Source organism: Micromys minutus (genome assembly GCF_963924665.1).
Source record: "Micromys minutus genome assembly, chromosome: 18".
NCBI lineage: Eukaryota > Metazoa > Chordata > Mammalia > Rodentia > Muridae > Micromys > Micromys minutus.
In genome coordinates, this window is record NC_137953.1 from 14886997 (window position 1) to 14959085 (window position 72089).

The window sequence follows — 72089 nt, forward strand, 5'->3', positions numbered from 1 at the left end:
ATCCAGACCTGCTCTGGATTTGTGACCTTGGGTAAGTCATGTGACTTTGCTGGTGGGAGTTTGGCCGTGAGTTGAATGGCGGTCACTATGCTTTTGATAGCTAGTTCCCAGCTGTTGTGAGGGTCAAGGTCATGAGTGGGGCAGACCGGGAAGAAACGAACCAGTTCCCTGACTGGCCTGAAAATGGAGTAGGAAGCAGCAGCTGGATCAAGCTGCCCATGAGGCAGGAAAACAGGGCTGGCTGGGAGCCAAGCAGAATTTTGAGCAGGGTCGCTATTAGGAGTGAGTCTAATACAATGGAGACACCTTGGAAGCATTTTCTCATATCACGAGCTGCTCCTGGCCGTGTGGAGATGGAACTATTGCTAAGATGGCAACCACGTTAGCCATCTCTCATTCTGACAAAGCACCCGAGAAATGGAAAAGGGACGAGATTTATTTTGCCTCATGATTTTGGGCCAGTCATGCAGCCCCATTGCTGTGGATAGAACACCATGGCAGTGTGTGGTCAAGCAGAATGTCTCACTTCATGGTAGGCAACTCTGGTCGGTGTAAAACAGAGCCGCAAGCTGGGCACTAGCACTCAGGCAAGTCCTCTCTGCTTCCTGACGTAGATGTGATCTGACCAGCTACCGCACGCACCTGATCGCTTGAGTTCCCCACTGTGGTTCCTTGGGACTGTGAGCCAGTTTCTCCTACCTCCTTGGAGTTGCTTTAGTCTTGAGTGTTTCATGAAGTATATCTCAGCGACAGGAAAAGAAAAAGACAGGCACAGTTGGGAATTAGGCCCATTAGGCCTTCACAGATGGACCTAATTAGCAATACCGTCTTCCTTTTGTTCTGTGAGCTTTGACTTTGGGGCTTGGTCCTCCGTATTCCCAGTCCTTGGCATGGGATGGAGCACAGGAGCTATCTTTGATTATGAGTCTTGTGGACTTGCCTTGGATAAGCTGAAGAATAACTTCATGGAGCTAGAGAGAGAGAGCTCTGCAGTGGCCTATGTTCTCTTGCTAATTGTGTTACCCAAAAAACCTGTTTACAGAGTCCCAAAAGTAGGCTAAAGAAGCCTGCCCCCAGCTGGCTCTGATTGGTAGTAAAGACTTTTGCCCTACAGCCAATGGCTGGTTGGAGGGAGATGGTGCGGGACCTTTAGATTTGTTTGGGCCGGGAACTGGAATAAAGAAGACAGAGAATCACTGTGATTTGGAGGGAGACGGATCGGATGTAGAGCTGCAGAAGAAAAATCATCCGAAATGTTGTTGAAAAGGAATGTAGCCCCCAGAAGGGCTGCCCAGAAGCATCTTGGGCAGTAAAGACTTGAAAGCTGTTCAGATACCAGGGCAACAAAGATAAAATATAGAATTAGAGGGCATCAAGCCAGAATTACAGGAGGGAAATATATGCAAGGTGCAGGGAGGATTAGAACTGCCCAACCTTTGAGCTAGCCAAGGCATTTTAAAATTAACTGGTGTGTGTGTACCTTCCATTCACAAATCCAGGTATCTCCTGGGTGGGTGTGCGACCTGCCAGGAGCCAAAGTTGTGTTGCCTTTTACTGCCACAGAGCTCAGCAGTTCAGAGCATTTGCTACTCTTTCAGAGGATCTGAGATTGGTTCCCAGCACCCACATCAGCTGTTTACAACCAAGGGACCTGATGTCCTCTCTTCTAGCCATTGCAGGCACATCGGGTAGATCACACACACATAAGTAAAAATAAAAAAGAAACCTCAAAAACCCCCAGCAATACTTTGACCTGAGAGTAAGGGGTATAACTTTTCAGAGTTCATTTTATAAGTTACAATATCATCATTTAAAAACTTTCTGAAACCAGGAATGTTGGTAACACCTTTAATTCCAGCACTAGGGAGACAAATGCAGGTAGATCTTGAGTCTGAGGCAGCCGGGTAAACAGAGTCCCAAGGCCAGCCAAGATTACACAGAGAAATCTTGTCTTGGGAAAAAAAAAATCAAAAAACAAAAGCAAACAAAACAAACAAGCCCCCCAAAGGAAACAAGTTTTTAAAATAAGAGTCAACTCTAAGTAATTTAAAAAAGTTTTATTAAATCATTTAGACTTGAAAGAAGTCATAATAGTTAACACACTTCTGTGCATTCTGTACAGCACCAACCCAAATGGATTGATTTCCGAATTTTTATAAATAAAAAATAAAGGTATTTACAGGGAAAGTGAAAACATGTTAGCAAGTTGAGATGATTAAACTTATCTATAATCAGTTTGGGGGATGTACCCACTTGTAGTATTACATGTAAGATAGGTCTCTAATAGGATAAAAATTCCATAATTGAAGAAGTTAGTAGTAATAGATGATCCATTTCTTACTACGCTTTTTTTTTTTTAATTTTTTTTTAACCCTCAAATCAGACCTTTTGGGCAACACCTAAAAAGCTTCATTTCCCATTCTTGGCGGTAAAAAGTACAAAAAAGCTCCCTAGACCTAAAGGATGCCGCTGTTCACTGCTGCAGACTGATACTACCAAAGACATAGCAACCAGCTTCTGCTATGTGCCTTCCAAAATGGCGCAGATGGGTTACGTGCTCTCCGGGGACAAACATGGAATCAGCATTGTAACAATCACTTCCGAAACCACCCTTGCATCTCTAGAAAGCATGTTTCTAGAACATGTAGTTCCCACGTGAGAGGGTCTTTTACATTTTTGTGCTTTAAAGACATTTCCAGTTCAGCTCATTTGAGGATCTCTTCTGCCTCCTGGTGAAAAGCTTGACCAGCTGGTTTTGAGACACCAACAAGAAACGAGCCCATGTGTCATTTACAAAGCCCTTGACATTCAGTTAAGATTAAACTGGGTTAGGCCCATAATCCAGTCTGACTTAGAAAAATTGGTCCCAGTCAAGTTGACCAAAGCATAAAATGTGAGTCAACCGCCATGGAGATCCATCCACATTCCTCAAGATGCTTGCCCTGTGCCACCTGAGAGGGTTGCTGGGACAGCCGAAGGCTAGTTGCCAGGCAGTGGGCTATAGGAGCAGCTGGGCTGTCTGCAATGTTTTGTTCCGGATGAGCTCAGGGAGCGGGACCGCTGTCTCAGAACCGTTTTCCCGGGAAACTCCAAGTTCTCAAATACAGCATTTTCAATGATGTCCGTGGCTTCAGGCCGCTCCGTGGGGGATGGGGAGAGCATGTCTTGAACCATCATATGCTGGAACATAAAAATGGTTTTGTGTTAAAAGCTCTAGATTTAGTTATTAAGCAGTCCTGTAAGTGATGGAAAATAAACACATAGATGTGTATGCATACACACGTGCACGCACTGGGTACACATGTCGCACATACCTAGATTCATATTCTGTCTGTCTGTCTGAATCTCCAGTACATAAGTGGGAACCCAGGGCTCTGCAAGTGGTAGGTACGAATGGTCTCTATTTTGTTACACCCTCAGCTCCAAGCAAACTTCTGTGTGTGTAGCGCATCTGAATAGACAGCTCTCACAGAAGCCCCACGGCAGCCATAGAGAATGGCAGGAAAGAGCACGGCTGAGTTCATTTTCCTGTGTGTGCGTGTACAGGTGGCACATGCCGTGTACCTGGGAGCAGAGACCAGGGAAGGAGCATCGTCCTGCTCGGTCTCACTGACTCTGGAACTAGGTGTGCAGCCAACAAGTCCCGGCGGTCCTCCTGTCTGCCTGCTACAGTGCTAGAGTTAAATAATACGTATGCAAGCTCGACCCACTTTGTGTGTGTGTGTGTGTGTGTGTGTGTGTGTGTGTGTGTGTCAGGGACTCAAACTTGGTTCCTCAATAAGCACGATGACCTGAGATGGCTTCTTAGGCCCCTTGTGGTAGAGCTAGACCCCTTATGCTGTCCATATATATATGCACATACATACTACGGTACACACACACATACACACTCGCACACAATAAATAAACGTATGACTAGGTGGCAGGCTGAATTTAGCCTGTTAGCTTTGCTGCAAATGTACAGAGGCTATCTGGGTATAAAAAGTGTTTTTATAATGAAACGAAAGGTTTTAGTATCACATCCTTATGGCACAGATGTCACCTGACTTTAATAATGGATTCATTTTACAAATACACATGAATCTACAAGAATCGAAGTAAAGCATTTTTAAAGCCAAGATTTATCGATGTGTGAACATAAAAGTGATACGATTGTGGGCCTCCACATACTATAGGAAGTAAGTTACAAAAAGAAGTGATGTTACAGTGTATTTTTAATCCCAGGAGCATCTTCATCTTCCACTAATAATCTAACCCTCTCCTGGAACGAGGAGCAACTGGAGCCCTCTGTTTAGCCATAAGCCATTTTTTGAGATCACTGACCAAGTTACCAACATAGAGTTAAGGTACCACAACTGCTCCTTTAAAGGTGCTTTATGACGTTAGCCTCAGGGAAGAGGGTAAGGCAGCCTGACCTCTGCAGGCCACTGGGCTCCTAGAGAAGTGCTCCCAACCTTCCTAGTGCTATGGTCCTTTAGTATACAGGTCCTCAGGCTGTCCTGCCGGAAAGCTATTTTGTTGTTACTTTATAACTTTAATTATGCTACAGTTATGAATCATGGAAACACCTGTGTTTTCTAATGATCTTAGTCAACCCCCCTGGAAACTGTTTAGGTCTAAAGGGGTCATGATGCCCAGGTTGATGAGGCGAAGCTGACCAGTTGACTGCTAAGAACCCTTTGTGTTTAAGAACAACGTAAACACTTAATACAGTGATTTTAGAGAAAAAGCTGAAAATGATCCATACCTCTTGAGGGTATTTCTGAGTGAACTGTGTCGGAAACTTGAGACTTCTTACATCAGTTAGAATCTAAAAAGAAAGAAAGTACTAGTTAATCTTTTAACTTTATTTTGTCGTATGTCCATTTCTCACATGTGCTAGACAAATACACTGACAACAGCCCAGCCTGTCTTTCCCCTTTCCTTCTCTTTTATTCATGTGCATATGCCTACTGTGTGCTCATGCCTATATGTGCATGTATGTGCATGCAAGTGCACCCGGGCAGCCCAGGTGTTAGCTCCCTGGAGTAACGGCAGCTGTGAACTGCCTGCCAGATGTGGGTGCTGGGGACTGAGCTCCTGTCCTCTTAAAGAGCAGCAAGGCCTTTCAACCTTTCACTGAGCCTTCTCTCCAGCCCCAAACCATCTACTTTCTTAACAGTGTCTTTGATGGACTGTTCAACTACACAAGTTTGATTCTTGATTCTTTCCTTGGAATGGATCTCTGCTTTTGTTTTGTTAGGACAGAGCCCACCAGGTAGTTGGTAGCCTTGACTGGCCCGGAGCTTACCATGAATACCAAGCCAGCCTCCAACACACAGAGATCTATCTGCCTTGTCTCTGCCTCCCAAGTACTGGGATGAAAGGTGTGCACCACCACGCCCAACTTGTACTGTCTGCCTGAAAAACCTATGGTCATGATTTGTTCTGAGAAGGAAAAACCTAGCCAGGTGTCATTTGCCAGCATTTAGTCTGTGAGTACATGGCCCCTTGTCCTGCGTTCCGGTTTCCTCCAGACAACTGTCACTATTTCCTTCTCCCACTCATGTTAGCCTCCCTCTGGCGTAAATACTGTTAAGATTAAGATGAATTGACACCAACAGAATATCTAGGAATAACCTAGTTGCTCACACGATCCCTTTGCTCCTAGTTTAACTGTCTAGTGGCATCAAGAATAAACTTAACAGCGCTGGAGAGTTCACCTGTGCAGCTTACAACTGCATGTAACTCCAGCTCCAGGATACCCACCCCTCCCCCCACACAAAGTTTAAAAAAGAATAAATATAACCATCCTTTAAAAACTCTTGTAAATTCTGAATGATTTTCTCCTTCCATTCTTCTGGGTGTGTGATGTACTTACCCTAACTCGCTCCATCTGAGTGCTGAATGGGTAAAGGAGTTCAAACAGAATCAAGCCTAAAGAGAAGATGTCCACTTTATGGGAGTAGTTGTTTCCATGAATCTGAAACAGCAGAAATATATGTTTAAAAAACCCAAATCGCCCCAGAGAGGGTCCAGCATTCCAGAATTCCCACAGAGGTGGCTCAGTTCCCACCGCCCACCCAACCTGAGCTGATTCAGTTACCTCTGGGTAGAAGTGTATGTGTAAAACTGTTAGCAAAGAGTTAATTTCCAAGTCCCTCTCCGGCCCTCTTTCACTATGGGCAGGTGTAATTACACCACTCAGCATCACAGAGGGAAGGCCCAGGTAAGGCTCCACAGAGATATGCATCAGCACAAACGGCAGAAACCTGGAGCCTGGTGCTCTGGAGTCGGTAAGGGCCGCTCAGCCCCCTGAGGTGAAGCTTTTCAAAGCTACACTATCTGAAGCCAATCTCATTTCTAATCACTGTGGTCCTGAAGTCGGTCATTACTGCAAGCCACTAATCAACCTGGGCGCCTTCATTACACACTTAATTGCAGACTGCTTTGCATGCATAGCTCTATTTTTCATGTGCATATTTCTTGTTCTTCCCGGGTCCTGGCAGGGAAGAGACCTGCTGCTTTTGTGTTCCTTTCCCATCATTCAGCACTGGGCTAAGTACAGAGCAGGCCCTCAATAAATACCTGATACCACCCGGGCAATGAATCACATCTGGTCTGCTCTATTAAGGAAAGCCCCATTCAAATGCAAAGCGAACGCCCGAAGCCTGCAGGGAGCCCTTTTATTTATGAACGTTTCCTTAGGCCACTTGACTACAGGTAAACAGCTTTGGAACAGCTATACTGCTGTAGGGGGAGGGAGAAGGTAAACAGGCTGGGTGGGAGAGCAGCTGCCAGGGTTGAGGCCATCACCCCCTCACCTCCACACCACCCTAGGTATGTATCTGCCTCTTTGGTTCCTTTTTCGAAGATGGTTCTGGCTTCTGCTCACAAAATACAGGTGCAAAGTTCCACTGACCTGTCTTTCTAAAGCGATCACAGCAACCTATCTGCACTAACCCTTGCCTGCCACCCTCCCCCACCTCTTGGGAAGGGTTAATAAAAAACAAAACAAAACAAAACAAAACAAAAAAAAAAAAAAAAAAAAAAAAAAAAACCAGGTCCAAGGACATTGCCAACAGGGTTCCAGGGGAAAAAGATACCCTCATACAATATATTGTGGCTCATTCAATGGAGGAAGCTGGACAGCTGATACTCAATCCCATCAATTTCTGTCCATGCAGAGTGGATGAAGATGAGACAGATGTTGGGCCAATTATCTAAGTGACCCACCAGCCTCACAGCAAAACTGACATTAACTTTAGTGTTCAAAACAAACGTTGAGCAGTCCGAACTGAGTGAACACAGCAAGAGCACTGTCTAAGGATGTCCAAGAATGCATGCATGGTCACATTTGAATACTGACCAAAAACTTTATGAAACCAAATTCCAATTTTGGTTTCCAACAAAACAATTTATATATATTTATATATAAGATATATGTGTGTGCATGCATGTATATACATGGAAATTTTATACCTATTTTTGGTAAATGCCCTTTCCTTATTATATATCCCTATATTTTCATTCCTTATAAAGAGGAAAGATTAATATATAGAGAGAAAGAAGGGGCTGGAGAGATGGCTCATCAGTTAAGCGCCCTGAGTGTTCTTCCAGAGATCCTGAGTTCAAGTCCCAGTAACCACATGGTGGCTCACAACCATCTGTAATGGAATCTGATGCCCTCTTCTGGCATGTCTGAAGACAGCTACAGTGCACTCACATACATTAAATAAATAAATCTTTAAAAAAATTAAACAGAATTATTTACGTTACTGAATTATATAATTTTTGAGACTTAAAAGTTTTTGTATTTTTATTTTATGTGCATTGGTGTTTTGCCTACATGTGTGTCTGTGTCAGATACCCTGGAACTGGAGTTACAGTTGTGGGCTGCTGCGTAGATGTTGGAAATTGAATCAGGGTCCTTTGGAAGAGCAGCCAGTGCTCTTAACTGCTAAACCATCTCTCCAGCCCCCACATATTTATTTTAATTGTATGAATTTATGGAGACTGAGCTCTTGTTTGAAAAGATCTTCTACTTAGGTTTTGAAGAACAGTTTGCTGAGTGTACCACAAGAGGGCGGCAGGGTTGGCAACAACTAGAGTATTGGCTGGCACAGTATTCGAAGGCCCGAAAAGGTTCATTTTTTTAAAAAAGTGAATGTAAATGCTAGCACATGCCTTTAATCCAAGCAAACAGGGGCAGCTGGATGTCTGTGAATTCAAGGTCAGCATGGTCTACAGAGTGAGTTTCAGGACAGCCAGGGTTACATGGAGTAACCCTGTCTCAAAAAATAAAACAAAATGGTGAGAATGCAGACCTGGTTTGAGACGGGACCAGGAAACTGGAAATCCTAGCTGTGTTTTAATCACCGTGCACTGTACTATGGAGTTACAAATAGTTTCAAGGAAAATAATAGTTTGAATTGTTTTTTTCCCGAGAAAGGGCTTCGGTGTGTAGATCTGGCTGTCCTGGAACTTGCCTTGGACCAGGGCTTGCCTCAAACTCAGAGATCCACCTGCCTCTGTCTCCCAAGTTCTGGGATTAAAGGCACACACCAACACCACCTGGATTGAAACTAACTTTTAGAATTTGTTTTATAAAATTATCCAAGTATTGTGTTTCACTTGTTGCCCGTTTCCCACAAACCCATCATTCCTGCTGTTCCTGTTCCCTCCTCCCAACAGTCCTACCATGTCTTCATGTAACGTGGCGACATACTAACCTTAACAGCCTGTGTTTTAGAGGGCCTTTCCCAGTGAGCCCTTCTCAGCAATTCCTACTTTGCTTCCACATTATTTAAAATGGAAACATTATTTTTGACCCTGTGTACAGAGGTTAGTTTTTATTTGTCAGCTCTTTGAAGTGTACTTATTTTTGTGTGTGCTTGTACACACTTGCCAGTGTCCCTTGTCAGGTGACAAGTACGAGTTGTTCCTTCAACCACGTGGGTCTTGAGGATAGAAACCAGGTTGGTGGCAAATGCCTTTACCCAAGTCAGTTCATGATTAACTTTTACAAATTTGATTAAAATTCTGTTTATCTCAATCCTGATAATACACTGAGGTATCAAAAGAAAATTCCAAAGGCAGTTCAGGGCTCCCCTGGTCTCTCCTCTAGGGACAAAGATATATACTTAGAACTTGATATTCTACCCTGTTTTTATTTTTCCTTCACTAAGTCTTAGCTACATCACTGATGAAGCCAATCTAACTACTTAGGCCAACTGATTTCTCTCTTTCTCTGTGACTCATAATATCTCTGCAGTACACTTTTTACTTTTTCTTCCTCTTAAGTAGATTTGCTTAGAGAAACTTACTGTTTTGATTTAAAACTATTAAAATCAACTCGGAGATGCTGTTCATTGTTGTGGGTTTGCTATTCTGTGGCTCCTCTCCTCTCTCTGAGCACAAACCATGACCATTCTTAAGCAAAGAAGGCTCACGTAGCCAAACAAATATATGAAGCAGAGGCAGAAGGCAGAAGGTCCAAGGGCTGAGCTATATGAGACCCTGGCTCATAATTGAAACAAATATAAACACATTTAAGTCCAAACAGAAATTTTAAAACTTTAAAAATTTCAGTATTTTTCATTCTTTTATTATTAACACATTGTTGATGTGTTGATGTGCTCTGTCTCCTTCCCAACACCCCATCTCTCTTTCTCTTTGGGTTCAGAGGTGACAGCATATTCCACAGTTGTTCTCACTCCAACCCCAGGGGCAGAACTGCTATGGTAATTTTTAGGAGTACTGTACCAGGAACATGGGAAAAGACTCATCAGGCACAGCCATCTCACTGCCTAGCTACCTACAAGTCTGAAAGACTCACCTGCTCTGGGCTCATGTATAGCTTGGTCCCTACTTGTCCCGTGTGTGTAGCATAGGCTGGCATTGGAGTCAGTACAGTCTGCTCTTCTTCGTCCTGATCCATGGCAGTCACTAGCCCAAAGTCCCCAACTTTGACCACATCATCCATTGTGAAGAATATGTTGGAAGGCTGGGAAAATAATAATAATAAAAAGAAAATCACAGTGATTGTAGACAGAGAAGGGAAACCCTTAAAGACAGTGTTTGCCTCGCTAGCATCTGTTTCTTGTGCTTCTTCTAGAAGTATCCTGACTTTGTGAATTCCCTTCTGCCTGGGTATAGAGCAACCGCACACTTGCCTGATCCCTTCCCTTCCAAGGAGTCCGGTGAAGGGATGGTCTTGGTTTACTGCAAACAAGCCTTAGGATTTCTGGCCACCTCAGGGGAGAGAAAAAGTTTTTCACTACCGCAAGCCTTCCAGAAAGCTTAAAAGACAAATATGTCTGGGAACCATTAGCTGTCACCTCGAGTCTGTGACAGTAGAACTTGATTGAACATGGAAAGAATAAACAGGAAGTAGAGAATGCATGTTCACCAAATTGTCTAGTTCTAGCTGACACTTTGCCTGAATCTGACAGTTTTGCTTGATAGAGCTCCTGTGGACTTTCTCAGCACTAATGCTTCTGGTTGCAAGCAAAAGAAAATCCTAACTAAAATGAACCAAGGGTCCAGAACATGCCCGGCATGGCTCTGAGTCTGGGATGAGGGAACAAGATGGGCGGACATGGTTTGGACCACCATGGAAACCAGAGGATAAATGACCTAGGTGTGATGAGAATCAGGCTCTCTGAGGAAACACCGAGAAAAGCCCAAAGGAAAACAGAATTTCTGGAGAGGCAGCATCAGATGTGTTGATGACAGACATGTGACCAAGCTTTATGAGAGGGAAAGCCGACAAGGTCTGACATGGAGACTTGTATCAGAACATGGCAAAATTTAGGCTTTTCAGCGAGGGGAGAGATTAGTGGTATTTTTGTTAGTATACTAAATATCTTTGAAATGACTGCCTTCTCAAAGGAATAATCCTTTATGTTTTTAGAAAAACTAAAGGGAAAATTAACTTTCTTCTGGGAATTTTTAGGGTGCACATCAAATAGAGAAAGTTCTTTACACAACGAGGTAGTATTGAGCAAACATTTCCCCAACAGCTTGCTCACATGGTAAACCAGCAGACTATGACTGTTAATGAGGCATGGGCCTTGGATTTCATTGTGCAGCTTCTGCATGACAGGGAGTAGGCCCATGGAGAGCTTGTCATGCATGAGGAAGATTGTCGTATTCACACCTCAACTGCTAGTGTCACCAAACTGAAGTTGGAGGTCTCTCTGTTGTAGGACATTTTCTCCACTCCAACTAAAGGAAACACCTCTCAAGTTTCACTGTGTGTGGATCAGTCCACAGCACCCAGCTTGAACCCATATCACACTTACCCAGCACAGTGACCACTTATAAAAAGTGGTGGATATGTAGGAGCCCTGGTCTCCTCCCCAATTCCTATTCCTATTTTCTCCCCAAACTCTTAAAACACATTCAAAACTTATGCTAGGCAAGCATTCTACCACTGGACATACACTCCCAGCCCCAGAAAACAACTATTATAGCTACTTTAGTATCTAAAGCAAAAAAATTTAAAATACTCAATACAAGGCCAAATATGCCAGGTGTTTAAGTTACTACCCTCAGGAAATATTTAGGGTTCCATACACACCTAATGAGGGCTACCAGGAGCATGTGGGTTATGACAAGAAACATTCAAATGAAAGTTTAATAGAACCAACAAACTAGCTACAGTTCTGCATATTTTAGAAATATAGACTATGGAAAAATTGTGTATGTATGTATTACTGGAACAGGGTGGCCTTGAACTCACAGCAATCCTCCTGTCTCAGCCTCTTAAGTGTTGTGATTACAGGAGTGCTGTAGCCTCTGAGTTAGGATTTTATGCAATTTAGCACAACTGTATTGTTGTAGTGTTTAGTATTGTATACTCTGAGAACAGGGTTTAAGTTTTGCACAGCTCTGGCCACTCAGTTAAGCACTTGCCACTTTTCTCTAGTCAGCTTCCCCCTCAGAGCCCACACAGTCAGCAATGGGGCAAAACCATGAGCATGTGCTCCAAATCTCAGTTGGCTAGTGAGGAGAATCATCTCCCTCCACTCAGGCCCCCTCACCATGTGATGCAGAGACCTGGGTGCTTGTGTCAAGGTTATTCAAAGTCATTAAGAAATGCGAGGCCACCAAGATGGCTTAGTGGATAAAGGTGCTTGCTGCCAAATCTAACAACCTGAGTTCAATTCCTGGTACCCACACGGTGAAAGAAGGGAAACGACTCTTAAAAGTTATCCTTTGACCTCCATATACACACTAAGCACACACACATATCCACACTGTAAATAACTCTAAATAAATAACTCTAATAAAACATAACTATACACACACAATTTTTGAGACAAGGTTTCTCTATGAAACTCCGGCTGGCCTCGAACTCAAGAGATCCATCTGCCCCTACCTCGATACAGACATGGGCCACCACTGCCTGGTGATGTAAATTTATTTATAAAGCATAGGAATTATGTGGTATACCTGCTCATGATGGACTTTAGATACGAGATCTTTTCCCCATCAGGACTACTGGAAATAGTTTTTACAGTAAAACAAAAATGAACAGGTTCTAAAGGAAGAAGCATTGTTCCCCTGGGTCTTTCAAATAGGAGACTTCCTGCTTCCTTCCCGGACCTCTGCTCTCTGATGCCTTTACATTACCCAGCTCTGCTTTAAACCCCATGTCACACCCAAACCATGACCATCACATACAGGTCTGTACCTTGAGGTCCCTGTGCATGAGTCCCTTGCTGTGCAGAAACTCCACTGCCTCTGCAATCTGCAGGAAGATGTGCAGGCACACGCTGTGCTCCCTCTCCTCCATGCTGCAGCGTCGGTTCATCCAGTCTTTAAGGTTCTCCTTCCTGCAGAGCTGCATCTGAATGTACAGATACACCTTGGGGGAGCTGGGCTGGAGCTGGTCCACAGTGTTCTTGGTGAAATCTAAACTCAGGGTGGTTGGCCTGGTAGGAGAGGTAGACAAGGTGGCTTCTGAAGAAGATCTGCTGCTGGAGTACTTGAAATCAGTTAGCTTATTAACATAATGGTCGCCACTGTGCAGCCGGTTCATTCTGGGGTCCTCCTTACTGGATGCATTATCACAGCCAGAGTCTTCAAACACTATGGAAGAGGAAGTTCCCTCCCTTGACCTGGTAGAGGGGGAAGCTTCAGAAGGACAAAGTTCAAAGGAGTGTCCCTCATCATTGCCATCTACTGTTCCATCTTCCACATCGCAGTCTGTCAGGCAACTGTCCTGGAGGTTGTGGGCTGCGTCCGCTGAGTCACTGTTGTCTCCACAGTCTGTCCCTGAGAACTCCAGGGGGGAGAACTGGCTCTCAGATGAGCTTGTCTGGCCACAGGAAATTCCCACTGAGAAAGACCGACTTCTTTCAGAAGGAGCTATGACTTCAATCTGTTCTTTTGTAGAGAAAGGATCCATCCTTCGGATCTTAACAGATGGGGCATCCATTGGGCTAGGGGAAGAGAGGGGCCAGTCTGTGCTAAAAGCGGGAGAAATACAAAGAACTGAGTGAATATGTGTCAGATGTGACTTGCACCATATTTTAAAATGTTTCAGTTATTACCAAAAACATGTAGTGGATATAAAACACGTCACGCGGGACAAAGAACATCTCATCCTATCTATTCCTTCTCCAGATTTTTATTTGAGAGCTTAATTTTGTTTGTTTCAAATTTGTGTATGTAAGTGCATGCCTTCTTGTCTGTGTGTGAACCTCATGTGTGTGGTGTCTGTAGAAGCTAGAAGAGCGCATGGGATCTCCTGGAACTGGAGTTATAAGCAGTGGTGAGCCTCCTGATGTGGGTGCTTGGAGATGAACCCAAGTCCTCTGCAAGAGCCCTGGGAACCTAATGATACTGAATATGGTCACAGTTATCTGTGTGTAGTCTTTTGTATAAAATGTAAAATAGGAAAACAATACCAATGACAGGGCTTCTTGACAGCCACAGTTCTGAAGCCCTGTGCAAATTAATGTAGCTCACAGGCCCTGAAGATAGAGGCCACTTCCCTTTGTCCTTGCTAATAGGTGCTACTTAGCAGATGCCTCCGGGATCTAGTGTTCTACAGGCATGCTGCTTCTCTATTCTTCACTATGGTTTTTTGAGGGGATTCCTTTCCACATCACATCCTGCACAGATAACACTGCAGGGGGGTGGGATGGAGGTATCCGCAGGCTACCTAAGTATATAAACTTTAAAAAGTGGAAATAGCCAGCCAGGCAGTGGTGGTGTACAGCTTTAATCCCACCAGAGGCAGAGGCAAGTGGTTCTCCAAGTTTGAGGTCAGCCTGGTCTATAGAATGAATTCTGGGGCAGCCCTGTCTCAAAAAAAAAAAAAACAAAACAAAACAAAACCAAAAAAAAAAAAAAAAAAAAAAAACCAAAAAAAACCAAACCCAAAAAACCAAAACCAAACAAATGAAATGTGCAATAGCCTATAGCCATTTAAAATGAAGTTATAAATTATTAACAGCCAAGAGAAAAAGCCCACAAAAGAGAAAAAAGAATGGAGGCACTATAACAGAAATGGGACACACTGAGAAAAGGCATCGTGGCTCCCTTGAGTACATTCACATTAAGATAGAGCATGCGGAGAAAGTCTCCACCAGATCTTGAGTACTTAACTAGTGCCCGGAGGGTACCGGGGTGATGTGGGCGGAACACTGCATTATCCTTTTCAGGCACCAGTATGGCACCACATGACAGCAAAGCACTAGCCTAGAAGTGTGTCGAACAAGTTACCTTTCGTCTTTCAGCCAGATTTCATCCATCGCTTCCTGCCACTTCTCTGGTGGCGTTTCTAGCCAGGCATTGAAATACCTCACAATGCCTGGGTGCTCCAGCTTAGCCAAGGCTTTAACTTCCCGCATTACCTTCTCCCGTGCTAATTCCCTGAAGTAGAGAAAACGAGATTAAGTATTTGGTGTCCAACAGTGAGAAAAAAAGTGCGTTAGAGGTCTCTTTGAAAATAAAATTAAGAACATATGAGTTAGCCTCAGTCATGGAGCAGTACTGAATTCCTTTAAAAAAGTGGTATGTTGGTTTTCCCCCAAATTCTTGGGGGGGGGGGATGTCTATTTTCTCATCTAAATAAAGTTTCTTAGCTGAAGGAAAATCACTATCGACTCTTACATGTCTGCTGGTCCATGTGAGGAAGACTCATCTAGGATATGAGCTTCTGGGGTATCTGTGAGAAATGGTCTATAAAGATTATGTTAAATGAGGTAGGAAGCCCCGTCACACAAAAGGAAGCAAAAGATAGAAACTGAGCCGCAGCATCCACCATCCTGTCCTCCCTGACTGCAGCATCCACCCCTTGCCCCCGGACTACAGCATCCACCATCCTGTCCTCCCTGACTGCAGCATCCACCCCTGTGCCCCCCCCCCCGACTACAGCATCCACCATCCTGTCCTCCCTGACTGCAGCATCCACCCCTTGCCCCCGGACTGCAGCATCCACCCCTGTGCCCCCTGACTGCAGCATCCACCCCTGTGCCCCCTGACTTCAGCATCCACCCCTGTGCCCCCCCGAATACAGCATCCACCCCTGTGCCCCCTGACTGCAGCATCCACCCCTGTGCCCCCCCGACTACAGCATCCACCCCTGTGCCCCCCCCGACTACAGCATCCACCCCTGTGCCCCCCCCGACTACAGCATCCACCCCTGTGCCCCCTGACTACAGCATCCACCCCTGTGCCCCCTGACTGCAGCATCCACCCCTGTCCTCCCTGACTGCAGCATCAACCCCTGTGCCCCCTGACTGCAGCATCCACCCCTGTGCCCCCCTGACTGCAGCATCCACCCCTGTGCCCCCCTGACTGCAGCATCCACCCCTGTGCCCCCCGACTACAGCATTCACCATCCTGTCCTCCCTGACTGCAGCATCCACCCCTGTGCCCCCCGACTGCAGCATCCACCCCTGTGCCCCCCGACTGCAGCATCCACCCCTGTGCCCCCTGACTGCAGCATCCACCCCTGTGCCCCCTGACTTCAGCATCCACCCCTGTGCCCCCTATTTACAGCAGACATAATGTGACCAGCTGCTGTCTCGTGCCCTGCCACCATGCCTCCCCTGGCACAATGGACTGTGTTTTCAAACTGAGCCATAACAAACCTGTAGATTTATTTTAAGGCGTTACATGAGAGGTAGGCGGAGAGAAGGGAGGAAATTGGAAGAGGAAGAGAAAGAAACAAATCAAGAAGCCAGCAAGCCTCAGCAACCCTCCTGCCTCCTTCCTACTTGACACTGGGGTTATTTACAGGTGTGTGCAGGATGCCCAGCCTTTTGTGTGGTGGGATCTGAACTCGTCTTCATGCTTGTGCAACAAAAGTGTATTTAACCTCCAAGCCAGTCTGAGAGAGCACACTGTAGAGCAGTCTACAGCAGAACTTGGAGACGACTTGTTACCTTGGCGCACTTGGAATCAAAGAGCTGGAGGTAGAGACTATGTGGTGACGACGGTGCACAAGCTGGACGCTGTGCGTAATGAGATCCAAGTTTAGTGACAGTGTCGCCCGTTACCTGTTTGGGAGACGGATCCTCTTGATAGCATAATTGCAGTCATCCACTTTGTTTTTAGCTTCGAAGACAACGCCAAAGCCGCCGCGACCCATGCACTGAATTGGCTCAAAATCTGTTAGATATCTTAAAAGATACATACAAAAATCTTAAAGTTTGAAATGTTACAACAACATCAAGACTGAACAAAACAATTACTACATCACCACACACAGATGCATACACTCCAAAACTGTCAGAACCTATTTCATAAAAGCACAGCGAGAACTTGACCAGCAGCAGTCTAAGTTCACCCGTGCTCATAAATAAGCAAATGCATACATTACAGAGTTCACGAAAAGATACGAACGGCTTTGTTTAGCTGGCACTCTCTCGTTCTTACAGAACCGTACCAATGATCTGTTCTACCCCAAACTCTGTCAGATACCAAAATACCATCTCCTTTCGCTAAGCTTCTGCTTTCTTCGGTACTTCAGACCCTGTTAAAAATGTTATCTGTATTTCCTTGCTTATAAACTTGCCCTAAACAAAGACAATCAGTCTTATTCTATTTACAGCTGGAGCTCTCAGTGGGAACCAGAGCCAGCACGGGTAGTGCTGTGAGTGTCAGTGCGCCCACCAGGGAAGGTGTTCAGCCAAGCTGAGTCCCCGACAGCCTGTCACCCTTTGGTGCTTTGAGGTAGTCCTGCTCTTGGCTCCCAAAAGCTTAGATTACCGCCATGAGACACCATGCTTGGTTGAGCGGGGATGCGTTCTCACTCCAGCCCACTTCAGGCTGCAGTTGCGTTTTCCACGGCAGAACAGATGTCCTAATTTTCTGACTAGGTATGTTGGGTACTGTAATGGGAACACGGCAGAAGACAGGGGTTTGGCCTGTCTCACACTCTCGGGTTCAGGGTTCTTGTTCCTGCCTGGCGCTCTCCTGGGACAGGCGCTTCTTTACTTTTAATGAAACCCCACCCTTTCTCCATGCTACTGTTCGTACACATCTTAATGTTCCCACGGCGCTGTCACGTGCCGGGTGGCATCTCCTTTCCACTCACAGAAGTCATGTGCAGCACCACTGCACCATGGGGACGTAATTGTGAGCAAAATATTTTGGTTTTTCTTCATGGTTCTAGAATTTGGACACTACTTGGCAAATCAAAGATCTAACAAATATCTGTTTGAGTAATTAACGTATGCGTGCTGGAGACTACTCCAGCCACTCGGAGTGGAGACTCAGCTATTCTACGGTGTCACTCTTATGGAGTGAGCTATGACTTGTACACTCACGTTAATTTAATAGTTGCTTCAGCTGGTCAGAGAACAGTTAAGGTGGAGACATAATTGATACCAACCCTCCCTGGGCCAATTACCTTCCCAGAGAAGGAAGAGCGTTTGCCCTAAAAACAGCTAGTCTCGGGCCTCAGAACAAATCCACCTCCCCAAATGCAAAAGCCCCCAACAGTTCCAGGGCCAACTGCACTCCTTCCCATCTCTAAAAGGAGCGACATTTTGCCGACTCCTCAGTTGGTGGAGGGTGAGGCGGGATGCGAGTCCCAGACTGAAGCTGTCTGTGTGCATCACTCGCCAGGGCTCTCACCGGGACACGTATCCTGAGTGTCTGCCGTCGCTCCAGCTGCTGTCGCCGGCATCGGCACTCACAGCGTCGTATTTGCTTTCCGTTTGGCACTGAGTTTCAGACTCCTTCCGCTGCTGAGAAGGCAGAAAGCAGTTCCCGTTAGAACAGAGTAGAACAGAAGTCGCTCCCCGCCTTCGCTTCTGAGACAAACGGCAGGGGCAGGAAAGCACAGGGGCGGGGGCAGCGGCTCCCTCCACGGGACTTCCGCAGCTTCACAGGCCCGGGGCCTTCCTTTGCTCAGCAAATGGGTTTTGCTTCCTTTCTCTTTTGTAAAAGATTCTAAAAAATGTTATGTGCATGCTTGCCTTCGAGTACATGTGTGCACCGTATGCATGTGTGTATGAAGGTGCCCACCTGGCCAGTTTCTTAGGAATACAATGACAGATGGTTGACAGATGCCCTGTGGGTACTGGGAACTGAACCTGGGCCTCCGGTAAGAGAAGTACTCGTAACCTCCAAGCCATCCCTCCAGCCCTTGCAGATACTTTCATAAATGTCCCGACAACGTAAAGTTAAACTTGGCAAAGGAGTTCTAGAGCAGATGTGGACTGCAACCCCTTTGGGGTCAAACTCGCCTTTCACAGGGGTCACATACCGGATGTCCTTCACATCAGATATTTACATCATGATTCATAACAGTAGTAAAACTACAGGTGTAAAGTAGCAATGGGAACGATTTTACGGCTGAGAGTCAATACACGAAGAACTGTATTGAAGGGTGAGAGCCACTGCTCTGGAGACTGAAGATTCCCATGGGAAAGGGCAGAGGTCATGGCTCGTCTACTCATTAGCTGGTTCTTGTCCTGCCGGGTTCTCTGTAAGGGACTAGAGACCTGGACAAGTAACTGGCTGCTTCCAGAATGTCATCTCGGGCAGAGAGAAATGAGGCCTTCCATATGAACTGCCTTAGCAAGCCAGGAGGCTGGTTTTTGGCAGAAGCAGAGGACCTAGTTCTGCAATCTAAGGATCCAGGCACGGAGAAAGATAAACAGAGCAGGCGGGGCAGGACTCACTTGGAACCCTTGCATGGCTGAAGAAAGCTGAGCTTTGCCCTAACGCGAACGTCACGTCAGTTATTAGGGTTTGCAGGTGGAGTGGGGACGGAGAACCTCCCCACCTGGCTGGCAGACAGGAGTGGACTAGAGGCTCGAGCCCAGTTACAGGATGTTCCACCAATCAGACAGGTGTATGTGCGAGGAAAATGGAGACAGACATGGGGAAATGGGAAGAATGCTGCAGGTACTTAGAAAGGAGCCCTTGGCAGGTGGTGGCCGGCGAGGGAGAGAATGGCTTTGGCTGTGGTAAGAGAGCAGGGTGCTGGAGTCTGAGACAGAAATACCTGTGAGACAGGCAGGGGCAGCAGGAAGATGCCCGTTCTGTTTAATAAAAGGCCATCTAAGCTCTTGTCAAGGTCAGTTTTGTGAGCAGTGGGCCGAGGCCTGCATGCAGACGAGAAAGTTAGAAGCGGCGTGCAGTCATACTCTGCATCATGGCCCGTCAGGTATCTACGGCACGCCCGCAACAGTGTGCTCGTAAACGTATTACTATTATGACTGGAAAAGATGTTTTATTTTTATTTATGTGTTTGAGCCTATGCCAGAAATATGTGGAGACCTATGGAGGCCAGCTTCACCTATGGAGGATGTCAGATCACCCTTAGCTGGAGTGAAAGGCAGTTAAGAGTTGTCTGAGGTGGGAGCTGCAAAAAGGGAACTCAGGCCCGCTAACCACTGAACTCACCAGCCCCCCACCTCCCATAACATTATAATACAGTTGAAAACAACTGTGGCTTTTTTTCCCCCCTCTCGATTGTGCCTTAGATATTTCAGATACACAGACACTAAATATTGTGTTGTTGTCACACACTGTATGAGACTGCAAGACTGGCAGGCTGTGTCATACTGGCTGTTTAGGTCTAGGACCTTTGCACGGTGACCAAACTGCCTAGCGAGAGCGTCCCAGACCGTACCTTTGTGGCTAACTGAGGGAGACAGTACAAGAATTGTATGGTGAGTCTGAGTACACTAGCTCCCCCACCCCATACGCTTTCTATACAGCAAACACTTAGAAGCACACTAGGCTGAAAGAGCAGCTTACCCTGTGGGGCTGAGGATGGAAAAGCCTGCGCACAATAAAGGTCGTGGCTACAATGCAGAGCAGGATCGTTCCAAATATTTCCTTCCACCAGTGCAGGAGGAGGATGGGGTCCTTCTTGCGGATGTTCTTGCTGAAGTGCGAGCTGTCCAGGAACCTGACTGTGATCTGCGTGCTCCGCCTGTTCCTCTCTCTCTTGTAATACGGCAGATAGTAACCGTTATCTGAGAGGACAAACGCCAAAGGGGGCTTCTGTTGAGACAAACTGTAACAGTTCTGTTTCCCGCCCTCCAAGACAGGGTTTCTCTGTGCAGCTTGGCTGTCCTAGAACTCACTCTGTAGACCACACTGGCCTTGAACTCTGCCATTCACCTGCCTCTGCCTCCTGAGCGCTGGGATTAAAGGTGTGCGCCGGCACCGTCCAGCCAAATTCATCTTAATTTATTAATTAACTTCAAATAACTGAGCAATGGCACTTACCATATGGATACTGCAGGATTGAAAGTGCACCGTTACTGTATTCTTCATGGGAGTATTTATCATTACTTAGACATTTGTCAAACTCATCAGACCCAACCAAGACAGGAGTCCTAGAAGGAGAATCTAAAGAGAGGATGTAAACTATTAACCGTGTGACTTCAATGAAAGGCATGGGCTCATTCATGTACTTAGCTCAAGAACACTGAGACACAGTCAGGCCCCACCCTAGGAAGATGATCTACACCTGTGACAAAGGACTTGGGCGCTGAACATGGGCAAAAAAGCCAGACTACATCTCAAAATGACAGATGCAGAAAGAGTCATTCAAAGAATCACTTAAGGGAGAGCAAGTCAGGTCACTGGGTAAAGGCATCTGCCATCAAAGCTTCAAACTTGAGTTTGATGGTTCTAACCCACATAATGAAATTAAACTAAATTTAAGTTCTTCAAGTATAACATTTACAATAAAATGTATGGAAAGACAATGAAAGGATTTGGCCCAGTATTTCAATTTATTTATTTGTCTCAAAAATATGATGTGATAACCAGGTAACTTTTTTACCTACATATTCTTCTTAGTTTTTTGGTTCTTTTGAGACAGGGTTTCTTTCTGTAGCCCTGGCTGTCCTGGAACATGCTCTTTGGACCAGGTTGGCCTCGAACTCAGAGATCTGCCTGCCTTTGCACCACCATGGCCTGGCATATTCCTTTTTAAATGCTATCTTTCATTCATTTATTTTTTTAAAGATTTATTATCATTATATTTATGAGTACACTGTAGCTGTCTTCAGACACACCAGAAGAGGGCATCAGATCCCATTACAGATGGTTGTGAACCACCATGTGATTGCTGGGAATTGAACTCAGGACCTTTGGAAGAGTAGTCAGTGCTCTTAACCACTGAGCGACTCTCCAGCCCTAAATGCTATGTTTGTTAGTTGGTTTTGGAGATGTGGTCTTACAGTGTAGCCCTGGTTGACTGGAACTCATTGTGAAGACCAGGCTGACCATGAACTAACAGAGATCTGTTTCTGCTTCCCAAGAGTTTGGAATAAAGGTGCTTGTTCTTTTTTTCTGAGGCAGGGTCTCCTGTAACCCAGACTGACCTTGAGCTCACTATGTGGCTGAACCTCCTGCCTCCACATTCCAAGTTGCAGGCCTGTGCTGCCAGCCCTGGCTTACCAGGTACCTGAGTAGTCTTTGTAAGGTCTCTAAGTGACTTACGGATTAACGGCTTCCATTTGATCGTCGGCAGAGGAATAATTGCATTTTCGCCATTTACAGATTCCAAGGCCTTCGGGCCTGTAGGGAACTTTTCTGAGACCCTGACGGATGACTGCAGGTACAGCTGGCCCCTGTACATCCCTGTCAACCACAAACACATCAGTCACATGACAGAGTTCTTAAACATTTGCTTTGATTTAATGCACTTAGATAAACCTTAATTCTTTACTACGTAGCTCTTTCTAGAGAAGATGCTTCAAGCATTTATTTACATTTGACTCAGCATTGAGGAGAACATACAAAGCCCTTACAATAATGTTCCTCTCGGATTAAATAGCACCTTTTCATTAATCAAACATTAAAAAAATAAGACTCAAAGAGTGCTTCAAAGAGCTGACATGAACAGCCTGTAAATGAAGTTTATCTAAACTACTCTAATTCCATGACTAACAGTTTGGCCAAATGCTACTGTAATGCATGTATGATGTTTTATTTTATAAAAACGGGGACGTTCTTCATTTCCATGAATAGACTAGCGATATATCTGACTTGTTTGTGTTGCCAAAGACATTTACTCCTTCAGATCACAGCTTTTCATGGACACCGAGTCGAAGTATGGGTGGCATATTGTTTATATAAGTTGGTGTTGATAATCCAAAGTAATCCAAACAGGTACAAACATTTCAACATGTATTTATGTGACATGCTCAGTAATCTAGAATCACAGGGGGAGTTTTGCTGTTGTTATTTCAGAAAAGCTATAAAGGTGCCATGAAGTAAACAAATGGTAGCTTGTAGGGGAGAGCAAACCAACACAGATGTGCTCAGAGGTTTTGTCTCTTCAGCAGTGGGTCTCAACCCTTTGGGGGTCAAACAATCCTTCCATGGGGGTCTCCCAAGACTATCAGAAAACACAGATGTTTACATTACTATTACTTTTTACATTATGATTTATAACAGTAGCAAAATTACCATTACGAAGTAGCAACAACAGAAACTGTTATAGTTAGGAACCAGCACACCTTGAGAGAAACAAAGGTCGCAGCATTAGGAAGGCTGAGAACCACCGCCCTGCACACGAGGGCATTTCTCAGCCTCTCTAACTTATGTCTCGGATGGAAACACACTACACTGCTTAGGCTGCAGAACTGGACAGGCGGAGAAACTGCAGGGATACAAACCAAGGCCCGGGTGAGAAGGGAAAGTAAGGCAAAGGATGTGCTGGGTAGTAAAGCAGGACGGGCCGTCGGCAAAGCACTCTGGGTCTCAGTGGACCTTCCCGAGCTGGATCTACCCACCTAAGTACACGCTGTTCTCCGTGGCTCCCCGAGCGGCCTCTACGATGTCCTCTTCATCTTCCAAAACTTCTTCATTGGCTGTGTAACTTGTATCATCAAATAGGCTGATAGGGATGACTTTGCCGTCCCTCACCAGCCAGGCAGACGCAATGGGAGTGCAAAACTAGACAAAGAAACACACAGCAACGTAAGCAGTATTTACCTGATTCTTGTAAATGCCTCATCTCTCTCTCTCTCTCTCCCCCTCTCTCTCTCTCTCTCTCTCTTTCCCCCCTTCCCTCCTTCCATGTGTGTGTGTGTGTGTGTGTGTGTGTGTCTGTCTGTCTGTCTGTGTGCTGTGAGTATGCAAACTTATGTAGAAGCTAGACGTTGATGATGGCTATCTTTTTTACTTGCTTTCCACTTTATTTATTTATTTAATTTACTTATTACATGTTTGGGTGTTTCACTTGCATGTGTGTTTGTGCACCACTGGCCTGCCTGTGAACAGCCGTGCGGGTGCTAGGAACACAAGCTGTGTTCTCCGCTGGAGCAGCGACTCCTCTGAACCACGGAGCCGGTTCTCTCTCCAGCTCCTTCAGCTTAGTTTTTGACTCAGGCATTCGCTGATTAGGCTAGGCCGACCAGCCAGTGAGCTCCGTGGAGCTGCCTTTCCCTGCCTTCCCAGAGCTGGAAACAGCTGGAATGCCAGGCTTGGCTTTTCATGTCGGATCTGAACTCGGGTCTCCAGTCTTACGTGACTGACTGAACCACCTTGCCAACTCCACAAAATGTCTCTTAAAGTCAGTTTTAAAGCAGAGCAAAATACTCGAGATTCCAAAATGGCATCACCTCCCTCTAGCAATGTGTATGGTCCAACAAAATCTGGGCACATAGCTACTGAGTCAGTGGTCTCGAATACCTGGTACTCCCATTCTAGGCGGCCTCCCTTCTTACTAAACGCCATGACCTTCCAATCAGCAACGGAAACTTTTATCACTGTGTCCAGCATGGTAGCTTCTTGTTCTTCCACATCTGAAATAATTTTAGAGTCTTCTTTGTTTCCACCCGGTTTAAAGGTGCTTTCAATGAATCCCGCTCTAGTTTCCATGTCTGGAATATACCGAAGTTCAAAGTGGCCAACACTGAAATTCCACCTTAAATTTATAGAGGTGTGTTTTAGAATCTTATCTTTAAATGAAGGGACCAAACAATACAGCACTGTTTTTAGACTGAAGAAGAAAATAGAACATTTCTGTGTTGAAAAGACATCACCCCGACTTTCTGGAATGGGACACAATGCTGATTCACACCACAAGAGGGCCTCAGAGAACCGTGGACGACCCTTTGTAAATAGCCACGCTGAGGTCGAAGACTGTAAACACTTAAGGCCAGATGTTCTCCCAAAGATTAACAGGTACTTCATAAAGTACAACAAAATCACATTAAAATGAGGCAACTTGTAGCACATGCCATTCAAGAGCAGTAAAATCCATCCCAATAAGCCAATGTAAAAGGCAAGGAGTATGCATCACTCTTAGATTCTAACTTTCAGTCACCTAAGCCCTACTGTCTGCCCTCTACTGACCAACATATGGAGGATGGTTCACTCTGTCCTGGATGTCTGTGTCTTATCCAGAATGCGGCAACGTTTCCTCTACAGTTAAGAAGCAGGAAAGGCACACAATTTACTATAATGGCACATCACTAAGATATAAAATGGTCTAGCTATGAATTTGGAAATGTAGTGATATATGTACTTATACATACACATATATGCATATATGTGTATGTGTGTGTGTATATATATATATGTGTGTGTGTGTGTGTGTGTGTGTTTAAGGAACATGGAAATTAGATCTCTCTCTCTCTCTCTCAACAGAATTTAGAATCCCACACTTGCTATGTGGGTTCCGGTAACTCACAAATCTCCTAAACTGCACTTCTGCTCCCACAGAGCTCTCAAACTTCACAAACTTCACAGGTTTGAAATCAAATTTCAGGAGAGAAGCCTCAACTCAACTGCATCAGAAGACAAAGTCTGTAAGTGTCACAAGATCAAGATGGGATCTAAGTGATCTTTACTTACACAGGTGACTCAGAGTTTAGTGGATCAGGCTGGACACGACAGAGGACCAGCAGATCTAAAAGCTGAATCATAGATCTAAGTGGTAAATTACATAAGGCGCTCATTATTTGGAAAAACAACCAAAAAAGTATTAGGTCAAATGAATTAGGTCCTTTTAAAGGGAACAGAGTGAGTACTGCCAGGAGCTGGGACTGCAGCTCAGTGACGGACACTGTCTAGCGTGTGTGAAGAGCTGGGTTCATCCTCAGCACTATAAAAATGAAAAGATACAGAAAACAGTGCTAATGAGACAAACTATGAAAGCATCCACTAGACACTCAAGGAACGCACCAACTTTGTCTTAAGAGCTTCCTGCCATTAAGTAGCTTCTATCAGTCATTACAATGCCAAGTGTCACTGACCAAGGACTGAGCTAAAAATACATTCACTCCACGGGACTCCTGGCCACCACACCTGGAAGCACAGATGTGACACTGTGTGGCTTGCCTCCGTCCTAGGCCTGAAAGCCACCTTACAGTAAAGACTAACTAGGTTCATTCCTACTTATGATTAAATATGTTTCTCAAGAATTGGGCTACACCCCACCTACAGCCTCAACTTCTAGTGGTTTTGTTCTCCTGTTCGCAATCATTATAACCACCTTGCAACCCTACCTTTGTTTGAAAAGGATTGTTTTAAAATGGCCACCTTGTGACTGTTAAGACCACCTTGCCATCCTGTCTAGGTCACTATGACTGACTTGTTATGCTTAACTCCTGTTCCTATAATCCTTTCTATTTTGCCTGCCAAATTCCCCTTTGGGCAACCCCCCCCCCCCCCAAGAGCTATAAAAACCTTGTCTCTCTCCCTCATGCCCAATGTTGATCTCTTGAACCCTGCCTTTAGGGGTACACAGCCTGTGTATATGAATAAAAAAGCTTGCTGCAACTAATTTGGCCATGACGGTTTGGGTCTGTGGTCTTTCTTCTCACATCTTTGGGATTGACATAGGCATTCAATTCTCTTAAAAGTACATTGTGCTTTTAGGTTAACAAATAAATCACAGAATCTCTACAAAGAAAAGCCTTCAAGAAATCTTGGGTTTAAAGGAGTCGCACCCCCTTTTTACCTGCCTACAGAGCTCAGAGGTCCACCTGCCTCTGCTGGGATTAAAAGTGTGCACCCCATGACACGCTTTTGGAACCTCTAAGTAATGCCACTACTCATGTTCTGATACGCACTTCTCGCTGCCGCTCCGAGGCCCCACAGCCCGCACGGTCTTCTGCGTGCGTTGTAGAAGCAAGATGCCCTCCTCTTCTTCCATTTCATCACCATCCCATCGGCGACATCCCAAGGCAGAACAGATATACCTCAGCTGAAAGGACAGACATAAAACAAGTCAAGGAAGCAAGACAGACGGACAGACAGACACACACAGTCTCTATGAAGCCCTGGCTGGCTTGGAACTTGCTCTTGTAGTTAAAGTTGGTCTTGAACTCACAAAGATCCACCTGCCTCTGCCTCCCAAGTGCTGGTATTAAAATGTGCACCAGTATATCCAGCACAAGAGTTCTAGAATTTTTTTTTCTTGAGACAGGGTTTCTCTGTGTAGCCCTGGCTGTCCTGAAACTCCCTTTATAGATCAGGCTGGCCTCAAACTCAGAGATCTGCCTGCCTCTGCTTCCCTAGTATTGGGATTAAAGGCATGCCTATGCCTGGCTTACAGTTTTTAAAAAGTAAAATAAAATTAAAGAAGTGCCTAAATTATGAGCATCATTAGATTACTAAGCTAGAAACTGAGTTATTTAGAACCATGAAAATTACAATAATATTTATTTCAGGGTATGAATGATTTTAAATACATTATAATTTGAGCCCTATTTTGGGGAATTCCAAACAAAAAATGATTAGCTAATGGTATCTTTGCAGAGGTGTCATTCCTAAAATCCCAGATAAGTTGAAAAGAATAACCAACCTTACAATTCCCACCTAGCATTATGTATACAGTTTCAAAAATTTGAACCCTAACATATTTTGACTTAACAAAAAAGGAGGTTCCTTAGTTAAATCTAATGTAAAATCCTCAGAAAAGGGAGAAGCATGTTGGGATGCCAGACTTTCTCGTGGCAGTACGTCCAGCCAGAGACCTGAGTGACTGGTCAGCCCTGTGTCTTACAGAGAGAAAGCTAACATAAAGGGAGAATGACAACTTGCTTTATTTAAGAAAAAAAAAAAATTAAAAAGCACCAATGGCCATCCTGGGTCTTGGAGAGCATGGAGTCCTCAGTCCCCAGGCTGCAGGAAAGGCCTGGCACCTGGGACAGGGACCACTGAACTGGGAACCTATGGGTTCGGAAGCCCTGCTTCCTCCCATCCTTCCTCACATAGTGTAAATCTATACAGAAACTGTCTTGCTGGGGAGAACCTAGGTTATCAATGGCTTTGCCATCAGCCTGATCTGAGGCAGATCGGACCTTGTATTCCTGAATCCATTAAGGTCTCCATTCCTTATCTGTTTAGTGGACAGCAGCTCTCTCCCTGGGTAATTGTATAACCAAACCAGATGAATAAGCATCAATTACTCCTATTATCGGGATTATTAATAATCTTTGAGGGGTTCTTTCCCGGTAAAAATGTGAATAAAATACATCATCCTTAGGAACATTATGAAGATTACAAAATAACACACTACAAAAGCACTTAGCACGGTAGATCATATTTATGAATTCCCTCTTCCTCCTGTCACCCTGACTGATGTTTACTGTATTTATGGTTGTGAGCCTTCGACAGCAGAGCCATCTCTCCAGTCCTCTGATGATTACTCTCACCTTAGCTAAACTTAGTTTCCCATGACTCCCTCACAATTGTCTTATTAAAACAAATTCTGGGGTTGGAGAGATGGCTCAGTGGTTAAAAGCACTGACTGCTCTTCCAGAGGTCCTGAGTTCAAGTCCTAGCAACCACATGTTGTCTCTTAACCATCTGTAATGGAATCTGATGCCCTCTTCCGGTGTGTCTGAAGACAGCTACAGTGTATTTATATATAGTAAATAAATCTTATTATTATTTTTTTTAAAGATTTATTTATTTATTTTATGTATATGAGTACACTGTAGCTGTCTTCAGACACACCAGCAGAGGGCATGGGATCCCATTACAGATGGTTGTGAGCCACCATGTGGTTGACTGGGAATAGAACTCGGGACCTCTGGAAGAGCAGTCAGTGCTCTTAACCACTGAGCCATCTCTCCAGCCCCCCCCCCCCTTAATTTATTTTTTTAAAGAATAAATCTTTAAACAAACAACAACAACAACAAAACCAAATTCTTTTCTCAGAGGGAAATTACAAAAAATCAACTTCCAACAGCATACAGGTATGTAGGTAGATCTCAGTGAGTTTGAGGCCAGCCTGGTCTACACATTCCAGGCTAGCCAGTTCACAGAGACCCTGACTAAAAATGCTGTTCCTTCTATCCTGCAGTTTCCCACACCCCCATTATCACTCACCTTGCCACTATATGCACTGAGTCCATATGTGGTCAGAGATTTTCCTCCGACCAGAACAACATCATCTCCAAACTTATATGAAGATTCAAGGAGGGACTCCACAGTGAAAGGGACGGCCTCCATGCTCTCTCGGTCTCGGTCCCACTGGAAGAGGTCTCCATCCAGAGAGGGAATGATCATCTTGTTCCCAAAGACCTAAAACAAAAGCCGATCTTTAAAAGCCTCATACCTGGAAGAGTGATAACTAAGATCTAGGGTTTTGGACATATAAATCAATACGGCTATCACCCAGAAGTAATTGAAGAGAGCCACCCACCCATCACCGTATGAGCCTACAGCCCCTGGTCTGGCACGGTAGTCTAGTACAGCTGTTCCCAAACGCTATAGGTCATGCATGTCTCATACTGATGAGTAGGTTGCCAAAAGAGAGCCTGGGAATCTGGTGAAGTAATAATAAATAAATAAAATAAAAATAAGCCACCGTAGCTTTTACAACGGTTAACAGGATTTCCTGGTGAATGGGTGAGAATTACTTCATAGTCCTCCGGCCAGTTACATCATAGACTCAGGATGACGGAGCTCAGGGTGAGGGGATGCGAATTCAACTGCTGCCCCTTTTCCTCATTCCCTTTCTCAAGTCTGTGAGTTAGACAGCTGACAACTAAGCCTCCCAAGTGTCTATGTGAGCAGTCATGCCTTCATTTTTTAAAATCCTTTATAAAAAAAGTTGTATTTATTTATTTAATGCATGTGAGTACACTGTCGCTGTCTTGAGACACGCCAGAAGAGGGCATCAGATTCCATTACATATGGTTGAGAGACACCATGTGGTTGCTGGGAACTGAACTCAGGCTCTTAACCACTGAGCCATCTCTCCAGCCTTTATCCTTTCTTTTTTTAAACAAAATCTTTTTTATTTGGCTTTTCAAGATGGCTTCTCCTTGCAGCCCTGGCTGTCTTGGAACTCTCTCTGTAGACCAGGCTGGCCTAGATCCACCTGTCTCTGCTTCCTGAGCCCTGGGAGTAAAGGCGTTCACCACTATGGCCATCTAAACAAAATCTTGACAGATGGCTCAAGAGAGGCAAGCAGACAAACAAACCAGCATCCTATGGAGCTTGGAACTCTGGAGGCTGGAGCCAAGCATCGTAAGTAAATGATACATTTTAGTGATAGAGATCATCATAAGGGGGAGGAAGAACTAAAGATGAAGGGGCAGAGGAGCATGTGGGTGGGTCCAGAGGGAACTGTAATGAAGGACTTGAGGCAGATACTGCTGAGGAAGTTAATAATGGCTGCACAAAACTCTCAACGTGAAACAATAGATCACGCTGACATTCAGGGAACAAGCTTGCAAAGGCCTCTGGGTAGAAATGACCTGGTCATAACGGAGGCCCCACAAAGAGAGTGAACTAAGGAGAGACAGTGGAGGCACAGGCAGCAAGCAGGAGACAAGGACGGGTTAACAGTCTGAAGGAAGTGAGAACGCGTCAGGGCTGTGTCATAGCAGGAAAGTTTCAGTGGTGGCCTCTCTGGGCAGCGTGGGCAAAAGACAGAAAACCAGGGCCCAACCCCAAGTCTCTGCCCAAGAATGTCTTAGAAATTTCAGTACAGATCTTCATGGCACTGGCCTTCTGCTGGAATTAATTAAAAATTAAATTTCAGTAACTCCAATTAACAACACAACTTCTGTCTTGATCCCATAAGGCTTAAAACTTCGGGAAGAGAGACCATGAGAGAGTTAAAGACAAAACAAACCTTTCGTGCAACACAAACTCTTGAAACAAACATCGGCCTTACTGTTTTGACACAGAACGCCGATGGATGCCTTGGGTCCCCGCAGCAGCAGGCTTCCTTTACGTAGCTCTAAGCTGGGATTCAACTCACGCTCTCTAGGCTTCCTGACCTCTGCCTTCACTCGTCCTGACTCCATTCCCAGTCTAGTTGAGATCCTTATTATGTCTGACCTGAGCTCCTACCATAACCTCTTCACAGAGCTCACCTGGAAGGACCCCACGTTAAGCTGATGTGTTTTAGATTAATCCTCTGGGCCAGTTAAGCTTGTTATGATAATATTAGAAAATCTTCAAGCTCTTTATTAGCTTCTTACCGAAGACCCCAAATCCTAAGGACCTGAAATCCTGTGGAGGACGTCCAGAGTCCTGCAAGTGTGACCTCCAACAACCTTGTGTCACGTGTCCTTCGCTTTTCCACGTGCGGGCTGCGGCCTAACATGGTTACGTGAGCACACCTGCCCTTCCCAGCACCACTCATTTCACGGGCAATGTGTGTCTTCTCCCTGGAGCACCTTCTTACACAACCACCCACCAAAACCCTACTGCCCTTCAACCTGCTATCACTTACCTGTTTCAGATCTAAGAAAACAATGCCAGGGCACAGTTGCTGTCAGAAAAGTTTCCACTCCGGGTAAAGGTTGATGCTCTACTCCTCAGCCTCTCTACTTTGTATCTCTATTAAGATGTATCCGTTTTTATGCATTTTGCCTGTCTTTGTCTATGTGTACTATGTATATGCAGTTCCCAGAGAGGCCAGAAGAGGGCGTTGGACCCCCTTGGAGCAGGTGTTACAGATGATTGTGAGTTGCTATGCAGTTGATGGGAGGAGAACCCAGGTCCTTTGGAAGAGTAGCCAGTGATCTTAAGGACTGAGCCATCTCAGCCCACTCTGTATCTAACTTTCCTGGGACAGGGATGGAACCTGGGGCCTCAGGGCCTGCTGAATGCATTAATACACTGACAGTAGAAAATGTGTTGAGTGTTCCACCACTGAACTACATCATTCTCAGCCCTCCACCTCTGCCTCACTTTCTGTGGCAACTAAAGCTGAGACTCTACAGTTTCCCCAAATTGTTAGGTTCTCAAAATTAAAGAAATATTTACCAGACACAGAGATGTCTTCAATTTGTTTATCCAGTGACTGTTAATGAACGCAACACTAAAAATCTAGATTTTAATTTTCTATCAAAAGGAAATGGTAGGTACAAGAAGAGCCATTACCATCTTATTATGACAAAAGACAAGCATGGAGGTATGGTGCTGAACAAAGGAAGCACTATTAATAAAAGAAGAGAGAAATTCCTAAGTTCAGGTTATTAAAAAACTAAAATAAGTAACAATAAGAAATTTTAAAAAGAGAAGCCTGGGATTAGGAAAAAAAAGTCATTTTGTAACCATAACAGTAAAATTTAGATCACACAAGAATTACTAATGTTAATTCTAGGCAGAAAATTTGATGATAAATAGGATATTTACATGGTCTTTCTGTTGTAGTTTTGAGACAGATTTCATATTGGAGCCCAGATTGCACTAGAATGTACTATGTAGCCCAGGCTAACCTCAAACTTAGAGCAACCCTTCTGCACATTTCCAAAGTGCTGTGGTCACCAGGAATGTGCTATCATGTCTGGCTAGTATCTGATTTTTCATAAGTTTTCCAATGACATTGAATGTATGCCACCTGATATTACTTAGTTTAAAATTCATATTTATTATTTGTTTCCTGGTATCTCAGTCTCTTTTAAACTTTATTTACTTTATGTGTATTAATGTATCTATGCATCACATGCATGAGTTACAGGGAGTTGTGAGCTGCTATGTGGGTGCTAGGAATTGAACCCAGGTCCTCTGGTAGAGCACTTAATGCTTTTATCTTCTGAGCCTTTTCTCTAGCCCCCCTTCCTTATATTTCTTGATAACAGCATATTATACTTAACACGATTAGCTCTGTATTTGTACAATACCTGACTTAAAGTTGCCACTAAAACAAATGAGTATTGTGATTCAGACACAATATGCAGATGATATGCCATTTCAAGATAAATGAAAAAAATCAAGTATTTACTACAGTCTGGTTTCCATTATCTGTTAGGAACTTGACACCACACAACAGAAGACAGATTCAAGTTACAGTGAATTCAAAGGGTGTGGGGAACACAGTCACCAAAACAAAGGGAGGACCGATGGGTCTGCCACAAACATCGAGCACTTCCTGTGACATGCATCCTCTTTTACTAGAAACTCCTTCCCCCTAGAAAACACAGGTCCTCACTGCAGAAAGCAGTTGTCAAACTCACAAGCACCGAAATTCAAGAATGACCTATGCACCTCCGAAGTAACACAAAATTTATATTTAATATAAATGTTTTAACAACCAAGAGGGTTTGTGAGGACTGGTCAACTGAAAATGGCTTCATATTTAGGAGTTAACCCTTCAATTGTGGTAACTTCAGTAAGCATAAAACACACTAAGAACTGGGATTCAGTATCGAAGCATCCTGTCATACGGATTTTAGAAGTTTACTTTTCACCAGCTGCTCTTTGCTGATTGGCTGCCTATGAGTCATACTCGAGGCTGCTGACCTTTGCACCAATCTCTGCAAAGCCTTTCAGGCTGCGGATATCAAAGCAGATGGTGCTTTTCCTGGAGAGCCTGAGCAGTGATCTATATGCATGCAGCTCAGGTAGAGATGACATCACCCCTCACAAAAGCATTACCTCATCCTCTAAGCAAAGGAATGAGTCACTCCGATAGTCAGCTTTGAATCTCTTGATAGAAAAAAAAAATGTAGGTGGCAGTGACGGGTAATGCGCAGCCATCTTCCACCCATCTGTCCCCGGGAGCAGCTACTTGTTCTGATCCGCTGCTCTGCGTTTCCAGCCAGTTATGGGACCTGCATTCCCTCTGGTCATTTAACGAAATATAAACTCTCACTATCTTGAATTTATTTCCTGTTTGTTTTCCCCTGTTCATAATTTTAGAACAAAGGCTGTCACATTGGCTAGCAAACTCAGTACAAAGATCTAGAGCCTTCCCCCCCACCCCCCGTGCAATTACAAAGAATTAACAGCCGAGTAAAGTAATTTGACTTCTGCTCCTGAATAAAAACCTAAGTGGCGCACGTGTACACGTGTGTCTGGAACTGTCTGAAAGACTGGAGGGGAAATAAAACTCTAATTTTCACGGGAAAGGGGACCCTCGACTGAAGAAAAAAAAAGAAACGTTAAATGAACAAACACTATCAGAGGAAAACAAATCCTCCAGCATGAAACTGTTTTCCACTTATCTTCCCTCCCTCCCTCCCTCCCTCCCTCCCCCCCTCCATCTCGCCCCCACCTCACCCATGCAGTCCTGGCTGTCTTCACTTTCTATGTGCCCACACACCCAACTGTGAAATATTTCGAACGTCTGAAATGGAGTGAGGCTGGTGTAGCAGCCTCCTGTACTGATTTCTGATAACTGCTGATACTGGGACAGATGCTTCATAAAACATAAGCATTCACATTTCTCAGACTGTCCCAGTGATTTGAGGGATTTCACATTCATACATTCTATCCGAGTCCTCATATCACAGTAGGGGCTTCCTTCAGACCCCTTTTCTTAAATAAAAAAAGTGTATATGTGTCATTTTACTTTGCACGTATGGGCACTTTACTTGAGCGTATGTCTGTGTACATGTATGCTTGGTAGTCACAGAGGCTAGAAGACGGGAGTGGAGGCCCTGGAGCTGGAGTTAATATATAGCTGTGAGCCACCACGAGAGTGCTGGGAAATGAACTCGGGTCCTCTGCAAGAGCAGCCACTGGGCATCTCTCTAGAAGAGTCACTCCCCTTTGGAGAAAGGGCTCAATGTGCTATAGAAGGCCCATAGCCAGGACTTCCCACACTCCTTAACTTCCGTTTGCCCATGCATGTCCTGGAGTGTGTGCCTCAGCACTGCTGCTATTTCCTATCGTGTCAGGAGTCTGTGAACGGCATAGGCGAAGTCTTACCCAGTAAGTTTCTTTAAGGAAAGTCTTATAATGTATTCACACCTTCTATCGTTTGCACATATCCATGAACACTTCCGAGTCACCATAATTACATGGTTACATTGTTATAATGGCAACAAGACCATGTGTCCCTCAATGCCTAAGGCATTTACCATCTGAACCTCTACACAAAAAGCTTGGTGAGTCTTGTGTGATGCCATATTTTACAGTGCACATTATTGGTCTGCCCCACTTTTAATAAGGTGGCTACCAAACAGTGAGTTCCAGGGAGTCGGCTCAATTTTCCCACTTAAAAGTTCCCCATCAATTTTTCATTGTAGTATTGGTTGATGGTCCTATTATTCACCTAAACAGAATAAAATAATGGTTTCTAATTTGTATTTGCTTCTTCTGTACTTACTAGATTATTTCTTCTAAAAAAAAAAAAAAAGTTCTCAATCTGCTTTGAAAGCCAGACGTGAATACCCAACTGTTTTATCAATAACCGACTCAGACACTAACTATCGTCAAATCCCCAAAGTCATATCCAGTAATAATCCATGCACAGTGCGACTTTACGTTGAAAATGGCTCCTGCGATCTAGTGATGCCAGTCTGCTCTGTAACCCAAGAGGTAATGCACCAACCGGAAGAGCTGGACACTTAAGTTCCACGTAGCATGGGTGAGAAAGAATGACATGAGAAGATGAAGAGACACTGGGGCAAGGATGAGCCATCACATCACGTGACAGAGAGAACAGTGAAAAGCCCCCCCTGGAGCACTTACTACAGGGGAACACTCCCCCCTGCCCTCCTTCATCATGGCAGGGGCATTTGTAGCACGGCACAGCAACAACAAAGATGCCAAGAACCAAGACTGAAACTCACTAATCCTAGGGAGGACACCCTGCCTGCCCACAACAGCTGCTTTACTAGCCACATCCCTTGCTAAATCTGAAGCCAAGACTCGTGACAGACTGCTCTGCCCCTCAGCTGGCCCCACTCCTTAGGTCTCTCACCAGTACATACTTGCAGGAGACTTGTCTTTCATACATTCCTTACACTGATGTATTCCTGCTGATTTTCATGATTACTTCAAAACCACCCACCCACCCATCCATCCATCCATCCATCCATCCATCCATCATGCATCCATCCACCCATCCATCCATCCATCATCCACCCATCAATCCATCCATCATCCATCCATCCATCTATCCACCCACCCATCCATCCATCCATCCATCTATCCACCCACCCATCCATCCACCCATCCATCATCCATCCATCCATCCATCCATCCATCCATCCATCCATCCATCCATCCATCCATCCATGTTTAGTGCAGTGAAGAGGCATACATAAATGAGGTTAGAAGACAACCTTCAGGAACCAGTTCTCTTTTCTACCCTCTGGGTTGCAGGAATTAAGCTCAGGTGCCAGTCTTGGTGGCAGGTTATCTTTACCACCTGAGCCATCCTGACAGCCCTTCCATAACTACTTGTAAAAGTACACCTCTTCTGGTCCCTAAACTCTTTTACTATTTAATAGACAGGCTTGCACATCTCTCCTCCACCTCCTCTTCAAGCTCCCCCAATCCCTCTATAAGCAAAATAAAAAGGATTTTGGCATTCTCTTGGCTGTAAGAATCCTAAAGAGACTGTAAAAAGTCAAGGGAGTTGTCTACAAGAGACACATTTGCCAAATATGCCAGGTATCTCTAATTGTGAAACAATTATATTTTAAAATATTGAAAGGAGGGGCTGTGGCTGTAATTTAGTCGGTTAGAACGCCTGCCTAGCATGGGTCCCATCCCTAGGACTGCAGAAACTGGTATGGTAGTGCATGCCTGTAATACCACAAGGGGCAGAGGCCAGAGGTCAAGTGTAAAGGTCATCCTCAACAGCACAGTGAGTTCAAGGATAGCCTGGGATACATGAGACCCTGTTTCAAAAAATAAATAAAAATAAAGTAAAAAAAAAAAAAAGTAGAATGCATTAACACCAATAGCAGTTAAAGGCACTGGAAGGGATGCAGAAAAATCTATAAAAAGCATAAAACCAGCTCATCTCTCAAACACTACTTGTTTTTTTTTTATTTTTTGGTTTTTGTTTTCTGTTTTTTTATTTTTGCCTATCCCCGTCTCAATGTTAAGAAATCGGATCTGAGAGTCTAGTCCTCCGCTGTCTTCTCGCTTTCCTCTCAAGGTGATCAAGCTCTTGGTTCCCGGGACACTAACACTGTTCTGTGTGCAGCTCAGGTCTCTCTGCAAATCCAAGGCCTGAAGAGTCAACTTAGCATCCTGTAAGGAGAGAGGGCTTAATGTCTTGGGACCACCTAGGTTGGAAATGTATAGAGTGTTATTAGAGGAGCCTGCTGAGACACACCTCTCTAGAACCAAAACGTTGTATTTTTAATATTTCGGCTTTTTAAGGATGATGTACTGTGTGTAGGACATAAAATGGCAACTTTTAAAAAATCTGAGAGTGTCTCATGAAGCCCAGGCTGGCCTTGAACTCTCTATGTGTACAAGATGACGCTAAACTTGGTGGAGTCTCCTGCCTCCTCCTTCACACTGCTGGGTTTACAGGCCTGCGCCACATCAGTTTTATGTGGAGGTGGTGACTGAACCCAGGAAATTGTGCACTCTACCAAATTAACTATATCCTCAGCCAGAAATGGCAATTCTTAACCAAAATGAACCACTGACTCCACCACCCGAAGAACAAATGGCTGCATTATTTATTATTTGTGACTTGATAAAAAGAAGCCCAACGCCGTCATATTACAGAAGCAATCTGTGTTTCCCTTAAACTCCAAAATTACCGATGGGGGAAATAAAGGTTGCTAAGGAATTCCTGAGGACAGTGCCTCACAGATGAGGAGGGGTTTGGGAGCTTCTGACACATCTGGTTATTAGGACACACCCAAAGTGACACGCTCAAAAGAAAACGAAGAGAAGGAGCCCAGGGACAGCTCAGTGGGCAAGAGCAGCTGCCCTGCCTGCCAGACACCCAGAGTTCAAGCCTGGAGCCATATAAGGTGAAGAGAGAACTGAGTCTACAGAGCTGGCCCTGACTTCCACATGAGTGCTGTGGCAGGTGACACCTCCCCCCACATCTCACACACACACACACACCTGCACACTTTAAAACAAAAACATACAACAAACCGCTAGAAATGATTTGGTGTTTATTATCTTCAATATCCTGAATTAACCTCAAGGACAAAGATATACTTTCCTCATTCAGTCAGCCTAAAACATGGCTCAAGGAAATGACTACAATATCTGCTTAAACATAGCGTCCTCAGTCACCACGAGAGACCAGGTTGGTCTCCATCCCAACTAGTCAATGCTTATAAAATAGAAAAACAATATGCAGGGAGAACCCCACTTCCTAAACAATAGCTGTGGAGTAATCTCAATTTCTCATTTGGCAGCACGTGTGTTAGAATAAATTAGTGTAGTTTACAGAATTGCATTGGGCCACACTCAGGGATTCACAAAAATTAAACTGAAACACTATTTCATTTCTGTAATGAGAAGCAATTAAGCAATCATTTAGATACTGGCTTGCTGCAAAATTGACAGTTACTCTTCAAATCAGACTTCACAGCTGATGACTTAGGTGATTAAAACCACCTTTTTTTATGAAGTCAAGAGAAATGAGGGTCAGGAGCACTGGTGCATGTCTGGAACCCAGGAATCTGGAAGACCGAAAAGGAGGGTAAAGAGGTGGAAGGCGGTCAGGAATACGTGTTCCAGGCTGGCACACCCCCACCCCACCCGTCTATGTCTGTCTTTCTGTCTCTGTGTCTCATCCACACACATATACAATCAATTTAAATGACCCAGGCAACGTTTAGTATAAATTAGAAATCTTTAATGGTTTATTTATTTTTATGTATTTGCAAGTATAAATATGCACCACATGTGTGCCTGGTGCCCATGAAAGTCAGAAGAAGAAGGTGACAGATGCCCTGGAACTAGAGTTAAAGATGACCGTGAGCTTCTGTGTGGGTGGCTCGGAAAAGTGTTCTTAACTAGTGAGGTTTCTCTTTAGCCCTGAATTAGACATTTCAGGGATTACAAAGGACACAGTAGTACAGACCTGCCCTAGAGTTTATAGTCTGTCTTAGATACTCTTCTCTTGCTGTAATGAATCACCATTATCAAAAGCAAGTTGGAGAAGTTTATTTCAGGTCCTACTCCATCACTGATGGAACGTGGAGGCGGCACGGAGCAGAGGACACGAGGAATGCTGTTTACTGGCTTGCTCAGCCTTTTAGCACATATGCCAGGACCACTGCTTAGAGGAAGCACCACCCCAATGGACAGAGCCTTCCCACAGCAGTCACTAGGAAAATGATTCGCATGCCAGCCTACAGACCAATTTTACAGAGGCATTTTCTCCACTGTGGGTCCCTCTTCTCAGACGTCTAGGTTTTTATGGAGTTGACAAAAAGCCAGCACGAGAAACTAAGTTCAGTTTCTAGCATTATACAAAAGAGAAATACTGCAGCTTGTTGGGGTCAAGGTAGGGTCTCACTGTGTAGTCCAGGTTGACCTTGAACCAAATTCTGAGATTACAGACATGCCCCACCCATGCCCAATTTAACTCAAAGTAACACTAAGTTTCTATGAATGTACTGTTTTGTGAACAAATCAGAATCAGTAACTATGAAGGGCACCCTATACATGTAGGTGTGCACACAAACTTGCTTTCACGCGTTTGTGATAGGGTCTCGTTCATGAGGCCTAGGCTGGCTTCCAACTAACCATCCAACTGTCTCAGCTTCTCAAGTGCTAGGATATGGGTATGTGCCACCATGTGGCGGTGTGTGTCTGTCATCCTGGGACGTACTGCTGAGGCAGGAAGCCCCTATGTCGATCAGGGTGAAGGCGGGCTGGGAAAACACTTCCTCGCCACCAGCAGTATTTCATCTCTGTCCGCTGTTTATGCCCCTGTCTGTGTATGCACCTGTTTGAAACAGAAATGCTCGTCTCCTGGGGATAGCCATGCCTAAAATAAAATAAGACTCTAAGTTCTAAGTAAGCACAGACTAACAGTAGAGTCGTTTGCCCTTTTTAGGAGAAAAGGGGGGCAGGCATAGTGCAAAACCGGAAAACAGCATGCTGTGTTTAAGCCTTAAGTAATGAAAGGATAAAAGCAGCCATCTAAGTATAAGTTAGCTGCTGATGCACACACACCAGGAATGTCATTGTAAAGACATCCTCACGAAAAGTAAGAATTGTCTTCGTGCAAATAAATAAATAGATGTGCCCCAAGACACAGAGAAACGAGTAAAAAACATTTAATCTATTGGTGCTTATGTAGCCTAGTTGCCTAGAGATCACTATGTAGACCAGGCTAGCTTTGAACCCACAGTTCTTGTATGCCTGTTTCCTGAGTGCTGGGATTGAAAAGTGTGCCACCTGCCTAGCCCATCAACCAAGACTTTGGTTTTTAATTACATTTATTTAGTGTGTGTGTGTGTGTGTGTGTGTGTGTGCGCGCGCGCGAGCACACGAACACATGCCAAAACATGAGGGTGGTGGCTGTCTAGGGACAATTTGAAGTTCTCTCCTTTCACCATATTGGTTTGGATCAAACTAAGCTTTTTAGGCTTAGCAGCAAGTACCTTTATCCAATAAACTACCATGACAGCTCTAGTCTATTCAGATGTAAGTGCGGTCCAAAGGCTGCCCAGAAACCTCCAAAGAAAAAACGTACTACAGAATGGATTGTTATTTATTAAAGTAAAAATCTAAGACAATCAGTAAGGAGCCATAGCCAAACCTCCACACCTTTTCTAGGTTGAAACTACACTTCATTTACTGAAGGAACAGCAAATCAGATTTCACCTCAGGAGGTCCTTCTGAAAACTTAAAACACAAATCTTAGCTACTGGTTATTCATTACCTAGGAAGTATAATCTATTAAAGCTCCCAGAGTGAGCCTGGTTCCCTAGTCATCCTGACACACACTCAGAGGCACAGTTATAGGTTGGTTTCGTATCAACATTCTTTTGAGGAAGTTTTGTGGGTACCCTGTCAACAGGAAGGAGTGGCAAATGAGATGTGTCCCAAGGCACCTGAGCCTTCCTGCCACACACAATTCTAAATATAATTCAAACTATTTGTTCCTCATGGAGCTGTCACACTCCCTTGTGCACCAGGAATTCTCACTGACATAGTCAAAACACAAACAAAGCAACACAGCACACTGGTTTATAGACCCCTTCAGGTCAGAAAAAGTTCATGACATCAGAACAAACCAGGATGCAAGGAGATCTGAACCTCCACACTGTGATGTGTATATGTAATGTATGGTATGTACTGTGTAATGAGTTTGTACTTTTAATAAAAATATACTGTTTGTACATATGGGCTATGTGCATATAAGTATTTGGAGGGTGGGAGGGAGTATACACATGTGCATGTGGAGGTCAGAGGTCAATGGTAAATAGCTTCCTCAGTCACTCTGGACCTCCCTGTTCAAGACCATTCAATGATCAAGCAAGAGTAGCTGACCAGAAAGTCTCGGTGTCTTTCAGTCTACACTTCCTCGGCACTGGGATTTTAGGATTAAACCATTCCACCAGCTTTCACCTGGGTGCCAGGGGAATCCCAACTCAAGTCCTCAAATTACGCAGCAAATACGCTAACTGGTTTACCTTGCTGGCTTTATGCAGGCTTCTTATATGTTTGTTTTTCTTATTTTGTGTTAGCAGGATTTTATGTAATCTAAGCTGGTTTGGAAGTCATGTGGATGTAGCCAACAAGGGCCTTGGATTCTTAGATTTAACTCCCCCAGCCTCTGCCCCGAGTGCTGGGTTCTGGCTACCATGTGTCTGGCTTTGTCTTCTAAGACAGGTTCTCACAGTATGACCCAGGCTGGTCCAGAAATCATTATTCTCCGGATTCAGTCTTTGGATTACAAAGATTACAGGCATGCAGCACTGTGTCTGGTGTCATATATGTGTCAGGGGCAGGTGGATATTTCTGAGACCAGGGCCAGTTTCAAAAGACCCCGTTTAAAACCCTGTTTCAAAAACAAACAAACAAAAAGAAACAACAGCAGCAGTTCCTGATGGGTCTGGAGATGAAGCCCAGTGGTAGAGCACATTTAATCCTTAGCACTGATCCTGCTGTGAAAAAAACCCAGAGATACAGACAGAGAGAGGAAGGGGGAGGGAGAGATTTGAAAATACGTAAAAAGAGTACCTCTTTCATATTGATAGCATGTTGTGCTATCATGTATTGGGCTTATTATTAACTAGTAAATCTTTTGGAAATTCTCTTTCCTCCCTTCTCTCTTTCTCCTTTTTCCTCTTCTCTCTCTCGTTTTACTTCCATACAGAGTTTTACTGTATAGCTCCGGATGGCCTTGAACTCATAGAGACCCATCTACCTGCACACTTTAATTTTTAATGTTGTAAATACAGATATATAGCTGGGTGTGAAGGTACATGCCTGTAATCCCAACCCTCAGACGGCTGAGGGAGAGGGATACGGGCACAAGACTATCCTGGGGCACCTAGGAAGACTGTTTGGGAAACACAGAAAAGGCTCCAGGACAGACACAATACATCCAGACAAGTCTTTTCATACTTCAAGAAAATCACAGCTGAGTTTTGATCTTCAACATTTTATACAATGGGGACTGACAATAGTGACACCAGGAGGATTGGTATAAGGAACAGCAAGTATGTGTTATGACACCGAGAACAATGCCATTAGCATTCCTATCATTATCATAAATGATTAAGCCTTTAGATTTTCTCTCTTATAAAGTAGAAAACTAAAAACTAGGTAATATATACTGGGTTTTTGTTTTTTTTGTTTTTTATAGGCCCAGAGAGATGGCTAAGCAATTAAGATAACTTCTTGCAGAGGATCTGGGTTCAGATTCTAGCACCTACACAGAGTGGCTCACAACCTCTTATAATTCCAGCTCCAGGAGATATGACACCCTTTTCTGTGTGTGTAAATTTTTTGCATTTGTAATTAACTGATTTGTGCATGGGGGTGGATGGGTTACAGACACAGGGTGCATGTCGAGGTCAGAAGACAATGTTTGGTGGCCCAATTTTTTCATCATGGGAACCTGGTTTGAACTCAGGTTTTCAGACTTGGATATTAGCAACTTTACCCACCGAGCCATTTTTGGCTAACCTTAAGCCTGCTATGCAGGTGAGGATGACCCGGAGCGCTTGCTCACAGCTGGCAGGACTTGTTAGTACAGCTGTTTGTATTAACACACACTTGGTCATACCAGCCAGCTAACCCAATTTTGTGTGTGGATTTTCTATTTACAAATACACACATGCTTTGAATCACACAACACGCTAAAATTACCTCAGATAAAAGTGGCTTATGACCTCGATTTGCTGATCATCTTTCACATCAGGTTTAAAAATAAGGAAAATTCTAGAAGAGCACAAATAAACATGTTTAATGAAAATAACATTAATCATATGAATATTTTATTTTATTTTATGGCTTTCGAGACACAGTTTCTATGTATAGATCTAGCTGTACTGGAACATGCTCTGTAGATGAGGCTGGTCTCAAACTGCCCATCTCTGCTTCCCGAACGGTGAGATTAAAGGTGTGCGCCACCATCACCAGGCTTGAATACCATTCTTCTATTTTTGGTTATGAGTCTACCCTTTAACGGTTGAGCCATCTCTCCAGCCCCTGAATAGCATTCTTAAAACTTGATTTCAGTTGAGGAGTCAACTTGCTCTTAGCGTTAGTAGTTCTTAACAACAGAATCTCACTAGTCTCAAAGCACACTTTCTCATACCGCCTGACAGAAACCAGAGCAGAGCAAACACTGCTCACTGCTCCAAGTCTGGCAAACGGGAAGTGTGGAGATTCGGCAAGACTGTCCCTACGTATGCCTCCTCCCCCGGTGCAGCAGAGTGAGCCAGGGTTTGCTGGAAGACACAGCAGCAAGTGTGGGTACAGGAAGGAGGCTGGTGGCGGTGTACCCAGGGCACATGTCCACCAGTATTAATAAGGCCATTCTTAAGTCCCTCGTGTCAGCGTTTGTCTCTTCCCAACTTGATACTAGCTAGGATGCCACCCGTGAGAGGAGATGGGTAGCTGACTACATGACAGCTGCCTCAACTCTAGAGATGGATTTGTTCACAGACTAAAGCTCAGAAGGAGGAGGCAACCTAGAGGCAAGATTAAATACTGAAAAATAACCTTATTCCCTCTAGGCCTCTCTCCATCCCATCACACTGGGGTGGGCCATTCCTCACTGAGGAAGAAGTCCCCGCTAAGGGGCAGAGTCAGAATAGTTTTGAAAACATGGTCTGAATCTGTTGCTCTTCATATTCTAGAGCTCATAACTAGGAAGTACAAGTTTTCTGCAATTAATAAAATTCAATGAAATGTGGTACACACAGGGCTGGTGACTCAGTGGTGGATGCCATGTAGGCCCGATCTGGTGACTGGAGTTCAATCCCTAGAACCCACAAGGTTGACCTGCAACCTCCACGTATGCAACATGGCACATGTGTGCCTATGTGCTTGGGCCTATCTCTTCCATTCTAATTACACACACACAAACACACAAACACACACACACACTTTTAGGTGACCTGGGTTGGACCACATAAAAAAGAAAATTAGGATGTGCAGCACTTAAAAAACAGAGAGTAAGAAAGTATAGGATTCTGCAACATGGATTTTTAGACTTTCAACTACTGTTACTCCTTGGAGAACCTATGATGATCATAAAAAAAGATGATCACGTTACCCATCAGATAATCTGTTACTAATATGATTAACACATTTAATGCCTGCAGTGGTCCTGAGAAGTGGATGCTGTCATCCAGCCCATTTTACAGAGAGGTGAAGTGACTTTCGAAGTCTCTAACTGAGGCTCGAAGCTCAAGCTTCACTAGACACAGCAGCGATTCTCACTACAACTTGAGTTTTCTTACCTCTGGCTTGCTGAGACTAGATGAAACCAAGGAACCAGATCCCACGTCCAAATCCCACTGCTTTTTCCCATGATTCTCAGCATCCAGTGCAGCGATCCGTCCATCTAAAGTGCTGATGATTACTAAGGACCTGTAAATGAACAAAATTGGAAAGCAATCTAAGCACCTTGTACTGAGCCCATTCACTGAAAGAAACCTGGTCCCATCAGTAAGAGAAGCGGGAGACCGCTGTCCCTCAACATTTACAGCCTTGCCACCAATCTGTCTCTAGAGTGGGACAACAAACTTCACTTTGACCTTTTATTTGCTCAAGTCTCTGGTGAAGAGCTCCCAATTCCTAGGTCTCCCTTCCTTCCACATCCTCACCGTGATGACAATGGAAACATCCCCGCTGAGTCCTCTCCTCTTCCTTCCCCCCTCCTGAGATCCATTCCTTTGCAACCTCCCTCCCCCAACTTTCTTGTATGTATATATATGCACATCTGTGTGAAGGTTGGAGTCACAGGGGTTCCCCTGTCTCTGCCTCCCGAGGGTTTTGGATTACAGAAGTGTACCACCCCACAGAGCCCAGGCCCTGGCCCTCTCCCTAAACTTCCATTCCAATGCTTGCTTTTCTAGAACTTATTCTAAGATACTGTTTCCCTGTGGAAGAGAGGACATTCTGCTACCGTGACTGTCGACTACCAGGTTTTTATCTCTTTGCTACTTCTGGCTCATTCTCTTCCACTTCTCCCTCAAAATTATTAGGTCAGACTGTCCCATCCATCACCTCTCCTAGTGTTCTTGTGCTGATACTTACAAAGGTCACCAGATTATTCCTGGAATAGTTCAGCTGCTGGTGACCGTAGATTACTTCGCCTCAGTTCTCTGAGTTCTCACTGTGTCTACCTTGCACTAGCCCCTCCGTCAGACCCGACTCTGTCAGGACCACATTTCAAGCACGTCGGCACAGCCACCAGCCCCCTTCTCCTTCCTGCTCGATTCCTCTTCTTTGACTCCCAACAAACAAACTCTTCTTCATTTTTTAACGTTTATTCCTTACATACATTACACACACACACACACACTTTCCCCTTCCTCAACTCTTAGAGCTTATCTGGCTGCACAAATACCCTCACCTCTCAAAACATTTCAGTTGTTTCTAGCCACCCAATCGATGGTACTTTACTAGAGAAGCCGAAATACACAAGACTAGGATTCAATCTGCCCTAATCCCATCCACTTTAAAAGCAAGAATGAGCTAGGCCTGGTGGAGATGCCTCTATTCCCAGCATCTGGGAAGCTGAGGCAGGAGAATTAAGAGCTTAGGGCCAATTTGGGCTACAAAGAAAGGCCCTGTCTCAGAGCCCACTCTCAAAGAACCCCGAAACTTCAAATACTCAATCAAGTAAAAACAAAAACAAACAAACAACCCACTCCTTCTATCCACCCTCCAGTCCCTGACTTACAAAACTCCCACAGTACTAAAGCTGTTCTTACTGGAACCACTTCTGACCTTCAAGGTAACAAACACTCAGGGCCAAGCATCAGTCCTGTACTTTGTGAAACATTCTATCTTAAAATTTTTTCTATTTTTTACATATACATCGTAATCACACTTTCCCCCTACCTCAACTCTTGAAACATACTCTTTATGTGGTTTCTAAGATACCACATTTCCTAATTTATTTGTTTGTTTCCTAATTTATTTGTTTGTTTACGGAGGCAGGGTCTCTCTCTAAGTAGCCATATAGCCCTGGTTGTCCAGGAACTGGTTACATATACTTGGCTAGTCTCAAACTCAGAGACCCACCTGCTTCTGCTTCCTAAATACTAGGACTAAAAGTTATGTGCCACCATGCCTGGCTATGTTCCTTTTTTTTTTCAAGACAGGGTTTCTCTGTGTAGCCCTGGCTGTCCTGGAACTCAATCTGTAGACCCAGGCTGGCTTTGAGATCCATCGGGATTAAAAAGGTGTGCCACCACGGCCAGCCCCGCCCCCCTGCTCCCAACAGGCAGAAACAATTGAATAAAACCACAACCAATTAAAATGCAGAGGACAAGAGATCCTGGGATTGTGTGGTACCCAGTCCCAAACACGCATCTACACCATACATCCTAAGGCTCAGGGATTATTTCAGAAGAGGAAGTGCAAAGTTTATGAGGAACAGGAAGTTTGCTGTGAGATCGTGGCTCCTAGAAGTGTCAGAGAAGCTACACTTGAAGTCTCATCAACAGGGCTGCCTAAACAAGACCTGCACAAGGATAACACCAATGGCCATGATAACACGGAAGGGGAAGAGCTCAAAGGGCTTCAACCCTAAAGAAAACACACTACTAACAACTGGGGAAACGTGAGAGTGGGAGAACATCTCCAGGAAGAGTGCCCCTGCCCCTGCCCCTGGCCCTGCCCCTGCAAGTGATTATCCAATGCCAAGAGGTAACTCTAAATGAACTGGAAAGGTTGTGTTTATATATTTAGGATATAAGTATTAGGACACACACACACACACACACACACACACACACACACACACACACACACACGTATAGCCAAAGGAAAAAAGGCCATGAATTTGAGAGAGGAAAGGGGCAGGGGGGCGGGGGTAAGTGGGAAGAATTGGAAGTGGGGGAAGGGAAGAGGGGAAACTATGTAATTATAAGAATTCTGAAAAACGAAAAAGATTACTTTTTCACTCAAGACTATGATCCTCTTTCTCGGTTCCATTTTCTGGTTCCTCTTTATCTTTCTAGACTCTTAAAATAGTTTCTCCCTATGTTTAACTACTTTGGTGATCCCAGCCAGAATCATAACTTTAAACACATCTTTGTGCTAACAATTCCCAATTTAATCTCCGGCTCTAGACCTCCCCCTCTACACACATGTCTGTCTAGTATAAGGAGGTTACCTAACAGGCCTCTTGGCTAATCACAGTTGATATATCCAAAGTCAAGACTGCTATGTGAGTCCTTTAAATGTTCAGACAGAATGATTTTTCTTACTGTTATCTGTTTTGTATGGAACAAACATCCTACACAGTAGACTCTAAATTGCACACTGGATGAAAGAAAGAGTTGAGCACTGTTTTCTTTTTGTTGTTGTTGTTGTTGTTTTGTTTTTTTGTTTTTTTAAATTTTATGTGAGTACACTGTAGCTGTCTTCAGACACACCAGAAGAGGGCATCAGATCCCATTACAGATGGTTGTGAGCCACCATGTGGTTGCTGGGAATTGAACTCAGGACCTCTGGAAGAGCAGTCAGTGCCCTTAACCACTGAGCCATCTCTCCAGCCCCCTAAGCACTGTTTTCAATTCCTAGTTGAACACTAGGAATTCACTGGCAAAGATGCTTGATGCTTTGCCCAACATCCTAAGTTTGATTCCTGGGACTCATATGGTCTGGGGAGAGTTAACTCCTGAAGGTTGTCACTTTTCAAACGTGTGTGCACACACTGCAGGAGCACACACACACACACACACACAAAACAAACAAAAATAATAATGAGGCACAGCTTCACTCCTTGGGTGGCATCTGATATACAATATGTACAAAGCAAAGCTCTGAGTTAGTCAGGGAAATAAGTTAATACAAACCCATCTGACATTTCTCACAGCACCCCTGATCCCAGCACAGATACACCCCCTGATCCCAGCACTCAGAAGACAGAAGGGTCTCCAGAAAAACAAGCCTGGGCAACATATCAAGTTTAAGGCCAGCCTGAGCTACATAGTCAAACGCTGTTTAAAAAAAACCAAAACCCCATAAGATAAATGTAATTGCCAAATTATGCACTAATTTTCTCATTTTGAATTTTAAAGTGGTAAGCCTTTAACTAATTTGGGAAAATAAAGATTCTGCCACATAACTTCAGATGACAAGCCATAGAAAAGGTACAATTCCTTTCAAACTTTCCACCTATTCTCCAAGCCGGTCTAGAACACCTAAGGTCAAGAGAGCCTCACCCCCGGCCTCATGCGTTCTCTGTGTGTGCTACAAAAACTAAACAAACAAACAAACAAACAAACAAACAAACCCTACCAAACCTTCTGTGTTACAAGCTGGGGTGTGTGACAGGTTGGCCGTCACACACTAGGAGCGCTCACTTTGGCTCCTTCCCACAGCATGTGCTCTGAAGGGAGGGATCCCTCCTGCTACAGCTGGAATTGAGGTCACTGGGACAGTGCAGACTGCAGGCCCGAGGGTCATGGATGCATGCTCACTGCCCCAGACTGGGAAAGCAGCAAGCAGCCAGGCTCTGCTACAGGCCAAAGAGTTCTGGCTGAGTGCAGGGGATGACGAGGGGATGACGAGGCATCGGCATCGGGACAGAGGAATGAAAACAGGGAGAATAGGAAGGCATTTATCTCCCCACGAATGCACTATTTCAAACAAGATAGAAACCCTTAACTTATTCAAGAATCGAAGAATTCACAGGTAGGGCCTGGAAGTCACATCCAGTACATATTCCCATGGCTCTGCCTTGGTTCCCCTCAAAGTTTCATTTGGCCTGAGTTTTTATAATTTTTGTTTATATATTTATTTTGCATGTATATATGTATTCCATGTGCGCGTCTGAAGGTGGCATCTGGTGTCTTCCTTGGTTTTAAAGACTTGTTTTAAAAATAAGATTTACTTTTAGCTGGGCTTGGTGGTGCATGCCTTTAATCCCAGCACCTGGGAAGCAGACAGACCTCTGTTGAGTTTGAGGCCAGCCTGGTCTACATACTGAGTTCTAGGCCAGCCAAGGCTACAGAGACCCAGATTCCCATCCCCTACCCTCTGCCCCACAAAAAGATTTGTTTTTTTATTTATGTGTTGTAAGTGGATCTGTTTATTTTGCATGTATAGGTTATGTGTTTGCGGTGCTTGTGGAGGCCAGAAGAAGTTGTTGGGACCCCTGGACCTGGAGTTAAAGCAATTGTGAGCTGTCTGACATGGGTGCTGGGAACCAAATGTGGGTCCTCGGGAAGGACAGCAAGTGCTCTTGAATGCTGAGCCATTACTTCTGCCCCTCTACTTTATTTCTTGGGACAGAACCTCTTGTGGAACCCAGAGCTTGACAATTCCCTCTAGTCTAGATAGCCAGGGTGCTGAAGGTTCACTGAGCACAGAGTATGGGTTTACTTTTCACATCTGCAGGGCAGCAAGTGCTTTATCCACTGACATCTCCCAGCCTCTTGCCTTGTTTGTTTTTTTTAAATTGGTAAAAGAATGCCATTTCACCTCGATCAATATAACCCAAATTGTCTGACCATAAAAATGATTATAGGGGGCTGGAGAGATGGTTCAGTGGTTAAGAGCACTGACTGCTCTTCCAGAGGTCCTGAGTTCAAGTCCCAGCAACCACATGGTGGCTCACAACCATCTGTAATGGTGGGATCCAATGCCCTCTTCTGATGTGACTAAAGACAGCTACAGTGTACTCACATAAAAATAAATAAATAAATCTTTAAAAAAATGATTACAAACTATTCAAGGCTCACAAGATAATGTATCATGACATCCGGGGTGAATTTCACACTAAGCTCAGCTGTGCCAAAACTGACTTTGCAACAGAGGAGGAAAGAAACCATGACTCCTTAGAACACGCTCGGTAAGCACGTCTTTAAGAGCTACTTCTTTAGTGTAGCAGAGCATCTGTTTGGGATTCCCAGCAAGCACTGCCCCAGATCGCTCCGGCTACCCCCAGGAAGGGTTTCAGTGTTCCACCGAGGTCCCTGCTCCCTAGAGGACCAGTTCCGCACACTTTCACCTGTTGTTCCCAGAGCCCAATCTCTTCCTAGCAGGTACTTTCTGTTTGCGCTGCATGCTCTTCCTGGAAAAGCAAAGCCCACAGTTTTCTCTCCAAACAAACCGTCATGTCACCTATGGTGCACTGTCCCTTTCACCATAGCCCAGCCATAGGTTCCACCCCTTATCAGGAACACAGGCATTCAGAAAGCCAAACTTCTCACCCACTATAACCACACCCTGCTCTCACCCTCTTGAGACATCAAGGTCACAGTTATGGACTCTTGATTCTATTCCCGAAGCTGCCTTTACATGTTTCCTCATTACCTCTGCCCTGGTCCTAGAACAGACCCCTTTTTCATCAAAACATCTCAAAAGTCTCTCTGATGTGTTTTCCGGCCCAGGACCATTTCTTTGCTTTTCTGATGGGTCTGCTTCCAGAGGAGAGCTCTGATTAACTTCTCTGCTTTGCAGTTTGGCTCCTGTGTGCTTTCCTGACCTCACTTTCAGTCTCTTCTGCCAAGCTAATCCCCTCTCCTCACACCTCTCTCAATCCATGACAGCATGCACACCCCAGGGGTTTCCAGCCTTTATAACAAGGTTCCTTTGTTCATTCAATTTTCACCATGTCTGCAAAAATTTCACTTGCCAAGTGCTAAGGACTCTCTCTCTCTTTTTTAAAAATAATTTATTTAGTTTGTTTGGGAATAGCCTGTATGTGCCAAAATCTGAATTGCATAGGTCAGAGGTCAATTTACAGGAGTTGGTTCTCTCCTTTCAGCAAGTGGGTTTTAGGTAGTCAGGGTTGGTGGCAAACCCCTTCGGCTGCTGCCCCATCTTGGTAGCCTGCACTGTCCCCAGCTTTAAGAAACCAATTAAAACTAACCCAAATATCAGGGTTTCTGCAAAGAAATAACTATAATTATTATCTAAGGTTTGACATAATTTGAGCTCAAAGCAAAGAAATTCATTCTTTTGTATTTGTGTCTATCTGTTGAGACAGGATGTCTTACAGCCTCAAATACGCTGTATATATCAGAGGATGGCCCTGAATGCCTGGTCCTTCTGCCTCCAAGTACTGCGACTACAGGTGTTGTGTTAGAAACGTGGCTCATGTCCGGACAGACCACACCAGGCCAGGCCAGTTCCACGTGAGAGGTTTACTGTGGGGCAAAGGGGCAAAGGGGACTGAGATGAAGGGAAAAGAGAGCAAAGGTCAAGAGGGTCTGCCTTGTATTTAGGCTGTGACATAACCATTTGCAGGTAAAGGTGGGAGGTAAACCAAGTGGGCGATGGAAATGTATGGCAATTGCCATGGCAACAAATGCACCGGTCCCTGTCACCTATGGGTGACATCACCATCATGGCTGGACCCAGAGCTGACCTGTAACCATAAAGCTGTTCCTGATACCAACAACAGGTATATGTTGCCATACCTGGCTTGGCTTCTTAATTAGTGTTTTCTTTATTAAATGCCTCATTCCGTTACATGATTTAAAACCCCTCTAGTCCACAGATTCCCACCAGATCTCAAAGATCCCCTATGGAGATCCACAGTGATCTGGGAGCTCTTGCTTAGAAATCTTGCTAAATTCACTGTAAAACCCCACTGTGTCCTTGCCTGTGTGATTCTTGTGTGATTCCATTGCCTACTGTGCCCTAGAGACTTTCTTTTTCAAATTAAAGTTTTTATTACTATTGTGTGTGTGTATGTGCGTGTGCATACTCATGCATGTGCATCTGGATATCATGAGACAACTCTGGGAATCAGTTCTTTCCTTATACTTTATTTTTGGAACAGTTCCTTGTTTCTTCATGGCACTATATATCCCAGGATGACCCACAAGTATCTGGGTAACTCTCCTGTCTCTGCCTCCCATCTTGATGTAGGAGTGCGAGGATTTCAGATGTGCCGTCTCATCTAGATTCCAGAGATCAAGTGCGATGGTCAGACTGAGTGGCAAGGCATCTTGTCTACTGAACGATTTCTCTGGCCTTTGGCAAGACTTTGACAGGAATATTTTATGTGCATGTGTATTTCGTCTGCACGTATGTATGTGCACCACATATATGCCTGGTGCCCCTAAAAGTCAGAAGAGGGTATCAGATCACCTGGAACTGGAGTTATGGATGGTTGTAAGCCACCACTGAGGTGCTAGAAACCAAATCTGGGAATCCTGCAAGAGCAGCAAGTGTTCTCAACCACTGAGGTACCTTTCCAGCTCCTACCCTGACACTTCTTTATTTAAGACTTAATTATGTGACAGTGACACTCTCAGTCTCTTTACCTTTGTGCCATTATGAAGATGCCTGACTCTCTACCACAATCTAGTAAATCCAGTAAACGAAGTTCTTTCTGCTAGACCCTGAATGTTTGTTACACAAATTAAATACGCAATGCAAAGGCCTTATTCATTTCATACAGGCAAGGAGGCCAAGAAAGATGCACAGAAATGGAACTTTTCTGGGATCACAGACAAGCAGGAAAGGGGAATCTCAGGCTTCCCAGCCCTATTAGTCAGTCAGCTCCAAATCCGCCTATTATGCTACTATAATATGCAGCCTTTTTTCCTTCTAGAAATGTCACTTATCTTGTAACTACTTTGATTACACCCTCAATTTAGCAGAAATGACCCAAGGCCAAATGAAAACACAGATTGCCTTGGCTCTGACTGAATATTAAAGAACCCTTGGTTCTGATTAAGTTGCTCAGATTATTTATCTACAGACCGATAAATTTGCTAGATTCTGGTAGATGCCAAACTCCTTCAAAGGAATCTTATCCCCTGTGGATAGTCCCAACAGGTGACAGAGAGCATTATCTGCATTGAATAATTAGAGATTAACAACTGCTTATTTTAATATTTTCTATTTTATTTCCTTCTAGTGAATACACCTTACAAACTTGAAAATGTGATTACACACACATATATGTGTATGTATGTGTATATATATATATATATATAAATAAATAAAATATGGCCAAGAGTTTTCTACCAAAACACACATTCAATAAAGTGTATGTTCTCATACAAAACACTATTACCAACTAGATTTGACTTCTTAGTCCTCATCTAGTAAATAAACCTTTTAATCAAGCTTCCTGTAATTAAGCATATCATAAGGACAGCCAGGCCTCAAGTGAAAACAAATATAATGCCTAAACCTGTCAACTATGCTTAATTGTTTTGAGCTATCAGCTAGACCTTAAAGATAAAGACCTTAAGTAAATTTGCAGGTAACACAAGAGTAGTAGAGAGTCCTTTTAAAAATGGAAACATTTTCCAAACAACGTGGCAGATGCCTATAATCCTGCCAATAAGGAATCTAGAGGATGGAGAGCTTGAGCCAGCCTGGGCTACATTGTAACATTTTGTCTTTAAAACAAACAAAAAGGCCCAGTATCTAGATAGTGGAGGTCAGAAGATCATGAGTTCAAGGACAACCTGGGCTAGTTGAAGAAAATAAAAAAGTATTTCCATATTGTACAAGGAAACAATTTTTCAAAAGATTTACTCACAGGACTTTAAAAACTGCATATTTAATTTCCTCCCCTCACACTCATCCCTGCAACTTACAAGTTCTCTACCAGTTGTTGCTGTAGTTTTATGTAGGTTTTCTTTGCTTTTGGTGTTTTGGATTAACCTCTAGGCCTCTTTCATGCTACCCATGTTACCAACATACATGTATACTGCTTTCATTTAAAAAGAGGAGAAAATATTAAAAAAAAAAAAAAAAAAAAAGATTGGAAACGCCAAGAAATTGGAGTTGAGGAGCCATGTTCTAATTACTGCTTGCAGCAACTGGCAGACTGATCTCTTCTGTAAAATGAAGGCACAGAGCTGAGTTTAGATAAAGGCCAGCCTCCTCGCGGTCACAGGCATTTGTTTAGTTGAAGGTAACTACAGAGAGGAAAGACAGTCCATTTACTGGCCCCTAGAAAGTTTAGTTTGGCAGCAACTTGCTTGCAAAGTTACATGTAGATTCTTCTTTAAATAGGATTTTTGGTTAACCTCCAGAGTCTGAAGTGGGACAGGCCTACATGGTTCACAATGCCCTCTTTCAACACAGTATTTGGAGATGCTATATTATTTAAAGGCCCAAAGGGGTTTAAGACAACAAATAAAATATTATGAATTCGAACATCTGAGGAAAACCAGCTTTCTGCACCTTTGGCTCCTATCAGCTCAGTCTGGGAAAAGGCAGAGACGAAAGAGAAATACAGAGGAACTAGGTCATCTTACAGTTGCAAAAGTGTTAAATGTTACCTCAAGCCAACAACTTCTGTCAGCAGGTGCACAAGTGTATAAAGTCACCAGGAAATGTCCACTTTGGTAATACTTTTGTCAGACCAAGCAAGGCAAGAGGAAATACACTTTGCAATGAGCGTGACAAGCAAGATTAAATTAGATCTTTATAACTTCCAAATGTCTTCAGTGTGAAGGTAAAACCATCCACTGCAGAAACCCCAAGTAACACTTCACTGGCCCAGCCCACTTTAGCAAGCAAACAACATTCTGCAGGTCAAACCTACTGCAGGAACCCCCAGTAACACTTGGCAATTTGTTAACCCATGCTGGAAGTGGAGCTGGTAACATCACAGTATCCATAGCTCAGTGTGTGATTGAGGTGCTCTTCCCAATTTTCTCGGTGGGGTGGGGAAATACCACTTACCAGCGTAAAATTTAGAAGAAAACTTTCCGAGACTGCTACTAGAAAAACAAGTTTACATTTTTTTGGAAAAGGGATGTTTATCCAGTCAATCACATGCCTGAGATATAGATCGAAAGTGCAGGCACCAGTAAGGAGGATGAAAGCCAGTCACAGGAGAGAAGAATTGAATCTCCGCAGGTCCCATCTTGCTAAAACAAGGCACAAAAATGCAGCTCTTAACCCCCCCCCCCTTCCCCTTCTGCAAGCGTCTCAGTTCTTCACAGCTGTTTGTAATCAACGCTTGGCTAACTCAGCTCTGCCCGGCTAGCCCTCCCCTCGAAACAAACAGGATATCGCTCTATTATTATGGAACTAATCTTTTCAGATTTTTGACCTGTGTAGCCCACTTAGGCAAACCGCTGATTACTTGTCTCCGGCAGAGCCAACTCACCCATGGCTTCGTACTCACTCAAATTAGGCAGACTCCACACCACAGTGCAGTCCTGTTAGCAGGGATCACACGCACACTCTCCTCCCTGCACACTTCTCTATTTTCACTTGTGTCTCAGCAGGGAAGACAGTGGTCCACCTGATTGACAAGCAGACCCCTTTGGCTGCCCTTTGTAACCCAGAACTCATGGCAAGCCTCCTACCTCTGCCTCCCAGGTGCTGGGATCACAAACAAGAGCCACCTCGAAGGGCTTTTAGGCATCAGGACCAACATCCCTGACCTTTTCTTCACAGACTCTCTAAGGCTCTTGATGTTCCTGTTTGTTATCATTTTCGGGCCACCGACACTTGATCTTTATACGGGTGTATCAAGAGATGAAGAGCCAGTTCACTTGCTAGGAACTAAGATTTTGCTTCAACCATCTCTCATATTAGTCCCATTCAATGGAATATAATACTAGTATCCTTACCCCAAGTTTTAGTAAACCTTGTTGCTAGAGAAATAGGCCTGGCCATTCAAAACTGAAGATTTCTCAAACTAATATGCATATAAGTCATATGGTGAGCTATTACAATGCAGATGCTTAGCAAGTTGGGAGGTACTTGATTTTGGAGGTCTGACGTGTTTCCAAGAGATAATGCGGTTAGGATAAAGAACACACACACACCCCAAAATGGTCTCAATATATTTTTCAACCCCCATTCTTCTTGCTGTCTTAAGTCACCCATCTATCAGAAATCTACCCATTTTTAAGAACCAAGATAGTCTGTCATATCAATTTCTTATCTACAAGGCCACCTCACCCCTCTGTCCTGGATACCGTACACCAGAAAACTGTGGATCAGCCATGATAATTCACTGGCACTGCTTTCTACAGTTCATCTGAACTGCCCTACAATGAAGACCTGCTTCATTCTGACGGCTAGACTGCATACTCCTTCCCGGGGCAGGGGCTTCCTGCTCTACCTCCATAACCCCGGTGCATCTTGGGCTCTGCTCAGCTTTGGTAACTCCCTGCTGCTGCAGGTGTGTGTTCTAAGGAAAACAAAATATTTCACTCTACTTCGTGTAATTAACTCTGCATGGCTGGTTCACTCATCTGGGAGAGTCCATACATTAGCAAACAGATGAAAATTGTATTGTTTACTACTTTAAAAAAAAAAAAAACAAACCTCTTAAATGTAAGCATTCAAATGGTGTATTCAGAATTTTAGGGCTTTCTCTGGGTACATAGATCAAGGTTCTGATACTTGTTATAATCTAGTAACCACTATGTTACAAACTTAGACACGTCCTAATTTAGATGCAGCTCTTAATTTGCCTAATGCTCTATCAGCATTCGTGTTATTGAATAGTGTGACTTTCTCCACACATGCTACCTGGAAAATACTTTATTAAAGTGTTTTACATTACAGAACTGCCACTATAAAAGAACCCAACAACCCCTTAAACTTTAGTGTGTTCAAGAGCTCTCGAAAGCGCTTGTTCAACACGCAGACTTCCAAGTTCTTACCCAGAAAAGGTCTGGTTTGGTAAAACCGGGGCGGAGCCTAGAAAACTGTCCATTTAACCAGCATCCCCCTGGTAATTCTGATGCAGGTGTTCCCGCAGATCTCAATTAGAGAAACAGAAAATCAAAACCCTCGGCCAGGAGCCACAACAGACTCGTATCTGAAGGATAAATGCAGGCATCTCTTTTTAAAGTCCTTTCTCAAAACACCCGTCGCAACAGAATCAGGACAGAAGGAGTCAAATATTTGGGAGTGGGAGTGTAAAAGGGACCAGGCATATGGTTAACGCCCAAAAACAATGAAAGCGAGGAAGTAACTTTCTTCCCTAAGCCGGGTATTGCATTCTCCAAGCATCCCTCATCCTCTTTTGAAGATGCTGTTGCCCTCCCACAGCCAGGACCGGTCAGGCGCTCAGAGCAGGAAGGTGTGGCGCGGCGCTCTGCTTGTCCGCAGTCACTCGCATCCCTGCGAGACGTTGCCCGGACCCTGGTTCCCAACTTCTCACCTGCCGCGAGGCCGCAGTTCCACGTCGTCATCGGGCTCCGTCGCGCGTGATTCCTGTTCGCCGGCGGCAGCCGGCAATGCCTCGGCGTCCTCCACGGTCACTTCGGCCGTTGCCACCGCAGGCACCCGCGCGGCCGAAGTCGGGGCGGCCGCTGCCCCCAAGCCAAATGCCGTATCGGACGAGGGGGCAAGCAAGCTGTGGGCGCGCGCGACCGCCGAGATCCCCGTCGCGCAGCCCAGCAGCAGGAACAGCAGCAGCGCGCGCGGCCCGGGACGGGTGGCGCGCTCCATCAGCGGCCCGCCCCACGAGCGGGCATGGAGACCCTGCCCTCGGCGCCCGCCCGTCTCGCCGCTCGGAGCCTCGGAGCACCGCAGGCGCGCACCACGGACCCCGACGCCTCTCGACTTCGCGCCGCAGCAGCAGAGCTGCCCGGGCCACGTCTCAACCGCTGCCACCTGAGTGACAGCCTTGTGCAGACATCGCCCATTGAGCGAAGGTTCCGTGCGTCTGCTCTGCGATTGGCTGCGCGCCTTGCCACTCCGAGCCAGGCAGACGCGTTCCTTGTTGTCAACATTATACCTACCAATCAAATTGTAGTTTTCCGTGTGGAAGTCCGGCCCTTTTCCGGAAACGATGGCCAATGAGAAATGCCCCTCCCCAGAGTCCTCTTAGGTGATTGGTGAGTTTTTCCAGTTCCCGAATGCCTTCTCTGGAAAAGATTGGTCAACTCTGTGATTGGCCCCGCCCCCCGAGGCGAGGCGCTGGAAAAGGCTTGGAAATTATTGGTGTAAGTGGATGTCCCTCAAAGGCTTGGGATAACTGCTTTTTGATTGGTTGGAAGCGGCACTTAGTACGTGGCCGATTCTGAGTGTGAAGAGGACAGTCCCCTGTGAAAGGAAGAAGAGTGGAAAGGAGTCCCGGGTGGCCGGGAGGTGGCCGACCTTAAAGGGATAGATGCTACTGCTATTCCCAAGCCGAATTTCTTTGGAAAGGGATGGGGGTTGGGGGTGAAAGTGTCACGTCTGCCATAGGTCGTGTGTTCTTAGAAGTGGATGGAAGAGAAGTTCAGGAGTTGTCCAATTAGTATCTAGGAAAGTATTAAGATTTACGATTACAGCTTTGATAGATATGACAGTGATCCGTAGAACAGATAACCCAGCACGCCCGAAATGCCTCTTACCTGTTTATAAAGGAGGATCCCTGGCCTGGCACACTTACGTGTTCTGCCCAATGTCACACAGTCACAAAAAAATGTATTAAGTCTCCTTGGTTGGTTTGGCATAGTTTACACTGCCCTCGGGAGAAATAAAACGACAAACGGCCAAAGTAGAGAAGGCTTGAATGTTTAACCAAAGCATTTAAAATTCTCTTAAAGTAGTTGCAAATATCCTGAAGATTTCAGAGCAGGGAGAGTTAAGAAGTTGCTTTTTTCAGCAGGTGTATTCGGAACACCAACCAAACACTGGGAAGAAGTTTAAAGATGTTGGCAGTTTACGCTGGTCTCCATCTGCACGAAGCACACTAAGTTTCCATCCAGCCCCGATCCATATAAACCCATCTCTTTCTTTAGCTCTTACCACATGTCTTCGCTCTCCTGGACGATAAACCTCTAATGCCTTATCTTCTTTTCTCTCTCATCTCATACTCACTGAGCAAGAATAAATACTCCTCAACTCCACCCGACTTGCTCTGCTACTCTGACATGTTTTTGATAAATTCGAAAAAGAGTCCCGTTTTCGCCCCAAGGGTTCTCAACTGTGGGACTCAGCCTTTCCTCTATGAAACATTCTGTCCCTTGTTTTCCTGCTTCCTATCGGGCAGGTTATGGCCTTCAAATGACCCTGTTTTTGCTCAGGATGAAAGCCAAGGACCCGACGTTCTTGCCCTGTATATTAGTTCTCTGGGGTTGTCACAGCAAATTCCCACTATACGTGTTTTAGAGGCTAGAATTCCACCGTCAGGAGCCACCAGGATTAGTTCTTCTGAGGCCCCTCTTGGCTTGTAAGCGGCCACTCTATTGCCTCTTCATGTGAACTTTCCTCTGCTCATACGGATCCCTTTTCTCTTTTTCACTTATTTTTAAAGGTTTTATTGTAAGCTCGTATGTATACCAGTACTGTTGTGTCTGGAAGAAACTCTTTCCTCGGAGTACTCTGCTAGCTGTGGCTCTGACGGTCTTCCCAGCTCTTCTGCGGAAAACGCTGAGCCTTGCGGGGAGAGAGGTTTGATACACATATCCTATCGAAGGCCGAGGGCTCCAGAGTAGCTACCCTTCTGTATATGGTTCAGTTGTGGATCTTTGTTAATTGCTGTCTCTTGCAAAAAGGTTCTCTGATGAGGATGAGCAATGCTCTACTTGATGGAATAGCAATATATGGCATCATTAGTTCCCTTATTGCTATGTCCTTATAACAGAATAATAGTAGCTTTGCCCCTAAGCATGTGACTATCTAGTTTTAGGGTTTTCACCCCGGTGGTGGTGGCGGTGGTGGTGGTGGTGGCAGCAGCAGCAGCAACAACAAGTTCCATTTTACGGAGTGGGTCTAAATCCGATCAAAAAGTGGTTGGCTACTCCTAGGACATTTGTGCCACTTTTCCACATATGGACTCAACAGAGACTGTGATAGTTTACAAAAGGCCTGCTCTGGCTGGAAGCCGGCACAAATCCCAGCACTGACAAAGGGAAGTGCATACAAAGTCCCACCCCTAATCAAGAAGCTATTTGCAAGATAACGGCTGGGAAAAAGACACTTTTCTCCAAGGGAGTCTCACTGGGTCTATCAGCCACACTCCAGGGTGGGCCCTATGCCTACAAGTCTGTATTTGATTAAGGTAAACATATGCTGTTTTGTGTGTGTGTGTGTGTGTGTGTGTGTGTGTGTGTGTGTGTGTGTGTGTTTTGCTTTGTTTGGGAAGGTTTTTTTTTTTTTAATTTTTTTGGTCATATTAATTGTTTTCCAGTTTGCTTGTCTGCTTTGATTTTTGGTTGTTTTTTTTTTTTTCCTGTTTTTATTTTAGAAAGAAAACATGAAGTTGGGTGAGTGGAAGGTGAGGACGAATTGGAGGGGGGAGGATACCATTATATATATATATATATATTATATGAAATGTTAATGTAAAGTTTTCAACTTTAATTATTTTTAATATGTGTGTATGTGGGTCTCTGTGTATAGGTTTGTATGTGTGAGCACAGCGCCTGTGGAGGTTAGAAGAAGGCATATGATGGCCCGGAGCTGGGGTTACAGCTAGTTCTGAGCTACTAGATGTGAACGCTGGGAACCAAACTACTGTCCTGTGCAAGAGCAATATGTGATTTTAAACACTTATTCTCACCAAGACATTAGCTATACTGGATTAGAATTCCACGCTGGGGTTTCAGTTTAACTTAATCATCTCCTGGGAGATCTTACCTCCAAATTGTGTTCTGGGATACTAGAGGTTAGAATTTCATTATACAGATTTAGTGGGAAGGGACAGAGTTCAGTATAGACATCTGGACACCTGGAAGATGTGTTTCCATGTTCAAAGTTATATCACCTTCTCACCAAGGCATCTCCTGTCTACCTTATGTAAGCTGAGATCCTTACACCTCACTTCCTGTGCTCTCTCCTGCTTTGTTTCTCTCATACTAATTTATTTTTATATCTATTGCCTGCATACTTCTATTTGCTTGTAAGGTTTTTGCCCATTTGCTCATCGATACAGTTTTAAATTCAAGTAGTTACTAAGCATTTGTGGAAACAATATCCTAGACCGTGTGAGGACATAGAAACAGTTCTGCTTCCTGTTCTGAATGCAGAGATTAGAAGGCATCCCTGGAGAAAAAAAAATTTTTGAAACATAGAGAAAGTAGAGGACTAATTACTACTCAAAAATGTGTGATAGATTATAACAAATGACACAAGGAAGCTGCCAGAAAATTAACATCGGATGAAAATCGATTCTTAACAGCTTGTAACAGCCTACTTAAAATGATCTGGTGTCTACATGTTTGTGGAGACAGCCTTTGTGGCTTTGTAAAATTTTTGCAAAGTGATCAGGGTATGAGGAAGGCTATTAGCGAAAGCTAAGGAACTGTAGTCTGTTCCCTAAACCATGCACACGGTTTGTTGTTGTTTCTCCATTTATTTCATTAGAAGTTAGGGAGTGTCTCCTGGCACCTGCATGCATTAATGAATAAGAATGTGACCAAAAAAAAGCTGTAGCCCTTGTTCTCCTGAAGCTTGACAGCTATCCGGCTAGGGAGACAGACATTAGTGACCAGGCATATGCTTTAATTATTTATAAAAGCAGAGGTACATTCTCTGATGGTTGAAGGGAACAGTGACGGACAAGGCTTATAAGATAAGATCGTGTCCTTGATACTCAGGATGACGACCAGGAAATGGTTCCACTGGAAGAAGAAAACAGTCCTGACTCAGAAGCAGCTGACTGGGACAATAGCGGGAAAGGCAGAAAAGGAAGCCTGCCAGTTTTAGGTCCGGCATAGCACATCGTGGTGATGGGTAGAGGCTCCAAACCTGGGTCTGAGTGTTTGGGGGTGTGGAAGGAAGTGGGCAGGACAGCTGGTCAGTGAGTGCCGGCCAGGAAAAGAAGACACTTAAGAGTCCTGAGCCAGAACTCTCCTGGACAATTAAGACCTAAACAGAGCTTGGTTTAAGAGGATGTTTAAACCTGTGAGAAGGGTTTGAGATTTACAAACTGCAAACCTGTTCTATTGAAAAGAGAGAGTCTGAGTCTTTGGCATCATGTCTGACTGTAAGTAACAAGAGCTTTTGGTGCTGTGACTAAGGAATTTCTTTTTCTCCACAGCAAAACAGCCCGCACAATGATGTAGATTTGTGCTTCTTTCCCTCCTTCCTGAATGACATCCTGCTCACCTCAACCCCAGCACCAATTCTTTACTTCTGGTAAGGAAAGGGGAGAGGTCAGGAGCACGTGGCTACCTGAATCAACCCTTAGCCAAGAATAGAAGCCCAACAAGGGAATTCATATTTGCACAAGGTCAGACCAGTTCTAACAGCCAAGCTTAGCTGCAGGGGACGTATGCTGCCACTCTGAGTAAAAGCAGAGTCTCCTACAGAAAGTAGAGGAGACCATTGTTATGGGTGTTACTAAAGTTAAAGCAGTACATTGTATCATAACTGTTGGAAGTAAACACAAATGAATTTAGTGCTACAGACAAGATACAAAGAATTTGGGGCTGATTAAGATGGCTCAGCAGGTGAAGGTAGTTGTTGCCTATCCTGTTTACCTGAGTTTGATCCCTGGGACCCACTCGGCAGAAAGAGAACAGAATCTTGTAAGATTTTCTTTGACCTCGGCACACGTGCCTCAGTATTGATGTGCCTGTGCACACACACATTAAATGAATTTTAAAATGTAATAAAACGTTTTAAAAAGATACACACAGCAATCTCAAGTGTGTCTTCAGGTGCCCCGTGGTCAACCTTTTTCTTTGAGACAAAGTCTTAACTATATAGCCCAGAAGGGTGGCTTTAAACTCAAGAGATTTACTTGCCTCTGCCCCCCTGTGCTGGGGTTGAAAGGCTGCACCACTGGGTCTAGTTCTTGGTCAATTTTTCCTTCGACCCTCCTTCCAGATAATCAACGACTTGTTTTCTGTCACAACTGACTAATGCACATGTTCTGGAATAGTTAATAAATTGCTCACAGAGCATATACTTTTTCTGTGTAGCTTCTTTTGCTGAATTCTTTTGAACCCTTGCATGTTGTATGTAGTGACACTTTGGTCCATGTTTGTGATGTAACATTATAAATATTCATGCACAAATATTTGCACAGAAATACATTTGTGTTTCTCTTCATTGAGTACCCAGATAGAGAATAACTGGGTCATATGTAGTTGTATGTTTGAGTCTATGATAATCTGATAACCATTTTTCTAAAGGGGTTGTGCCATGCATGGGATATGCCCCTAGTGGTGTGTGACTATTCCAGTAGCTCTTGTCCTTGCCAGTGTCTGGTCACTGCTCACCCTTCTGAGACATTCTAGTGTCTGTGTCACATTATCTCACTATGTTTTTTTTTTCCTTTGGAAGCAAGTTAACCTTGACAAACACTCTGTACATGGGGACCCAGTGGCCACACTGGGCCGGGACTCAGAAGTACTCAGGTAACCCACACATGCCACCCATTCCTCAGACCCTGAGACAGCAACGAAACATGTACCCAACAAAAACAACACCAGGTATCAACACCTAGAATCACCCCAATCATCCCTACCCCAGATGCCTAGACACTAGTAGGAAAAAGGGCAATAATTAAGAGCCAAGACAATATGCATTCACCAGAGCCCAGTAACCTGTCCGCAGAAGACCCTGAGAAATGCAATATGGCTGAAACATAAGACAAGAGCTTCAAGATAGCAATTATGAATATGCTCCAGGACTTTAAACAGGACATGAACAAATCCCTTCATGGAGTCTGAAGAAACACAGACAGTGGAATGGAACAATGAAAACATCTCAAGACATGAAAGCAGAACCAGAGTCATTAAGGAAAACTTAGATTGAGATGAAACTGGAAATGAAAACATTAGGAAGTCAAACATAAACCTCAGAGATTAGTCTCACCAACAGAACACAAAACATGAAATAGAGACTCTCAGGCATTGAAGACAACATAGAAGAAAAGAATGTCTCAGTCAAAGAAAATGTTAAATCTTAAAAAAAAAAAAAAAAAAAAAAAAAAAAAAAAAAAAAAAAGCTTGGCACAAAACATCCAGGAAATTTGGAACATTATTAAAAGACCAAATTTACAAATGAGAGCTACAGAGAAAGAAGAAGAAACGCAGGTCAAAGGCATAAAAATATTTTTAATAAAATCATAGAAGAAAATTCCCCTAACCTAAAGAAGGAGGTGACTGTTTAGGTTCAAGAAGCACACAGAACATCAAATAGCCTGGACCAGAAAAGAAATTCCAGCAACAAGTAAAAATCAAAACACATCATGTACAGAACAAAAGAAAGACATATAAAGGCAGAACCATGAAAATAGCATCCGACTTCTCAGTGGAGATTCTCAAAGCAAGCAATGTAGGGACAGGCGTTCTACAAACTCTCAGAGACTGCAGACATCAGCCCGGACTGGTTTACCCATAAAACCTTTCAATCTCAATAGATGGACAAAACCAAATTTAAGCAGCATCTTTTTACCAGACGAGCTCTACAGAAGCACTAGAAGGAATTATATTCATGAAGTCACACGGATTAAATAATACCAGACCTGCAAATCAGAAGCTGGTGTGTGTGTGTGTGGGGGGGGAACCCAGAGAATAACAACAAAAACCAACAGGAATCAATGGAAACTGCTAATTGACAATGTTCAAGATTAATGGCCTCAGTTTACCCAATAAAAACTAACAGATTGGATTAAAAAAACAAGATCTACCCTTCTACTGTATCTAAGAATAGGCATTAACTTAAGGTAAAAGGATGGAAAAAGATATTCCAAACAAATAACCTCAAGAAATAAGCCAGTGTGGTCATCTTATTATCTGATAAATACACTTCAAGCCAAAACTAAAAGAGATAGTGAAGGACGATGAATGCTTTTCAGAGACAAAAAATCCACCAAGAGGATATTACAATTTTTAACATTTATGCACCAAGTACAATGGCATCTATGACCAAGATCATTTAATAGTGACACTCCGCTGTCCAATGTGGTGCTTAGGCAAGAGGATGCTGGGCTATAGGAAAAGCACAGCAGAAAAGGTACCTGGGCCCATCGGTCCCCATGCCACCAACAGCAATTCGCAAACCTGGGGTGTCCGGGCCCTCGGGGAAGCAGGCCAGCTAGAATCTGAAAGGCCTGGCCATGCCCTCGGGTGGCTTACTTGTTGATCTCTCTGTGCCGTTCTTTGGTTCCGATTTCCTCTAAAACCTCACCGTCTCCTTTGATGTGAACCTTGTGCGTCCAGTCTCTGGGTCCATGATGCTCTGTCGAGCGTCCCACTCCTCTGGCATGGGCTTCATGGCCTGGATACGAGACTTCTGCTCATCCGTCAGGATTGGGCCATCATTGTCCTCCCCAGCTGATCTTGTGCTACTGATCCAGTGAAGGGCTGGGCAGAGCCTCGGGCTGGTGCACCTCCGCTGCCTTCTCCTTGCCTCTCCTCTTCAGCTTCTTCATCCTCTTCTTCTCCTTGTGCTTCGCTCGCTTCTTCTGGCCATCACTGGAGGATGAGGATGAGGCGGAGCTAGAAGAACTGGAGGAGGAGGAGGAAGAGCTGGATCTCGATGTCCTCTGGGCCTTGTGAGAGTGGGATTTGGAGGTTGAACGGCTCCTCAAGGAGTCCTTACTATTCTTCTTACTTCGCTTTTCAGATCCTCGACGACCACGGGACTGACTGCGGCTTCTTAGCGCTTGCGAGAACCAACGTGAGCCATAGTGAGACAGGCTTCGTGCGAGGAAACCGCGGCCGGTCCAGTTCTTCCGGTCTCGGCATCTATTTTCAAAAACTAAACACTACTGCAGCTAAAGTCACATATAGATTCCCCACGCGTTGATAGCGAGTGACTTCAGTACTCCACTCTTGACAATACACAGATCATCCGTACAAAACTGAACAGAAAAATATTGGAGTTAAGTAACATTGTAAATCAAATGGACCTAGCCGAGATTTATAGAACATTTTGCCCCCACACACAAAAGAATATACCTTCTTTTAAGCAGTTTACGGGACTTTCTCCAAAATTGACCACATACTTGGACACAAAGTATGTCTCTGTAGGCATAAGACAAATGCTGCATCCTATCTGACCACCGTGAATTAAAATTGTTTTATTCTTATTTTTTTGTCTTACTTGTCTGCTTGTTTCCTAAAGAGAAAGATGTGTGTGTGTGTGTGTGTGTGTGTGTGTGTGTGTGTAGAAGCCAGTAGAGGATGTCAGAGTTAGGCCCAGTTACAGAAGCCATGTGGGTGCTGGGAACCAAAGCCAGGTACTTTGCAAGAGCAGGGCTACTTTTAACCACTGAGTCATTCCTCTAGCCCATAGTCTCTGAGGTTCTTCATAGTTCTAAATTCTTCCACAGGAAAGGGGTTATTTCCCTACCTGATTTATAAATTGTATAACATCCTGTCTTGTGGTGCCAGAGCTTCCCATTGTGCTGAGAGATGAGTTTCTCTTGTTCAACTTTCCTTGTAATCAAACCCGAGTGGTTCTAAAATGACCAAAACTGCAGCCCACACAGCACTAATCGGACTCGGTGTCAGGATTGGGAGGGTGGGGGAGAAGAGGGTGATGTGAACTTAGGAGAGAGGCATGGAGGTATGTGATTATAATCAAAATCCATTGTATAAGTGTATAATATTTGAAAGAAAAAATAACCTAAGAAAAAACTGGGCTGGAGAGATGGCTCAGTGGTTAAAGGCACTGACAGCTCTTCCAGAGGTCCTGGGTTCAATTCCCAGCAACCACATGGTGGCTCACAACCATCTGTAATGAGATCTGATACCCTCTTCTGGTGTGTCTGAAGACAACTACAATGTACTCATATAAATAAAATGAACGAATCTTCAAAAAGAAAGAAAGAAGAAAACCACACACAACACCACCAACAAAAATGCATCCTGGTGCTAGGTCACTGGGTCTTGAAACAATACAGATACTAAACCTGCACAACTCTGACGTGCCCCTTGACACGGGCACGGCTTGGAGGGTGCCCCTTGAAAACTCCCCAGATCTGAAGGGGTGAAGGGGTGATTTCTTCCTTCAGCAGTGTGGAGGAGAGGATCATCCCTAGGATTGCCAAGTGACTTGCTGCAAGCTCAAGAACCGTCTGCCTCTCCTCTTGGGCCCCCATGGTATGTTGCTGGGGTCTTGTTAGACATCCTCTTTGATCCCTTACACCAGGATTCTGAAAGTTCCCAATGTGCCACAATTTTACTATCAGAAAAAGCAAAACAACTAGGTAGTAACAAAGTAATAAAAAGGCAAAGCCTTGCGGAGGACCCAGCTCTTAGCACCCACACTGGGCACTGTTCAGGGACCTTTAACTGCAGCTGCAGGAAATCCAATGCTTCCTTCTGTCTCATGGGCACCTGGACACATGTGGCACACAGACACGTGCATACCTTTTTTAGTTCTAAAAAAAGTTAAGTAGCATTTATGTTACTCATTGTAATATATACATATATGTATATATTACATATATATACTAAATACTCTGTATCAAAATAAAATGTTCAGTATCACTTTATACCTCAAATACTGAACTGGTGCAATATTTCTCTTACCAATACCATCAGTACAAAGAGTGTTAATGTTCTGTAAAAATGGAACGACATGACAGGGACTTTGATGCTTTCATTTTCCTGATAACTTTTTGTGTATCCTAGGATCACATGGTTAACTCTTTCCTGATATCTGAAGGTCCAGCCTCGTGGTTTGTGTCTATCAGACCGCAATGAAGCAACACTATTTGAGTTGTCAGAAGCAACAGAGAAAAAGGAGACCTCTGCTCTTACACTAAGAGAGTTTTTTATTCCTTTGAAGTAGGTACCAAAATCCTGGCAACCTGTAAGAGCCGAGCACGCAGTGGTTTAAAACACGGCAGCAATGGTGGGAGAATCAAGTCCTCACACAGCATGCAGCTCTGTAAGTGAAACAGCTCGAGTCTCCATGAACAACCTTGTGTGTAATCTTAGGACAGCCACGGAGTTTCATTAAATCATTACCAGCGGGCATCTGCTTCTAGCTCCAGCAAAGAAGCTGGCTTTAGTTAGAGAAAATCTCTTCCTGACTCTGACCACATGATTATGTTGAAACAACAGCAGCAGTCACTCTTTGATGGCTATCAGGCAAGAACCAGCATCCAGGACTGGAGGGGCTAAAAATCATAAAGAAAGAGAAAGCCATTACATTACGGTAACCATCTAGTATGTTCCTCTTCAGTATCCTTGCTGAATTACAAGGAAGACTCTCAAGACCATAGAGGAAAGTGTAGCTCAGAGACAGTTTTAGAGTCTTAACAGAATGTAGAGTTGAGGGCTAGCCTGGGAACCAGGAGGGGAGGGTCAGAAGAACAGCAAAATGACAGATAGACACTGAGAATCAGGGCTGATGTATCTACTACCCTGCCAATGCCTTTGCTGACACCTAAAGCCCAGCAGGTGAAAGAGCAAAACTCTAAGCAGGCAGAGGCTAGGAAAAACTTCAGAAGGTACTAAATCTCACTGAAGAGTAGGAAGTGCAGGTTAAGCCCAGGATTACAGCTCTGCTGAGACCCCTGATGGAATAAATTGGCCTCAGAAAAGTGAACAGTCTCAGAACTCCATAACTGGATCAGGGAAACGAACAAAAACAAACAAGCAAAAAAAAAAAAAAAAAAAAAACAAAACAAAACAAAACAAACGTCTCTTAGAAAAATATCACATAGAAAGTTCACAATTTTTACATAAACTGTTAGTAGAATGTGAACCAGTATCAAGTCATATTGGTACAGAATCAGAAGCAGAAAATCCAAAGGAAAAATAAAAACAGACAGAAATAGATTAAACTCAACTTCCTTATACGCAGCTGAGCACGTGAAACTGTGTAGATACTTTGGAAAGGACTTCGGGCATTTCTCCTAAATGTTAAGCATAGAGTTATCATACAACCTAGCATGTTCCCAAAATATATAAATATTTATCTACAAACATGGTCACAGGAAGATTATTTTGATTCTCCATGATTCCTCTTGCTGTTGATTTACAGCTTCATTCCACGGTAAACAGATAGAAGACCTTAAGTCATTAAAATTTTCTTCTATTCCTTACAACTTGTGTTGTGTCCTAAAGTGTGGTCGATTTTAGAGGAGCCTATTGGCTACAGAGAACAGATGCTCTACTGAGCGGATCTAATCTATAATGTCATCTAACCTTGATATTTCTTTGTTGATTTTGTTTGAATGACTCGTCTATTATTGCAACTGGGATGTTACTTATGGCCATTGTGTTGAGGTCAATATATCTACTTATTTATAGTGTGTTTACTCCATAAAACTAGGAGCGTGGATGTTTGGTTCTTTTGTTTCCTATTGTAATATATATTTTTGGTGGACTGGCTTCTTACTCAGTCTATAGTATCTTTCCTCGTCTTGTCTGACTAATATGGCTTGTTGCCTCTTGTCAGACACGAGTAGAGCTACATCTGCTCACTCCTTGGTTTCATTTGCTTGGACTGTTGTTTCTGTTTTTTCACCTGTTTCTGTTCTCACCCCTGCTGTTGATGTGGTCTTCGCAGGTAATAAAACATTGCCTGTTTTAAATCCAATCCGCTACGATTTTTGTTTTCATTGGAGAACTGAGACCATTCATGTTCAGAGTTGTTACTGGAAGCTGTCCATCAGCTCTGACGTTTGACTGTTCCCGTAATGCTCTCCTCTTCCCCATTTGTCACTGTTCCGGTGAGCTCATTCATTCCCGTGGCCTAGTGGATGTGCTTTTTCCTCGAATGTGTAGGATTCTTTCGGCTTCTTAGTGGTCACAAAGTCGGTTGGTGTATGTTTGTCATGGGAAGATTTTCTTTATCTCTCCTTCAAATTTGAAGGGTATTTTTCTGGATATAGTAATCTGGGTTCGCCTTTATTGTCTTTCAGAGACTGAAATACATCATTGCTACCATCCCTTGCCCTCCTGGATTTTAGAGTTTATATGTTTGTTTGTTTTAGAAATCTTCCATTTTCTTCTGGGTTTGTTTTGGCATGCGTCTTAGTGTAATCTTATAGTTTTCAACATTATTGTACATGTTTAATAATGATAACGATAGTATGAAATGGAAGATGTTCTACTTCTGTGTATTCTATATTCTAAATTCCTTCTATATCTGGATAGCCCATCTCTTTCTCTAGATTCAGAAATTTTTGTTATGATTTTATTGAAATTATTTTCTATACCTCTAGCTTGTATTTCTTATTCTTCTAAGCTATGGTTCATAAAAATAGGTCATGTAAGTCATGTATGCTCTATTCAGACTTTCTTTTAAAGATTTACTCTATTTTAAGCTATAGCTGTGTGTGTGTCTGTGTGTGTGTAAGTGTAAGCAGAAATTACAGGTGGCTGTGAGCTACCTGACATGGGTATTGGTAATTACACCCCGGGCCCTCTGCAAGAGCAGCAAGAACTTCCTAGTGAGCCTCCTCTCCAGTCTCAGATCGCTGTGCCTTTGTCGTGAATTCCTCCTCCTCACCTGCAAGTCTTGGCTTCCTGTTCTCTTGAGCCATGCTATTGGTAAGGCTTGCCGCGGAGTTTCGCTTATTTTCATCTTAACTTTTCTTCTTCTTTTTTTTTTTTTTTTTTTTTTTTTGCCAGTCTTGCACTTTATTGTCGCTGTCTCAGGCCTTGACTGCGCGCTTGCGCAGTGGGTACAGCCGCTCCTTCGGCTGCTGCTTCTTGGTCTTCAGTTTCTCCTCGTTCTTGGTGAGCCGGCGGCGCACGGCTCTAGTCTTCTTGGGTTGCAGGTCCACGGGCTTGTACTTCTTTCCCTTGTAGAACTTCCTGAGGTTTTCCTTTTGAGTCTGAGTAATGACGGTGAGGACACGGGCAAAGGATTTGCGTACGACTCGTATCTTGGAGCGCTAGGACGCAGCGCCGCCTGTCACTTTGGCCACGTGAAACTGGGACAGTTCCACCTTCAGATCGTCCAGTTGTTTCAACAGCGCCTCCTTCTTCTTGCCACGCAGGTCCCAAGCCTTAATCTTCAAAAGCAATCATAGCTAGCGAACAGGCCTACTATGAAAATATAGTAACAGAGGGGCACCCAGTCTGCACACCTTTAATCCCAGTACTTGAGAGGCAGAGGAAGGTTGGGTTTTGTGAGATCAAGGTCAGCCTGGTATACATAGTGAATTCTAGGACAGACAGAACTATGAAGTGAGACCGGGTCTCAAAAAAAAAAAAAAAAAAAAAAAAAAAAAAAAAAAGGAAAGAAAAAGAGGAAAACAGTAATAGTTACTTGAAAACAATCCCATCTTTGAGTCCAGTAACTTTAGTTTTACTTCTTTTTTTATATGTGGATTTTTGCCTGCATATAAATACATAAATATATTATGTACACACACACATACACACACACACATCTATATATACATATTTGCATGTGTGCCTGATGCTTGTGGAATCCATAAAAGGGCATCATCTGATCCCCTAGAACTGTAGTCACAAACAGTTGTGAAGCACTAGGTGGTCACCAGGAAGAGCAGCCAGTGCTCTTAACCATGGAGCCTTTAGACTGCATTAATTCCCCAGCCTTAGTATTAGATCAGCAGGAAAAAAAAAATAGAAAGAAAGAATGGGAGCAGAAAAGAAGGGGCAACAAAGAGGAGAGGAGACAAGGCAGGTCCCGGCAAAGCAAAAGAAGCAAAGAAATGTAATCAGACAACCTAAGACAACCCTGATACCCAAGAGGCCACTGGAGAGACCCCTAAGCACAGGTCCAACCTTTAAGAGAGGTACTGTAAAGAGGGGAGGAGAGGAGAGGGGAGGAGAGGAGAGCAGAGGAGAGGAGGGGAGAGGAGAGGAGAGGAGAGGAGAGGAGAGGAGGGGAGAGGAGAGGAGAGGAGAGGAGAGGAGAGAAGGGGAGAGGAGAGGAGAGGAGAGCAGAGGGGAGGAGAGGAGAGGAGAGGAGAGCAGAGGAGAGGAGAGGAGAGCAGAGGGGAGGAGAGGAGAGGAGAGGAGAGGAGGGGAGAGGAGAGGAGAGGAGAGGGGAGCAGAGGTGAGGAGAGGAGAGGAGAGGGGAGGAGAGGAGAGGAG

The 72089-nt window shown here is 44.2% G+C and overlaps 1 protein-coding gene and 2 pseudogenes across 3 annotated transcripts in view; all 3 read right to left on the reverse strand.

Annotated features, from left to right (window-relative positions):
- Positions 1 to 2114: 2114 nt before the first annotated feature.
- Positions 2115 to 57753, reverse strand: EIF2AK3 (eukaryotic translation initiation factor 2 alpha kinase 3). Its single transcript, XM_080932283.1, has 17 exons — positions 57329 to 57753; positions 44499 to 44628; positions 28771 to 28965; positions 26505 to 26638; positions 24118 to 24352; positions 23217 to 23379; positions 21919 to 22059; positions 20695 to 20817; positions 20218 to 20438; positions 18082 to 18194; positions 16500 to 16622; positions 14719 to 14868; positions 12680 to 13457; positions 9818 to 9985; positions 5861 to 5962; positions 4748 to 4810; positions 2115 to 3180 (listed from the first exon to the last, which is right to left on the reverse strand). Exons 1-17 carry the CDS (start codon positions 57616 to 57618, stop codon positions 2980 to 2982), a joined length of 3330 nt encoding a protein of 1109 aa, XP_080788409.1. The 5' UTR covers positions 57619 to 57753; the 3' UTR covers positions 2115 to 2979.
- A 6013-nt stretch (positions 57754 to 63766) lies between these two features.
- On the reverse strand, positions 63767 to 65991 carry LOC308432377 (annotated as a pseudogene). The gene is made up of 2 exons: positions 65072 to 65991; positions 63767 to 63775 (listed from the first exon to the last, which is right to left on the reverse strand). The product of its transcript is annotated as an uncharacterized misc_RNA (transcript).
- Positions 65992 to 70672: 4681 nt separating this feature from the next.
- Positions 70673 to 72089, reverse strand: part of LOC308432378 (large ribosomal subunit protein uL29-like) — a 3468-nt pseudogene continuing 2051 nt past the window's right edge. Inside the window, exon 2 of the transcript in view lies at positions 70673 to 71035. The product of the transcript in view is annotated as a large ribosomal subunit protein uL29-like (transcript). The remainder of the gene's footprint in view (positions 71036 to 72089) is intronic.

Excerpts from the sequence above, each read along its gene's own strand:
- EIF2AK3 (XM_080932283.1), bottom strand. The coding sequence starts at position 57,618 with ATGGAGCGCGCCACCCGTCCCGGGCCGCGCGCGCTGCTGCTGTTCCTG. Across the intron at positions 18,195-20,217 it reads TCCATCCTCAGCCCCACAGG|CAGCGGAAGGAGTCTGAAAC; the intron begins GTAAGCTGCTCT and ends CTGCCTTCTCAG. Across the intron at positions 5,963-9,817 it reads TATACATGAGCCCAGAGCAG|ATTCATGGAAACAACTACTC; the intron begins GTGAGTCTTTCA and ends CTGCTGTTTCAG.